General features: G+C 33.4%; 4 protein-coding genes across 4 annotated transcripts in view; 1 reads left to right on the forward strand and 3 right to left on the reverse strand.

The window, feature by feature from the left end:
* Positions 1–7049: 7049 nt before the first annotated feature.
* LOC111633950 (reversion-inducing cysteine-rich protein with Kazal motifs-like) lies at positions 7050–46947 on the forward strand. The gene is made up of 22 exons (XM_023378605.1): positions 7050–7204; positions 12281–12333; positions 14998–15081; positions 16524–16560; positions 20637–20719; positions 20918–20999; positions 21070–21264; positions 24124–24260; positions 24903–25049; positions 25142–25238; positions 27838–28120; positions 30149–30285; positions 34801–34938; positions 35320–35529; positions 35602–35706; positions 36507–36588; positions 37607–37696; positions 37770–37834; positions 38365–38489; positions 38621–38750; positions 43220–43309; positions 44238–46947. Exons 1-22 carry the CDS (start codon positions 7141–7143, stop codon positions 44645–44647), a joined length of 2844 nt encoding a protein of 947 aa, XP_023234373.1. The 5' UTR covers positions 7050–7140; the 3' UTR covers positions 44648–46947.
* Positions 46948–50392: 3445 nt separating this feature from the next.
* On the reverse strand, positions 50393–61289 carry LOC111633952 (D-3-phosphoglycerate dehydrogenase-like). Its single transcript, XM_023378607.1, has 4 exons — positions 61285–61289; positions 51168–51324; positions 50823–51051; positions 50393–50657 (listed from the first exon to the last, which is right to left on the reverse strand). Exons 1-4 carry the CDS (start codon positions 61287–61289, stop codon positions 50509–50511), a joined length of 540 nt encoding a protein of 179 aa, XP_023234375.1. The 3' UTR covers positions 50393–50508.
* A 4214-nt stretch (positions 61290–65503) lies between these two features.
* On the reverse strand, positions 65504–70207 carry LOC111633953 (oxygen-dependent choline dehydrogenase-like). The gene is made up of 8 exons (XM_023378608.1): positions 70204–70207; positions 70027–70118; positions 66684–66873; positions 66465–66596; positions 66294–66364; positions 66008–66175; positions 65798–65945; positions 65504–65598 (listed from the first exon to the last, which is right to left on the reverse strand). Exons 1-8 carry the CDS (start codon positions 70205–70207, stop codon positions 65504–65506), a joined length of 900 nt encoding a protein of 299 aa, XP_023234376.1.
* Positions 70208–70447: 240 nt separating this feature from the next.
* The window catches only part of LOC111633955 (glucose dehydrogenase [FAD, quinone]-like), a 7793-nt gene continuing 6151 nt past the window's right edge, over positions 70448–72089 (reverse strand). Inside the window, exons 9-11 of the mRNA XM_023378609.1 lie at positions 71178–71355; positions 70883–71105; positions 70448–70598 (exon numbers count right to left, since the gene is read on the reverse strand). Coding sequence (XP_023234377.1) covers positions 70448–70598; positions 70883–71105; positions 71178–71355 — 552 coding nt within the window. The remainder of the gene's footprint in view (positions 70599–70882; positions 71106–71177; positions 71356–72089) is intronic.

Here is a 72089-nt window from a genome sequence, read left to right on the forward strand (position 1 = left end):
TTAGTGCTGTATTAGACTTACGGTACCTAATTTACATACTGTACAGACGATAATAAACTCAACTTACTAGCCTAAAATCTCCGTAGCGTGTTGCCAGGCGGCAGAAAGCATATATATAATTATAATAAAGTTACAATAAATTAAGTTAATATATAATTATATATACAGTACCTAATTTATATATAATTAATATATAATTATATGTACAGTACCTAATTTATATATAATTTATATATAATACTAAACAGACGATAGCAAACTCAATTTAGCCGCTCCGTAGCGTGGCGCAGGGTCGGAGGAAAGTAGTTCGGCTGCTCATCCACTATTGGTCCAGACTCTATCAATCTTGTCGCGAAACGACGTTATAGGAGGTACGTTATACGAAAGTTTCTACAATTTTTTCGCTACGTTATAGGAATTGTCGTTATAGGAACGTACGTTATAGAGGAGTCGACTGTATATATTTAACTGATTGTGAGAGTTAAAAGCCATTAAGTTAGAAGATAATAATTTTAAAATAATTGACAAAAATAGGTAATTAGGATCAATTATAGCCTATAAAAAATGGAGATATGGGCTTAGACATAACAAATTCAAGTTGCAAGAGACAGGTATCCCGGTTTTCTCGGAGTGTCCCGAATTTTTCCGACTGCCATCTAGAAACAGGAGAACTTTATACTAAAGACTGTTCCTGGAATTGAAGCATCCCGGTATCTTTCGAGCTCATTTTATCCCTAAGTACCTGGCAACCCTACAATGTAAGCTAAAAGCAAAACTTTTAAAACGGACGTTGGGGGCAACTAGGATTTATTTATCAAGACGTTAAGAATTAAAAGAGTGGATTAGGAAAATCCATGTTGCGGGAACGAAAATATTCAGACTAATGTGTAACTTTATCACTTTTGTTCGTTTCCGGCACGGAAACGAACAAAAGTGATAAAGTCACACATTAGTCTGATAATATCGAAAACACTATCTTGAATACGTCTTAAAAATTTCAGCGTAAAAGGATTGTAATATAATTTATCCAATTATCTGAAATCTGTTTTGAGATACCTGTATTCGTTTCGAAGTTATTACTAGGGAAAACCCATATTACAAAATATAAACATACCATATAATACAGACAATTCACTAAATGTGCTTAATATGACGCTTTCATAAGCACAGGCCTAGACGTCTTTGCCAGTTAGATTGAAATATGCTGGAAGATCTTTGGTATAAAAATAGCATAAGCATCGATAATGCGTTTTTTCGAACGGTCCAAATTTCTTATGTGAAGCATATAGCATTTTAGCAAATTCTTTCTCACGGGAACGTTATTACTGTGGAAATGACAAAAACAGCGTTAAAAAAACAAGAAAATTATGCCTTTAGTAGTGTTGGAAATGAAATCATCCAATGGGACATTTAGCACTCGATAACTTAAGATCGAATATAAATATTTAAAACGAATTTCATCATTAGATTTTTCAGACAGTTTTCTACAAGTCAAATTGACGAAATTATCCTTTTTAAATTGAAATTTTGAGGTCGTATTCAAAGCGCGCAGCCTTATACAGTGCATGTCATAGATGACTCATTTCTCTAATACGTAATGATAAATTGATAATGATCATATTTATCTAACATCGAGCACCTTAAACATAATTATGTGATTCATGACTTGATTCATCTGAAATATACAAAAAGTGGTGCTCTTTATACCAGAACACACGTCGGGACGTTTCTCCCTGATTATGTAAACACAACACACGACTAAAGATTAAAAGAATTAACTGTAGAGATTAATATTTTAAGTGGTTGTTTTACCATTATAGTTTTTTATTAGAGCTGTTGCACTATCTGCAACAGCTCTCCAAACACCTCGAATTAGTTTAAATATAAAAATCACTGATTGGAGCATAAATTATGCATTAACATAGATGCTGTCGTCCAAAAGTTAGGTTCAAATTCTTTCCTGTGGCAAATTTTACTTTTTAAAAGTAAAGAGGAGAAAGGATAATGGGAATGGCATAAAGAAACTTTATTAAAATAGAAAAAAAATGGATTTAGATTTAATCTAGAGGATATTATCGAACCATTGAAAATAGAAATAATGAAGTTTGAAAAAAACCTTTAATCTGTCAGGAAAGCTAAACAATGCCGGAGATACTATCAAAGGAGACAACTGAAAGCCGGTTTTTTTTCGACTCTATCAGTGTTCCTAAACCAGAATATTGCAACACTTCGTTCCTTCTTTCTTCCCACCTCCGTGCGTGAGCCAGAATTTGTTCAATTCTATTCTCTCCCTACCGGAAATCTATCCGGTTTCCGCAGGAAAAATCTAGCATTTAAATAAGAGATTTTTGTTCGAACGAACCCGATTACTATTATTGTTTACTATATATTCACACATCACACAGGAGAGAAACTTAAAAAACGTCCATAGACATTATCTTCAAGATTTAAACATTGAAAAAGTTAAAATCCTGTGGAAAGTAGATAAGGAAATTGAGTGATCATAATTACTATTATTATTAGTTTTTATTGTACAAAAGTCCATTTCTACCTGTCACGTGATTTTTTATTGTTTCCAATTCGTTTCGTATCCGCGTCAGTGCTGCCATCTGACGAGTAAAATTGACATTTTATCGTATTTTCGTTATTTGAAATTACTCGTCGAATCTAGAGCCCCTTCTGAAAGGGGCCAGATTGGAGCGAAATTTGGAGATAATTTATTCGGTTGGAAACGCGCGTACTCATTACTGCATCAATGAGTAAGAAGGCGAAGTAGATAGAGTTACGTATTCGGGAGCGCGCGCAGTGGGATAGAGAAGAGACGGAAGACGACGGGCAGACTGCACGTGAGAACGGAAGCAAAGATAATCGCGCGTTTTTTCTTATGAATATTTTCGGATTAAGGTTAATTAAGTTAATGGCGTAATGGATGGAGTCGAAAAAAAACGCGTCTGTTGAGTAGAAAACCGGCTCCGGAGGCGGAAAAGGGCCAATTATCGGTCAACGGCGGCGATAGGGTCCGTGGTTTAAAGTCGGTAAAGGTGACCACCGGGAGAGAAAGAGAGGACGTGGGGATGGTCGAAGGTAAATGCGATTAATCGTCGCCTCTTTCCCCACCGCCAATTATCCTGTTAGGCGGGTAATTTCCCTTTCCTTAACCAACCTCTCGAGTTCATCCTGGTTTAATAATTAACGTTTAAAAACGAATAAATTAATTAAAGTATTAACGCGTCTACAGGGTCTAAGCACTAATAGTTTTCGTGCATGTTCCACCTTCAGTTAATTAATATTTATAAAATCGACGGGATGCGCAGTTATTTGTATCTCTCTCCATTAACTCGAAAGTTCCAATCGGCGCTCCCTTCCCTTTCCTCATACTTTAAGCATCCAAAACAAAAATTAAATAATTTTCGTTCCGGGACGCGAAGAACATACCCCTTTTATTTTGTGCTCGGTTCGATGGGTAGAAAATTTTCCAAGGAGGAAAAATCATTACTCGAAACCCAGTCGACTCTTCGTTAATTATTTTAGACAAAAAACGATTTATAAATTACAATCTGCCACGAAAAAAATTAAATATCTAATTTCTTTCGGCCATAAATCAAACGGAGAAGCGTTTAACTCTTTCCACTCGTCCACAAAATGTTTTCCCAGAATTACTTTCTTTTTCTTTTGACTGGCCAAAAGCAAACACGTCGACGAAAGACGGATGTCATCATAGTATATGCTATGGTTCTTACCATCGCGACATTTCACAATTATTAATCGTTCTTAAACAATATTTAGTGATTACTAGAAGCAGTGGCGCGTTATTTAATGGGCAAAAAGGGCAATTGGCTGCGCTCCCACCTACAGAGGGCCCCAAACTAACCATTTATAAGAAAATATTTCTTCTCAAGCATTCTCACTGAAGAAAATTGTCTGATGCCAACACTACAGTACATGAGGCCCATAATTTGTATTCGCCCGGGCCCCATGAAGCTATAACGCGCTACTAAGCAGAAGCGTTTTTTTATAAGTCCTTTTAGCTAAAGACCGATTAATCGAAGAAACAAAATGGTAGGTAAGGACGTTCCTTTCGTCAAATAGGAGACGGTAAGGCATCTCGTTTAATGAACAAAATGTTTATTCCAATTGGACAAAACTTTAATTTCATAATAAATTCAGTATCTACAAAAAAAATAATAATTAGGACTGGATTTTCCGAAGAAAACTTACTTCTTCCATCCAACTCATTCAATTTTTCTAAATTGTCTAACATATTTTACTATTCACTATCCACAATAATATTAATTTGTGTTGGTTCACCACGTATTTCAAGGTGAAATAGGCTAATTTACGTAGATTTTACGTACCAAGATTTATGTTAGTTTTTATTCATTACAATTTCCACGTTTTATAACAAAATAATTATCTAGTTTGGGGCTCTTTCAGACTTGGAATCTTTTTTCTTACTTTATTTGCAAAACTCAAAACATTGTGTGATGCTTCAGTGGAAGAGGCCCGATCTTTTCCATCGTCAGCGATTTAAGAGTAAGGTCAAGCCGATCGGCGGTTCGTTTGTAGCTAGCGACAAACTACTGTACAGTACTGTACGTTTTCAATTATGCAATTTATATAAGGCCGATCGCACTGACTATTCTTACCTGCACAATCGAGCGCACGGTTTACCCTTCGAATCGATTGAATTTCGAAGGATCGAGTAGAAGCGCCCTTTTGAACGAATTTGGTGATTTCGAGTAAAATAAACTTTTATCGGAAATCCAAAGAGAACAGTTCTCATGATAGAAAAAACATAAAAGGTGTACTTTAAAGCGTTTAACTCTATTTTATTAATATGATGTAGAAAGTTATTCATTAAAAAAAAATTTGTACACGAAGAAAGATCGTCAACTTAAAATCAGAGCAGTAGCTTGAAGGGTTTGGCTATAAGGTAACTAAGTCACCTCAGCTTACTCGCTCATATATCAGTTGTCAGTGCTAGGACCATATGCAAGTTATTTAAAGTTATATAATAGGTATAGGCTATACGCTTTCGTTTCGTGACTTAAATTTCGTTACGTATTTTACACCTGGACTGTAATTAATATGCCTACCGCTGACTAGAATCGTGAAAAATAACAGAATTTTTCAGCTTGCCTCTATAGCTAATCATTTATTCCTGGCTACGGGATGCTAAAAATAGAGATTGGACTTCTCCGGACTATGGCTATTTAAACACAAAATCTGTCCATCATTCGATCCAAAATTTTATGTTAGTTTGACGTCCATTGCTCTTTATTCGTTAGTCCACCTGAATCTTAATTCGAACGATTAGGGAAAGGAAGAACTTTCTGTTCCTATACATTATACGGGTTTATGTTAGAAGTTTTGTTAACAGATTAAAAAAATAACATTTCAGGAACAGATTTAATTCACGAAATAAAATATTTTTACGTTTTTTTCGAAGAAAATGACACCAATAAAAATGTATTTATGAAAAAGATTAATGTTTTCTTTGTTCGTATTCATACGTGTTTGCTGACGTTGCCTGTTTCTGTGGCCAGCGAGGAAAATACTTTTTTAAAATTAAAATAAATAGAAACACATTTGAGGACATCCGTGACTTAGAATAGATTAAATGTATTTTCGACGTTGTCAATTGAACGGGAGTTTATAAATGTCTTTCATTTAAATTAATAACAAGTTTCGAAACCGCAACAGCCAGAAATTCGATTAGTATTTTCTTTTTGTCTAATCTTATTATTATGCAATTTAGATACAAAAATAAAACTCTAAAATGCAGAAAATGGGCCTAAATGTGTACTGTACGTAATTTAATGAAATTTCGACTAATCTTGTACAACATAAAGGATTTTTAAAAATCTTTTTTCGTCCTGTAGGCATTAAGAAGACCTTTTTATAAAGCCAAATGCCGTCCAATATAGTGTTATAAATTGTACAGTACGTTGCATTTTTTTAAATTTTGTTAATTAATTAATTTAGTAATAACTTTTTTAAAATTAATATTCTCATAAGAGAGGGCCTTTTTATGTGGGATAGGAACAACGTGGCTGCACCCAAGAGCAAATCCTGCCTTCTTCTTTGTTATCCGTAAAAGACGGGTCGAGCGAAGAGGAAAAGGAGAGTTTCTCTGGAGATAATTTACAGGGAACGAAATAAAACGAAACCGAAAAGGAATTTAGGAAATTCCTAAGGGACTTACATAGAACGACATCTCTCCACCCGAGTCGTTAGTATCCCGAGATAGCGCACGCGTCTGGTAAACAGAAGGAGGGAGATGACTCCGGACCGACCAAACTGAAAAGTGTAGTTTGGGTGTGCTCGGTCCGAGACGGGATCTCGGGAAGATAGTTAACCGGCAGAAAAACGAAGACTTTCTCTCATCAGTTCCTTAAACACCTTCGAAATTCTGCAGCGGTCGGACGAAGAGAGAAAACGATTCTGATTGGTGGAAGAGTTTCCTGATTTAGAGTGCGTTTCGGCTACGACGACTAAAAACCTCCTCTACCTTTGACTAAAAATAGAAAACCTATTTTTGTTTTGGACCAATTATTTTCTGCTCTTTCGTCGGAGAATATACGCAGAAATTTCGGTTACGTCTTGCGCTTCCGTAAGTTTGCTAAAGACAGGCAGATTTAAACGGTTCTCGGATCAAGTACGATCGGCCAGAAGTCGTCACCCCTATCTTCCCGTCTATCAGCACCAGGGGAAGAATCAACAATAAAGATAAGAATAAACAAGATGCCATCCGTCTCCTTCGGCCGACTCATTGGCCGGAGACTGTCGAGAAAAAAATCGCTCTCTCTGAAACTTTCGGTGATGGCAGCCCAAACCCTCGAATCACTTTTCTCCTTTTTACCCAACGTCTCCCCTTCTCAGTGGGCGCTTGCTCGAAGCTCGCGACGGATCCGCGACGACACCGCGGTCGGGCGGCAGGGAGGGAGGAGAGTCCCGTCTTGGGTTAACTCTGCCGCCGGCCGCCGGGAGTCGCGCCGATTCGACCTCCCCCTCCGCCGGCACGTCACGCGGCGCGACCGGAGGGACGGACCAATGGGAAGAGAGACGGCGGTCGCGGTCGTCGACGCACGACTCCACTAACTTTCTTGTGGCGCGGCCGGTCACGCCAGGCGCGCGAAGATGGAAGCGACGGCGGTGATGGTGTGCTTAGCGGCGACCCTCTTCCGTCCCGTTGGCGCTCAAGGTGAGTACGATCTTCCACTTCTTCGCCCGTTTCCTCCTTTCCTTCTTCCGACGGTTCGTCGACTCTCTTCTTCCAGACCAAGACACAAATAGTCAGTCCCGAAATAGAAAGCCGGCGTCTCCTCCGCCGCGTCCGAGTAAACGGGCAAACGCCCCTCTTCCCCACCCCGGGACCTTTCAACCGCGATTTCTCTCTCTTCGGTCGATCTTCCGTTCGGAACGTCCCGGACGAATTCTCCCGTTCGGGAGAAGCGAAGAAGTTGAAGTGGGAAGCGGAGGAGAGAAACTTTGAATGGAAAAAGCGGCGCGAGGGATAGACAGCGTTTCTTCCGACGGGCGGAATCTTCCACCCCCGACCGCTTCTTATCCGGGAATCTCGGGCCAAAGGAAGTTTCCTTTTTCTTTCTTTCCGAGAAGTGCTGTACGTTACCCGGGACATTTTGTCTCCCTCGTCCCGGACGGGTTAATTTACTTCCTCCAAAGGGAGCGTTTCCGGGAGAAAGAGAAAACGAGCCTTCACTTTTCTCTTAAGACGACATTTACGACGTTTATTTACGGCCGAATCTGCCAATTTCGGTGGTCGGGGTCCTCTTAGGCCTAGCCAAGCTTCCTTCTTACCGGAAAGACGCCGCTCGGCCTCTTCTAAAATAAATACAATTAACAAAGAATGGGAAGAAAGCGTTAGCGTTTAGCATTAAGCTCGAAGAACGAACGATCGACAGCTCGGTCCCCCAGAAAATGTCGGAAGGTGAGGCAGAATTGGCTGTAGAAGTTCCTACGTCACATTTACGGCTTTTAACGCTAGAGGAAGTAACAGCGCGTTGCGTAACTCTTCCGGCGGGCGCGGCTTCCAACCGCAGGAATAGTTACCAGGTGTTCCGGCAAATCCCGTGGCCGTCGGTAGTAGACGGAGTCCTGTCTTCACACGTAGTCACTTCATCCAAAACAATATTCCGTCGATTAATAGACGATCGAAGATTTTAACTGGACGACGGAATCTGCTTCCCATAATTCCCCTTCCGTTCCTTGGCGTGTTATGAATTCCTTCCTTTTACATTCCCGAGTCATTGGGCATTCTGTCGAACTGGAGACACCGGCGAGAGAAGCGTTTCCTTCTTCCTTTACTTCATTTTTTGCGCAGAAAGTTCTTCATGGGTCTAGCCCCTTCGACTCTTTGCCTCGGACGGAAATTGTCCGTAATTCCTTTAAATGCCGAGGACGCGTTTCGGTCTCGAGACGGCGTCAACCGGCAATTAATTAATTATGAAATTTTCTGTAGAGTCGCCGTAGGGTTTTGTTTACCCGAGTTCCGGTGTTTGGATCCGTTTTCTCTCCGCTTCTTTCTCGTGGTTCGAAAGAAGTAGGGTAGAGTCGACCGGACTCGTACTTTTTACCCGTTTTACGGTCGCTCGACATTCTTCAACGTCCGTAAGGACTGTTTGAATCGACGGCTCCCCTCCGTCCTTCGCTTTTCTTTACCTCTGTTCCTCTGTCTCTCCTTTCTTTTCTTCCCGTCTTTAATACGTCTCTCCGGGTTTTCCTCCCTTTCGAAATATTACCTTATCCTCCTTCCCCCTTTTTAAGCCAGGAGTGGGCGCCCTTTTTGTGGTAAAAGGTCGCGAGACACTCTTTTGACGTGGAATCGGACTGAAACACTAGAAACATCACATTTTAGTCTATAAATGCTTGACCATTTTTTTAATATTTAAAGGAGTTTTACACGTTTATTAAACTGTTATAATTCTCAATTCTCACATATTGACAAAGTTAACTAATTTGTAAAGGAAACACGAATAATATGAATAACTATTCTTAAAATTTATTGTTTATAGTCTTGTTTTCAGACTACGCGGGTTTATAAATGACATATAACGTAAATACTGTATGTTTAAGGATTTTGACAGTATGAGGACAGTAGAAAAAGTCATGGAAGATCGCTTTGGCCCGGGAACCTCGGGTGGCCCGTGTTAAGTGTCCTCGCCACTTTCGTTCTTTGTCCTCCTCCTTCAAACCACGCTACTTTTCTCTCCCTTCGTTCTCTCGTTAATATTAATGGTAAATATAAAGGTCGACACCTTTATGTTTACCATTAATATTTCACCTTTTGGCTCCGTAAACTATTCTCCTAATACTCCTAGTAGTTAAATTTTTAGTTCGAATCCTCGGCTATCTTTCGTCCGTCTTTTTTTTCACGCGCTGTTTTTTTCCTAAATTAACCATCGATCCCTTCCGTTTGACTCGCTCAACTCGCTTTTTTCCTTGTCTGGCTCTCGTCGGGTAACGAATTCTCTCCTGTAGACCGGGAAGATGCAATCGTCGGTCATCCAGTTTGTATCGTGCAGCCCGAACCATTTTACTGTTTTTGCGCTCCATAGAAAAATTTAATTTCACAAATATTGTTCTTTGGGAAATTTCCGCTACAAGAAAAGCACGCGTTTTAACTATTTACGTCTACGTTGATATATACCGTACTGTACTGTACAGTACAGTACGGTACCATTCGTTCTGCTTGGCAATACAGCACTAAGCATATGGTTTTGTGTCAGGTTACTGTAATTTTTTCGTATTGATTCTGCAGCGTGTCATCGGAACTCCAGATTTCTCTTATTAGAAATTATTCCATTCCCAGTCGGAATATCCTTGTATAAATTAAGTAAATAAGTTTGTTTGTCTGTTTGTCGACTTTTCCCACAGGCGTTTCCTTAGAATCGCTGTCGATCCGACTGTTCGGGAGATAAAAGCCTCTGTACTGTTACCTACTCGAGTAGATGCAGATTGCTCTGGTTCGAGTTCGAGTCGGCTGGAAAATATTGGTGGATGATTGTAGCCGGATACGTCCCGGCCGACGATTCATTTAGTTGCTTTGTTCGGTCGCCCGTGGCAACGTCTCCTCCCATCGGCGTTTGCTTATTTTATTTTTTCTGTAATTCCTCTTGTGCTTTTCCACTAACATCAGATTAGACGAGATTGGCTGATGACAATTTAAAAGTACAGTACAAGCAAAATTTCACAATACAGACGGGACAGAAGAACTCTTTTATAGTTCCGTCTATAATAATAATAATAATAATAATAATAATCCAGAAGCCCGGTTAGGTTAGGTTAGGTTATGTAAAGAGAGAAACAACAGCATCTTTTACATAGTATTACCATTAATCCTATTTGTTACCAAATTAATCGACCAATTACTTAGATTTGACTACAGTAAAGCTAAAACTGTTTTCCATTATAAACTGGAGAATTTCTATTAGACCCAATTCTTTCTATTGTTAACTGCGATGGTGTGCAAGCGTTTTATCACAACCGCTCGTATAATGGCTACGTATGAACCTATAGAAAAAAATCTAACATAGGTTTTACGTACTGTATGTTACGGACCGTATCAATGTTACGGACCGTATAATAGTTTATAATATCCAAAAACAATAGCGTCGAATCGCGTACCTAACTAGATTTGGATAAAACGCTTCGATATTATTAGTAAATTGTTTGATAAATAGGCGCAGGCTGATACCGCGAATCCATCAAATATTTCGTTTTAGCCGAGTGTCGTAATAGTTAATAGGTCTATTTTCTCTTCTCATTTCTGTCGTTAGTCGCGCTAAATCCTGTTAAAAAGCTAGATTAAAACTATTGCGTGTAGCGTGTAGTGTGCAGAGAAACGAATTCGATTTGACGTCATATCCATGCTGTTCAAAGCTTTGCGTAACGTGGATACGATCCAAATTGACGACGTTTTGCTGCACGCTAGACATTACACGCAAGAACTTATATCCACACACTAATCCTTGTCCCTTTCGTAGGTGTGGAAAAATACTCTGTCCTCTCCTCCGATGGAATATCGGGAAGACAGAGACGACCCTTAACTTCAATCTTTCGTATCCGAAAGATTACTTTCGTCTATCTAAACTTGAAGGTTCGAGTGCAAACCCACCGCCTCCCTAATCATCCCCCGGTCTCTGTCCCCTGATAACCGGCCTTTAGTTGTCGATCTTCGAACCACAATCATTTTAATATATTGTATTTCGAGTATTCAAAGAATATATTTGGAAGAATACACATATAATGACACGTGTTTTTAACAGAGACACAAACTGTCTCTGTTAAAAACGCTCCATCTCTGTTCTCGAAATAATGCAGAACAGGTATGAACGTTAGCAAATTGCATTGCCTATTAAAATTTCTGTTCTATTATCATTGACGATTGGAATATTTTTCCGGGTCACAGTGTGCGCATCGTATTACGTCAGAGAGAACGGTTTAGAGCCGCTTTTCCAACAGGTCCGAGAAAATTGGCCCCGCGACAATTAGAGTGGATTCGTTTCTTCCATTCTTTCTTTCCGGGCTTTCGTCGAAATCCTTCTCCTCGGACCGATTTTGGGTAATCGTCCACCAGGACGATGGGCGCGTGTGGGCGGCGTGGAGGGGAGGATGACTCCTCCCGCGTCCCACGACGAATTAGTCGCCACAAAACGCGCGTTTAATTACGAACACGTGTCGGCGAGGGAAAAAGCTTCAGACCGGAAACCGGAACAAACGTCTCGCGACCAAAAACCGACGCAATCGGGTGGGAAGGACCCGCTCTTTCGCCTTCGTTTATCCGGAAAACGGTTCTCTCGTTTTTCCGTCAATATTAGGTATAAGAAAATACCAAAAGAAATGTATCTAGTAGAAAGCATGCGATTTTAGAGATTCGAGAAAGGTTGAAGTAGTCCGGGGAGAGACGAGGGTGAATAATGGGTCGGAACGAAGTAGAGGTAGAAGGGAAGGATATTTTCGTTTCTCACGAATCGGTTCCCGTTCGTCGCCTGTCTTTACCACAAGTCTCGAGCGGAAAGGGACACGCATGGACTGACGGGTCGCGTCGTCGCGCCGGACGTCCGTCGACCCTTCTTGGCCCGGGACGTCTGGTTTTCCGGTACATCACGCCGCCGCCCGACTTTTTCGTCGTCCGTCGCCGACGCTAATGATTCGCGTCGGATCCCTCTCCATCCCAGATGCTTTGTGGAAAGACGAACGGAAATCGTGCTTAACTCTACCTTTTAGTAATTCATCATTCGGTTTTTTTATTTTTCAGTTCCGAGGTGTTGTACTCTGACCACGGGATCTTGCAGATCGGCCTGCGAACAAGTAAGACACTTTCCTTCCTAAAATCTACGTACGGTCGCTCGCTTCCCCGCCAAGTTCGGACACGAAACCAACCCCCCCACACTCTCTCTTCTTCCCTTCCGTTGACAGTCGAACAGACAGACGGACGTGAGGATTTGGCACCCCTATTTCCGGTCGAAGATCCCACGCCGCGCCTCAAAGCCGTAACGCGTTCAAACCAATAATGTATGCAATAATAACACCTGCGAAATGACTGTATAAAAATATTTTTATACAGTCATTTAGTGGTCTCGGTTTATCGGAGCAAGTCTTAATTACTTTCGGTAATTCGCGACGTTTCCGAGGACGAGGGAGGCCCACGTCGAACTCGTGCGAGTGAATAAATCCCGATTTACACGAAGTGTAAGCGACTGAAATGTTACACGAAACTGTCGCTCACTACTAAAAAACACTCCACTCCGTTTCGTTTGAAAGATGAAGCATGCAAGTAGCGACACACGTGCTTATACCTACGCGCGATCGCGTCGTAGAAAATCAAAAAAAAGAAAAACTAAAAATTGGATATTTACTGCCGGAAACCGAGCAGACCGATCGGCTTAAAGCATTATTTGTCGTATACAACATGAGTCTAATGACGTGTGAACTATAACATTGACGGTTGATTGATCGAATTGATTGTATACGTTCGAATTATTATTAACAAAATATTAAGAGACAAGTGCTTACCGATAATCGAGGTGCAATTAGTAAATTACTTTAAAGGTGATGAAAATATGTTGAGAATAGGGTATAAACTATCAGTTTGTTTCAATTATATTAAAAATTCCCTTTAGGCTAAATCGGATTTCAGATAATTGCATCCAAAGCGCTCACTCATAGTTTGACTTCGAACGTATCACGTAAGCCTCCTCGGATACCGAAAGTAGTTAAGACCGGACCCCTTGTTGGCAGTCGACCGTCGACAAAACGAGAAGAGGGGTGTCGCGCTCGAAAGACTGCACGAAACGAAAAACTACCTCTTCGTTTAGATCACCTTAAACGCAAAGAATGCCGCTTTCGCGTCGCGTCGTGTCGCGCCTTCCTCGGTTACGGACAGAAGAATGAAGCGACCAATCCGCGAAGAACTGGCATCGGTTCCTCCAGAAGTTTCTTCCGGGAAAGGAGCAGGACGCGTCCGAGGAGAAAGGGTAGAAACGACCGCGGGAGGTGGAGATTTACGGCGGTGGACGGGCGAAAAACGGGGAAGGAAGGAACGGGTGGGCGCCTCACCTACATTCCCCTCTTCCCCGGCGGAAGGCCGAGGTGTTGAGTTTCTTCGCCTTCTTGGAAGTGCCCCTCCCGCGAATTCCGTTTTTCTCGCCCCGACTTTCCCTCCCCGAGGAAGCGCGGGGACTTTCTCTTCGGACGCTCCGATCTGCAGCCATCTACGATCAGTCGATGAAAGGGCGCGTCAGCTGTAGTCCAAAAAACAAAGAGAAACCGACCACAGCTTTAAGCTCAGTTAAACACAGAAATTATAGATAGGACCGTCTAGAGGAGATTTTCCCTCTGATGTGAAGAAAATTTGGGGTTCCTTAGTAATTCCTACCCCTTTAAAATTAATTTTATTCTTGCTAATAGAAAATAAAATTTGTAAGACTGCTTTTAAGTAATAAAGATCATTCTACGTATTTCATTTGTTCAGAAAGAACAATGGCTAAAGGTAGTCCGAGCTTCATACAAGCTCTTGACGGCTCCGGTTACAGGTAGTGTTCCATACACTTTCCCTAAGTAATTTTCTTTGTTTTCAAAGGATTTTCTCCTCTTTATATCTCGGATAACTTTGGCTGCGGATTTCTATAGAGAAACGAGTAATGGAGTTTTTGGCGGTGATCAGTCGACCATTAGAGAGGGAGGTGGTGGTTTTCTATTGTTAAGAGACAGACGCGTTCACCTCCGATCGAATATAAAGAAATCTCCGGGGAAGAGAAGTATTTGGTTACCGAAATTTTATTTTGCATGCGACAAATACGCGTCGTGAAACGTTTCCAGTTCGTCCTTCTGTATGTCAGCGATTCTTCTAATGCTTCACGCCTTTAATTACATTAAACCGTGCAGATTTTGCTAATTTTGTTTGCAAGACTTCGTCGGCCGGGCAGCTAGATGTGTACCACGTCTAAAATGTCCGCTTTTCTCTCTCTCTACAAATTCGGGGTCTCCTCTTCGTCCCACTCCCCCCAGCGTTACTTTCCTCCTGGAAATCCCCCGTCTAACTTCGCGTATTTATCGAAGCGTGACGAAAGGTATCCGGAGAAACTCCGCGACTTCTTTCTCCACGTGACGAGAAGGTTTGCGGTGGACGGAGGGAGAGAAGCGGAGGGGAGGTTCGTTACGCCCAATTTCCACGAGACGGGGTTGGTCGCGGTCGGACGCCCGAGACGGCGTTTAGGGTGCCGCGCGGCGGAAAGCGCACTTTCCTTAGTTTCTTTCGGCCTTTCGGTGCGGAAATTTGGCCATAGTCGCCGCGGTCCTTATTTTCGTGCGCGTAGCGGCTTAGGATAGTCGAAATCGGAGGATGCGTATGAAAAAAAGGACAAGACGAGAAGCGTTAAGGGCGCGGAGAGAGGATAGATTTGGGTTTATTTAGAAACCGGCGATAGACGTGGACGAGGAGAACGGTAATAGTGACTTAAATGTGTTCCGCAGGTGTCTCTGGTGGAGGTGGCTTTGGACGACGAGGAGAGATCCAAGACAGACGACCGACTCGATCTTCTCTGCTCCAAGTTACTGGTGAGGGGCGACGCCTCCTTCCCATTCCGCTCCGTTCGACACTTACCGCGAGGGGGGAAAGTGAACCCCCGTTTAAAAGGAACCGGTATCTGACGGAAACGCCATCTAGGAGCGAGCGAACGAACGATAGCCTATGATGTAACGCGGTGGTTCTCGACTCTCTCGGGCCGGTGTTACACCTCAATGCATCCATACTCCAAACAGTTCAGACGGACACTTTTAAGAACCTTAATGTGTCCGAATCTATTTAAAGTTTGAAAAAGAAACCATGCGTTCAGTACATAGCTAGTGACAAATTTATCAATTCAGAAAGACGTTAGAATACAAACTATTCAGAGTAATAATAACACTAAATATTATTTTTTGGATAGTTTTATTTGTGAAAAAAAAAATTGTTATTTATTTATCTCAAGTATTTTACGCATACAAAATTATTTGATAATGAACATCGAAAACAAACTGATTAGCGTTTTACATATTTTAATAGAATTTTAATAGAAATTAATTGCGATCCGAGTTTTAATGCATTATAACACAAATCCTTCTGTGTACGATACAATTTACGTTCTTCAACAGAGCGTTGTCTGGCCAAAGAAAAATGTCACATTTTATTTGAAATTTTCCATTCTTTTAAGCATTAGTATCCAGTTTAAAATTATTTAGGTTAAATTACTTGGAGAAAGATAATTGCCCTAACTTAAGTTTTCGATTTTAGCACCCTAAACCTGCTTGGCATTTACTGAATGAAAATGACAGCCATTTCTGATCACTCGGTAAAAGGAGGTCCTGTCTTTATTCAGTAATAGAGGAGTGTTTAAGTCATTTTTTGTACTTAACCGATTAAAAAGTCAGGAATTACGAAATTAAGTTTAAACAAGAGAGTTAGGAGGAGGTTGCGTAAAAATTAATGCCGACACCAAAGAACAATTGGAGTCGAAATCGTTTCGTGTATGATTTAGACACTAATCACGAAATGGTTTTTGTCTCCGTATGTTACCTTTGGCTACACACGCATCTGGTACAGATGGATTTGTACCCAAACCTTCCGAAATGAAATACCTAGCTCATACGAGCATGCTTTATCATAATTTTTTTTTAAATTTTAAATTTATTTTTAATTGATCGGGCGAGACATGTATTCAAACCACCCGGTTTGACGATTTGTCGGAACTGTTAGAGTACCGAATTTTTGTTCATAACCACTCACTCATCCACAAAAATTCGGAAGTGATGTTTTATCTGACGTTTCGTTCAGAAATTTAATACGCTGATCCGTCGATGGAAGTAAGATGGATTTTAAAACGAAAGAAACTGGTTCCTTCTCTTTTATATGCTTTTCGACCCACGGAAACCGGAAGCCAAAGAACTTTGGTCTAGGGAAGGAGGCGCAGAAGGATTTCATCTGGTTTCGAGCGACTATCCAAGCATTTTTTCATTTTCAGGTGGCTTTTTGGGACTGCATCCGCCAGACTTTTCAAGGTAAGTGCTTTCTTGCACTTTCTCTTTTCCTTTCTCCTTTTTGTGGATGCGCCTCGGATCCTTTTCGGATCTCTAATTTCCATAGCATCCATACGTTTCATACCAGAATTGTCATCGTTTAAAACGTTTAAAATTATATATAAGTTACACATTAAAATTAATTTCCTAAGCGTCAATCAAAGTCTATCCCTAGAATCGAGTTCAGAAATAGTTTAATTTATTGAATTTTAAAGAGTAATCATTAAAACTGCCCATAATTCCATTTCTAAATGCTTTTAAATTATTTCGGTAAAGAACTAAATAAAAAAAAAAAGAAATTTATTAACGTTTAGCGCCTTCTAATAAATGGGAAGCATCGTGAAATATTGCTGTAACACATTTGTAACATACGATCAATATACATTTTATTGTTAAAACGTTGTTTTACAATTATACAATATCGATATTAATAAAAAAAAAACAAACAAAGCTCTATTCTAACATCACTGATTCAATACCGAAACCTTTAGTAACAGAGAAGAAAGGTTGGGTTGGAGGAAATCGGAATCCTCTCTCTCTATCCGTTACGTCCTTGGATTTAAAGTAGTAATAGATGATTGGTGATCGATTCGATCGATCGCGAATCATCCATTACTACTCGCGATTTGTTTAGTTCGAGCAAATCTAGCACTTTTAAATGGAAAAGTCTTTGAACTTTTGATGTAGGATGGTAATCCGGAACGGAACCGAATGTTTATTTACCATTATTTTCTCTATTTAATAGAATGTTGATTTTGATTTCGAATTTTCTTATATATTGTCTATATTTAGTTTGCAATTGTATATTTCATTTAATAATTTTGTGCTTATTGTTTGAAACGACAAGAGACGACACTATTAAGCGTGCTCTTTGTTTATTGTAGTTTGAATTTTATTTAATAGAGGATTTATTTTGATTATTAACAGAATTTGTACAACGGCAATACAATATATATTTGAAATATAGTTCATTAATGGAAGATATTTGGAAATTTCTACTCGAATTTTCCTATTGCTAATGTAATATTACGTGTTGATTGGATTTATTTAGTCGTTGGATTTACTATTCGCCAGACTTCTTAGTTGTATCAATGGTTATTATAATCTTAGGATAAATAGATAAAAATGCACTTTTCGCGCTATCAACGTAAATATGTGACTGATAATATGCAATTGTTATCTGCCTTAACCAGTGCACGTTAATAAATTATTTGTTCGCAGTACAGTAGTACGTTGGTATTTCTTATTTCAATTATGCTCTAGTTGTTCTGATAAATGATAGCTGGGAAACAATACTGAATGAATTGTACATTAATTAATAATAATAACTATTATTATTAATAAAGCATCAAATTATACATTTTTAAATTATTTTAATATGACTTCTAATGGCAGAATCAATAAAACCATAATTATCTATTCGTAGACTTCCCTACCCGCTTAATGTTAGTGGCCGGTTATCATCATAATTATAGGTAAGTGTCAAAGTGACTAAATAGGCAGATTCCGTTGTTACAGGAATTTATCCAAAGAATTACTCTTTATACTACAGAATCTCTTCCCTCAGTCTAGTTTCTATATCTGACAAAAATGATAATAAAAAAAACTCTAGATAATAAACTATATCCATCTCAGATCTAAAAGTTTATCTTTATTTTTCCCCATCTTTGATTAGATTGATGGCATAAGTCAACACAACACATGGCGATATGCCAAGGGGAAAGTACCACCCGGGAGGACTTTTATGGGAAACTGGTCCCTATTCAGGTGTTAGACACGTGAAGAAGGCCCGGAAAACTTCACGCATTCGGTCGTTAGTGAGTGTGCGAACTCGCAACCTCGCCAACTGACCGATTTACCAGTTATTCAGTGGTTTTATCCACTCGATCACTGCTTTCCCAAGTTTGAACTTCGTTATTTATATATTAATTATATTTTTTCTCGACAACATATAACGACTACTGTACGATTAAAAAATTTATTGACCATGAAAACCTACATAATTACTCGATTCCTTCGAATCGTTTGATCGACGAATCGATTTAGAAGTCAAAATCATTCATTGAATCATTCATTTATTTACAAATTTGCCTTTCTTTTGAAAATTTTTTCTCATAATGATATGAGTCAGTAGAAGTCACCAAATCAATGAATCATTTCATTCAGAAACCGAATTGAAAAACAGCGATCCTCCAGGAGGAACCGAATCCAGGCCGAATACACACAGCGATCTGTAGTTGCTCACGCGTTGTGCGTTGGCCTGGTGGTCAATAGGTAGTATCGGGGTACAGTACCTTTCGGCAGTTGATGGACGGGGGTTGGAAATTGTCCGATTTCTAAGTTTTTTTTTTTTTTTTGTTTTTTTTTCTGGGCGGAATGGTTAGCGCTCGGTGGAGGAAGGCGCTCCTTCCTATATGACACGAACGACGGGAGACGAGGAAAGAAGTCGATTTCCTGCTGACGAGTCGGGTCTTGGCCTCCCCGACGTTATCGTGCGCTGTGGAGGACTGGGAGGTGGTGTCCTGCGGCGTGACGTATGACCTCTCCTTCGGACGAAGCCTACGAATGTCGTCTCCGATCGATACGATTTCTACCCGTAAAGAAAGAGTCGGCGGTTGTAAAAGTCCGTTCCAGGAAATGCCTCCCCGGTGCTTCTTCGGGAGGTTGTTGTTGTATGGATAAGTCAACGCAACACGACGACGATCTGTCAAGAGGAATGCCTCCCAGGAGAACTCTTCTACGGGAAACTGGCCCTTGTTTACGTATTAGACACGTGAAGAAAACCAGAAAACTCTTCCCGGCTAGCCGGCTGTCAGGCACTAACCAGGGACCAATAAGCCGTATTTAACGATTTTATTCACTTGGCCATTTGCGGGCGTCACCGGAAGGATTAGAGGGGAAGGCGGAGAAAGCGCGTGACGAAAACAATTGCGAACAAAAGCGTGATACTAAGACAATGTCCACGAGCTGTCCATAAAGACTGTTATTTTCGTCTAAAAGAAAATGGGCGGACAAGAAAAACATGTCATTTAAAATTAGAAGGCGGTTGATGAAAGTGTTTCGTCCGTTAACTTGGTTAGTCTTTGGTTAGGATATCGATTTCTAGCAAAGAATAATAATTTCATACTAGAATTTTTCCAATCATTTCGTTGCTTTTTAAATTTCTTTATGGAAGAATTTTACGAAAACCTCATCGCCTTCATTCGGACTCTGTTCCACGAAATGGAATTTATCAACAAACAGAGAAGTTGTCCGTTCTTCTTTTTTGTCATAAATTCGTAGACGTCCGAAGAGCTTTTAAAAACAATTTTTATAGCAGTCTAATAACATAATTGATTTTTTAAAAGTTCGGAAATGTTAAAAAAGTAATTTTGATAGCCGTCAGACATTATTATAAATTATTTAAATGTAGTATATGTCTATGATAGACTGGTTGTTGTTTTTATATTAAGTGTTACATAAGAAATATAGATAAACCATTACTGCTCTCTATTTAAATAACATGGTTCGTAAGGAACAACGAATTTTACTCTCGGGATTTTTCTGTAATTTCTCGAAGTTGGTGGTATTCGTTCCGATATATTTCAACACAGTATATGTCTGTTGTTTTCTGTATATTCAACTATATGTAGCAAATTTAAAGAGAGTTTCTTCCTCAAAAAGAAAGTTTCGGAATAATAACTGAGGTAAACTTATACAGAAGATTTGTCGTTCCATATGTTTTTCTTCTCTCTCTTTTCCTCCCACCGCAACTCAAGTCGTTTCCCTCCAAATCCTCCGATTAGGCAATCTCCGTTACTCCATATGCAGTTGGAAACGATCGACCCGATTCTAGGTCTTACTCACTTTTCTGTCAAAACCACCTTCCGGGAGAGAGAATGCATCCTTTCTACTACAAACGAATCATCGTGAATATTAATTTTGTGCAACAACGTTTTTATTATAACTTTTCTGTAGGTTTTTCAATCAATTTTAACACAGCATATTCACGCACTGTATCATCTACCGACTGATTGAAGAGCGTGCTAAAACACTACTCTTTACTTTCTTCTCCACAGAGATCGACGGAGGCAGAGAGTGGAACGGGAGATCCTGTTGTCGTCTTCCCCAGTCTCGCAAATGTCGTCTCGCTTGTCTGAGCGTGAGTACCTCTTTCTTCTTCACTCCTCTCTAACTCTTATGTCCGTATTCGCACTAAAGAGTCAGAGTTAGAAATTAACCAATAAGCGTTCGCGTACTAAAACTAAAGTAAATGGTAATTGGTTAACTTTTAACTCAAACTCTTGATCCTCGGTTGTGAATACGGCCGTTAATTCTTTGACTCTCTGTTCGTCATTAGGCTCGGAACGGCGAAGAACTGCTGCAGCATTGTCGTCGTAGTGACGAATTGTCCTTCTATTCGTGCGTCGAGAGGCTGGAAGGTGAGCCACTTTCGTCTAACGTCTTCGTCCTCTAAGAAACCGTCCGATTCTCTTTTTTCTTTCTTTTCAGCCGGAGACAGATGTTGCGGTCGAGCCCGGAGCTCTGCCTGTCGTCTAGCCTGTCGACGGGCCTTGGCTCATCGGGGGAGGCCCGAGCCTCCGGCCCGAGATGCCGTTTTGGAAAGTTGTTCTTCAGACTCTCCCGAGGTGCTGAGATGCGTGCGAGAGTACACTCGAAGGACTCCGGCCCGAGATCCTCGGCGAAGTAAGTTCTTTCCTTCTATCGTAAATTCCTTTAATGACGCTCGATAATCGAAAATTAAATAGGAGACAGGTTTTTCTTTCTCAAAATTTAATAACCATCACTAAATTTTCGTAGAGCAACTGTTGGGTGAATCTGTTGGAAACTCAACTAAGGTTATTGCACTTAATTATGTTGTTCACACGCGAATATGAGAACAAAGAAATGAATTGAATACGATGATGTAGAGCCATTCACGATACACAAAAGACTGACCACCGACTTTAACCTCCCTTCCAAACACATGATCGGAATGTCACAGTTAAATGTCAAAGGTCACAGCAGGACGGTGACGTCCTGGCTGAGTAAAGTGACAGCTACATGTGCAATTGCAATTTCGAATGCAGTTGAATAAATAACAAACCACATACACAAAACTTTGACATCTTAACACAAATTCTAACATCTTAACAATAACGAAGAATAAATGGGAACAATTGGACTCTCTTTCCTATCTATTTAGGCCATGGATGCTTTCTTCTTTATTGAAATATCCAACTTTTGTGTCTTAATCTTAGGTTTAACATAGAAAGGTTTCTTTCCGCCTTCCACAATTTACGTTATATGTGTAAATACTAGAAGGATCGTAAGCCGTTAGCGTACAGTACGTTAGTGCTGCCACTTAAAATGCACTTCTATCGAAGACGTATGTATCCGTTGCCGTTTTGGAGTTTTCCTCCAAAATATACAGGTACTTTCAGTCACGGAGGAAATTTTGCCATTAAACTCTAGAGAATAGTTATAGATTTACTTAGGCACAATACATAACAGACACAGACACCACGAAGCAGTTTTGGATATAAATGAAGTTCCACAGGAGCATCCTAACGATCTTAGCCAGGATCACATTCAGAAAACTACATCAAACTACCTAGATCGGATGCTTTTACATCACAGTTTACTGTGATGTAAAAGTTCATGATATTTATACCCGGTTATAAACATTGGCATAGCCAGAGTTTTGTTATGGGGGCCTAGTAGAGGCCAGCCTGACACAAAATTGAATTATTTCAAATTATTGTTCATTAAAATGAAATTTCCATAGGAATCGACAATAACTTAACCCACATATAATATGAAACTTCCTTTAATCATACGTTCTCGTAACATTAATATCAAACTCTAGCAATGTCTTAAATAAAAATTAACCAATCAATTATTTTTTTACCATTCTTTAATATTGTTCACCGTCTTTAATCTAGATCTAGACCAGGGGTATCCAACAGTTTTTTCCCCCGGGCCGAATTGAAAAGAAAACTTTTTTCACTGGCCGAAGCAAAGGCGGCCCTAGCAAGATTTTCAGGTGATGCGAGATCGTATTGTGGCGTCACCCCGTAGAGACTAAACTGTGCATAGAGATACACTTTTCACATTGGGCACAGAAAGCTGTTGACCTTTTTCTTTAGGGGTCAGAATTTCTCAACTTTTCTATCACTTCACATTGTGAGGATATAAGGAATTATCGCGGATCCATTCCAGCAATTATTTGAAGTTAAGTCCAATATTCAAAGATTAATCGCGGACCGCATAAATTCATTAAGCGGGCCGTACGTTGGCTATGCCTGATCTAGACTTTCAGTGGGTACACTACACCCAATTAAATTAGCTTCAGATTTTTATTTCTTTTTGCAAATCGGCTCAACACTTTTTGGCTGTATTTTTCTGGGGAGGGGCACCATGTTAACTGGGGGGCCGTGCCCACCCATGCCCCTTCCTGGCTACGCCCATGGTTATAAATACAAAAATCACAAAAAGCACACCTTAATAAAAGACATATTACCCAAGATCACAGCTACATTATACATTATACAACACATCATATCAGATTGCAAAATTTTAATACATAAAGACTATTTGCATCGACATAATCGAGTAAAAATAATACATTAAACATTTGTAACAAACAAACTATTTCTTGGCATACTACAATACACACAGGGACGGTCTTATAAAACGGCATATACAAAATATACGACCGATTCATAATCATATATAAAACAATCCATCACATCAGACCAGACATCACGTTCAAACGAAACAAAATCACATATCTTATAGACGTAGTAGTAGACCAAACATCCACGACATACAAAATACCAACACTGAAAAAATTAGTACTCAGAACTTACCCTGCGAAATAAAGTGTATGTGGAGAATGAACATGGATAGGATGGTTATACCAGAAGTTTATCTACAGTATACATTCCATAGCCAGGTAAGACCGAGAGCTAAAGCGTCCTGTAATCCAATGCTTTTTTAAGGCAAAATATTCTTCGGATATCCGAAATTTAATCGAATTTCCGTTTTAATTTCCTAAACTTCCTCATCGAAAGCAAACTATATACATGTCGACTTTTTAATAGTAGAATCTCTCGAATAAGTTGACACCACTAATTTTTTCATTTTTTTATATTTGTTTTTAGAAAAAAATAAAGAAATAAAATTTTGAAATAAAACTCGAGACGTTCCCGGAGTATAGAGCTAAGCGAGTAATTCTTGTAAAGGATACTCGGTGCACGCTTCATGCCGTCGTTTATATAAAAAAGAAGAGCGGTTTGCTCTTTCCGGGATCGTTTACGTCTCGCTTTTCGTCGATAAAATCGTCTCGGTGGAAACCCAGACCGCACGTGGCGGAAGTCGACTTCCGATCGCTTCCTTCCCGCCGAATACTTGCGAAATAGACAGGATTTTGTTACAAACAATTGTTAGGGACGGCGTAAATGAATTTTTTCTCTGTGAACCTTACCTATTCTGTTCCCTATCAATATGAACGCGGTCTGTTGCTTTCCGGTTAATGTTAATAATTACTTGTGTGTTTTTCAGTCGTTCATTGCTGCGAAAAGTCGTCTTATTATCGTTGTCGCTCGCTGTGCAGAAGGATCCTGGGCACTGGTGGAAGCACTCAAGAAGCGGTGATGGAGCGTCTGATCGGTGGAGGATGCGGACCTCCTCTTCCCCAGGTAATCCCCTTTAATCCCACCACTTCCTTTACAAAATTAGTCTTTGAATTAGGAAGGAACTGTCGTCTCTATCCGTATTCGTTTCCGTTTGGCTTTTCCCCGTTGACTTCGGACTCACAAGTATTGGATTATCCTCTAGCGATTTCCTCGCCACCCGATGACGAAAATATCGGTTTAGCGAAGTCGACTGCGTTAATTAAATTGAATATTCATTAAGACTTCTTCGTCGGCTTGACAAAAACAATTTTGCGAAGTGAAGAAGGGTTTAAATGTTTTCCAAACCGGACCATCGATCTCCAGAAATTCCCTTAGCCACATCAACTCGTAGAAGATGGGCAGCGGTAAAAGCTCATAGAAGCACTATTGCGGGTGCACTTTGTGTGGCGTTATTCAACTGCTACGCCGATACATATGTAATGTACGATATTAACACGATAAGAAGAATGATTGCGTCGCTCCAAAAGACCGAAAGACTGAAAGAAAAAGAAATAATTAACTAAAAATCTAAAATCCGAGAGGGCAGACACGGTCTTGGGTTAAAAGTGCGCGTGAGATGCAGGCGCGTATATCTGTAACGCGAATAGATCGCCTGGGTTAATTATTAAAGTTGTTGATAAAGCGCGATCTGTTTGATGGACGCAGGACAGACTGTGGCAGTGTTTTCTGGCCAACACCGCTCGATCTGAATACGACACTGTGGTAGGAATCGATCGTCTCGGTATGGACAACGTAAAACTTCAATGTTGCCATCGAGCCGTCACTCTTCATTGCAAAGATCTATGTCTCAAGGTAAAATTTCATAGTTTTAATATATCAATAATTTTATAATAGTTTTGAGCGGGTGAAGAGTTGTTAACGCCATGCGTTTTGATCCGTTGCAGATGTATAACAACGAATGGGAAAGTCATTGGGAAGAATTCGACAGACGTTGCCAGTATAATCTGGTCGAATGGAAAATGTTGCATTGTCTGGCCGAAGGTGAGTCTTTACTATATCTGTAAATTTAAATAAAAAGAACGATTTCGAACACGCTCAATTTCGTTTCCATCTAATTTAGTCGGTGATCTCGTTATATTTTTATATTGCTTATTGTTTCTGTGCCACCGTTCGTTGACCTATGGAAAAATTTGATTTAGGAGAGAGATGCATTTTATGAATGTACGGTACCTTATTTGTATTAAACACATAAACTAGTGAATTAACTCATTATTCTACAACTCGGAAGACTCATCTGGATCACCTCCATCTGATATGCTTTCATCACCAAGTTTAATCTCGTCGCACTTGGGGCAGAAGGTTGCGAACTTGGTGCAGATCTCATGCATCCACCTTCTGCACCATACACATTCTATTCAGTCGCAGGACTTGCCACGTTTAGCGTAGTAGTAGCTACGACAGACGCAACAGTAATCAGCATTATTGAAAGAGGCTGATGTACTCGACTCCCTTTTAGGGCTCGTTTCTTTGTTCTCTTCCGAGAAGATTTATTGAGTTGGCTTTCCTTTTATCTTATCCCGATTTTCTTTTTGTTTTCATTTTCGTCAACGCAAAGACGGATTAAAACGGTCTTTATAGCCATTTTTGTCATGTCTTTATATCATGCTGTGCCTTATATTTCTGCTGTTGATTGGATTTCTTTCTTCGATTTCTCTTTCATTATAGGAAACAGACAAAATGTTACCGGACAAGATTAAGGGAGTAAAGTAATTGGGAAAGCACTTATATGTCCTTCTTGATCAGATATTCAATGACCAGGAACAACCGATGCTCAGGGACATTTTTAGGTGAAGGACCTACATATGTCTCTTTCACAAGTCGGGCAGATATACGCAGACAGCTGAGAATTACAAAATACACTTCTTTATGACTTCCAGGAATAAATCTGTGGTAAATGCTGTAATAAAAACGCATCACTAACGTCAAATTCTCCTTTGATTTGTCAAGCCTAAACTTTTTCTGTCATGGTCTGTCATGTCTAAGTGATTTCTACATTGAAGACTGGTCTTTGGTTTGAAATCGTAAAGGAAAGGAATCGTGTTTCGTTGTCGGTGATCACTCTGCTCATTAGATAAGGATTCTTGTCGATTTTGTCAATGAATAACTTTACTCATCAGAGTGCGAGCTTCACATTGTTTGTTCGTTAAATCTCTTAGAGTAAGATATTTACAGAAACGGTGAGATATTCTTGAGGTTTCTCCGCTCAATATTAAATGAACTGAACCGCGAGAAATTCTCGAAAAGTTTTCCAGATTTGTCGATAGTCTGCCTGCAATTTTCTCCGATCTCTTCTCTTATCTTCTGATCGTCTCATCATTTCTTGTAGTAACTGATTCTTCGAGATGACGTTTATCTTGATTCGATTCCAGATGATCTTTTAAATCCTTACGCTGTTTGTAAATCTGTGTTCAACACACAACACATAAATTTTTCGCCTTTCTCTTAACGGAGAATATTGAAAGTTTCCACAAAGATTTCACAACTTTCACACAAAATTTGATATTTGCTCGCTGCTCCAGATGTGTCATTTCTTAGACATCAATTTTCTCTGATACGGCTATAAAAACTCGGCTTTATCGCGTTGCTAATAATTGAGACAGGAAATACGAATGGCAATTGGGCATATTCATGACTTGGCTTATAAAAACTGATACTCCAGTCTCTGACAATCTCACGAAACCTTAAATTTTCCATTCATCTTTGACTTTACTTCGTATATTTATATATAAATTCAGTAGACTAGCAATTCTCGAAATATCAATCAGCATACTTTCTGGAATATGAAGTTTTGATTGGTAGCAGAAAAAAAATTATCTTTACCTGCTTTTGTTGTTTTACTTTAATGAACACGAAAGCGTGCATCAAAAAACTCGAAGAGAAGAGGAGAGAACAATTGAAAAGTTCGTCACCGCATGCGAAAGAAACAAGATAATAAAACAGGAATAACGACTTATTAAAAGATGGGAAAATTAGTGTCTTAGCGTGATACAATTACATTTTTCCTTTTTTTTTTAATAAAAGGTATGTGAAATTCTATCCACATTTATCAATAATTTTTACAGTTAGTTTTCCCATTAGTTATTAGCCAGACATTATTAGAAAACCTACATAACTTAAACAAAGGATTATTTTTCATTTACAAAGTATGTTTTTTATCCTAAAATTAAAATTATTACTCTCCCCATTTCTTGAACCTGGAGCGACTTTTAACCGTGACCGAAAGGATCATAAGACATTCGACCGAAGTTACATCACGATAAGCGTTTCTAAATCAGTTTTCTGAACTGAGTGTTAAGATGGATTCCTGGATTTTTTATTTATTTTTATTTAAAAAAAGGAAGAAATGTTCCAAATATTTAAAATTAGGACTTTTATAATTTAAAAAGTTTTCGTTTCCATTTTATATTTATACGTAATTTATCATAGATCATTAATTTAATTTTTTAATATCAGAAATACATGTTTTATTGATTTCTGAAATTTGAAATTTACAGTTTTCTCTTCTTAGAATTTCAAATAATTTCAACTCTCATTGTCATTGATTAAAATTATTATTATTGATTGACTTTTGATTTTACAGTCGATGAACCTTGCGAATTAGGTTGCGAAGGATTAAATTATTGCAACAAATTTAATTATCGTCCGACCGAACTGTTTCGAAGCTGTGATGTAAGAGCCGATCAAGCAGCCTATCATGACGTGGAATTGTGGAAGGGAGGGATTATTCAAATGCCCCGAATGCCTCAGATAAAAATCCCAGTTCTGGATATATCCGAATGTCAACCGGATAAATGGAAAGCCATAGCTTGCATGTTGCAAATTAAACCATGTAGAAATCAACCGTATCCGAATATGATATGCAAGTAAGATTTTATTTGTCTTTATTTGTTATATTTCTATCGTTTAATAATTTAAATGTCTTAATTAAGATAGTTTATCACTATATAATAATGATATTTTACAACGTTCATTTATAGCAGGCTTGGCCAATTTATAGTTGGATGTGATCGAATTTCATGAGTTAAAAGTATCAATAATCTATCACCATATTTTTTATTCTTTTATGAAAGTTTATTAATCCACTCTTATTAAATTATGCTGCAAAAAAGACTATATTTATTAATTTCACGGTAATTGACGTTTCAGATGGCCTATATTTAGTAAAGACACTAAGCCATAAACTAAACAGCATCATTTATCATTCACCACTCACCACACAAAAAGAAATTATTTTCATTCATTGTATAGGTCATATCTTTCTCTTCTCTTTGGCACACTCATTTTGAGCATAACTGAAATTGTTTATGGCACAATAAAACATTTTTTTTAAAATAACGATGTAACCTAAATACGAGCATCGACACAAAGAGCATGTTTCTCTTCCTCGTGTTTCTCGTTCGGTATCTGCATGCGCTCTTTTAACTATGCTTTTTGCAACGAGAAATATATCAAATTTTTGGGCTGCAATTAGAAAAAAATGTAGACCTATAAATTCCCACTGTTGTCCGTCCATCGCTTTTCCTTAATCTCGAAAACGGAGTTAGATGAAAGACGAGACCAAATATAGAAACCTTATAGGCAGGGGACCCTGAATAACTATATAGGAACGTCTGTCGCAAACCGGAAGTCACGTTATTTCAATTCATAAATTATCCCCTGAAAGGTGTTAGATACTGAAAAGTGTTAAAGGTGAAGATCGGCACTATGCTATTGTTAAAAGTATGATGTACTGTACAGGAGCAAGACACTAGTAATTTGAGGTGGAAAGCATATATTTTAAATTAAATAAAATTATAGCCCGGCATTATGACGATGCCTCACTAAATAATTGTTCGTTTCATTTATTTTGTATAAACATTTCATAAAATTTAGTATTATTGCCTTAATACTAAATTGAATTATAAGAAAAGCTTTAGTATTCACTTATACTATATTTATGAATTTTTATTTTATTTTTGAATATTATAACACAGTAGAATATATCTAAAAAGTTTATTATAACATATTTTGTGTTTTATTTGTTAAAATACTCCTTATTGCAAATTAAGTTGTTAGAAATTACATATTTATTTTCTAATTGCTGTACTTCCCAACATACAAGATGCACTTTACCAAACATTAGACACGGGATGACGTGTTTTAGACAAATAAAGATAGCAGTCCGGTTTGAGTAGGGTTCTCAGTTAGACACTTGATATGTGGAAAAACAAATGCGCTGATTTTGACTCAATTATCTTTGTACCAACAAGAAAGAAATACACAATTATAAGTTATTTTGTTTAAAAACAAACGAAAACAATACATGCATCACCTATATATAAAGCTATGTATACGTATTCGTTTCGTTTGTTTTCCAATACTGAATAATAATAATAAAATATACTAGAAAGTAGAATGCTTACTAGAAACCATACTACAAATCGTAACGTTTCTTAAATAAAAGATATATGAGAGACTCATCATTAGGTTGTCTCAAGGCTCAAAATTATAAGTGCATCTTACATTGCGGGAAATACAATAATTTATATTAAGCTAATTATAACCTCTTTGGTTATTTACCCAATCTCTAGCAGATGACATTAAAAATGTAATGCTTTTTCTATGGGAAAATCCGTTTAAAAAATTCTAGAAAATGAAAGCAGATAGAACCTAACAGTTTTTTTGGGTTAGAATCCTGTTTAATTCTTTTATTAATGTACGGTTCAGAATTTTGAAATCCGAATTCATTAATTTTCTAGAAATTTTTTAAACGGATTTTCTCATAGAAAAAGCATTACATTTTTAATGTCATCTGCTAGAGATCGTGTGCATAACCGGAGGTTACGACCAGCTTTAGTAATAAAATTTTAATTTTTATAACAATGCATTTATTACTTTCTTTTTCAACATAGATCTGATTGCATAAATATTTTGAGCCAATGTATTGATTACAGTCAGCTTGAAGAAGGACAGACACCATCTACATTTTGTGAAATCTTATCACCACAATGGGAGAATTCGGCTTGCATATCTTTAGGACCTTATCTTGGTTAATATATTTTATTTAATTTTTTAACTTTTTTGTTAATTGGTTTTTTATTTAATTACAAAACTGAAAAACAGGAAAATTTTAAAACAGAATTCATCCATTTAAAGATGTGTAAGAAAAATCTGCACAAAAATCAAACGTCTTTATTTTTAAAATAGCCAAGAACACAAAATTCAATTAAATTAGCAAAGTTTGACTTGATGCGCTGTTTCAACTCCGTTTCATTTTCGGCAGACCACGCATAATATGCAGCTGAGAGATCCTTAATTCGAAAACAGAAAACACAGACCACCCGAACGGTGTTTCTTCAGGAATGGGATCAACGTCTTCTTAATACACCCACTTTTGTATATTTCTTTGTTGATTCAGAGGCGACAGAGTTCTACGAATGCTTCATATCTTCCTTTTGGACTGATTGCTATCAAAACGAACACTTTCTGAGGACATTTTGCATGGCGCTTAAATTTTACCTGTGGATCAATCTCAATTCCTATCCTTACAATAGTATGAGTTGTTTCCAACGTAGTCACTTTCATCAAAGGTAAAATGTGACTTATCTTCCATAATAACGTCCAGTCCGTTTAAAGCTTTGAAATTTTCCTGGGGCATTTCTCGCAGAAAAGTCCTTTGCAATTTGAGTTGATTTTTCGTATATTTTTGGGCTGTCTATCATTTTAATTCTTTTTCTCTCACTCTCTGGACATCTAGCAAAAGATTTACCACTTTCCAGCCTTTCTACGACGTTGTAACTGTCCTTCTTGTCATCTCAATATCAACTAAGTGAAGTTTCTTCGCTTTCTTCATGCTGTTTATGAAATTTTTCAAGTACTGTACAGTTGTTTGCTGCTCCATTTTCTTTACGTTTGGAATTTTGTTATCATGAGAGCATGAACGTAAATCTATGACGTCTGAGCAACAGACGTCATAGATTTACGTTCTACAATCTACTCTACCACGTTCTCAAATGTACTTTTTAAAAAAAATCATCAAATATGGCTGCCAAAATTGTGCAGATTTTTAGTTTGCACACTTATAATTTATTTTTGTATGTTCCAGCTGGATATATACTAATGTGAAAATTTATACTTTCAGTGCAATGTCAAATTAAGTGAATTAATTTTTATAAACTTTTATACGTGAAATATTAAGCAAAATTTAGCAGTATATATTTAAATTTGTTTGAATCAAATAATTTAATCAACAAAATTTTTATTTTTGTATTTTTAATTTCTCTAAATTATATTGTTTTTGTGCATGTTTAATTGCAATTAATGCTATGTTTATGCCAGCGTTGCATTTAATATTTTTCATAAATATTTTATTTTATAATTACATTCAGATTCAGTTAAAGTGGCTTCAGATTCTTGTTAGGCTAATGATTACATCAGTAGTTCCCAAACTGTGTGTCCTGCTCCTAGAGACGCGCCACCAAAACTATTTTGGGGCGCTGGGACAGGTTAGCTATTATTTTAATTATCACTGATGCGTTAACACCGTTTGTGCAGTGAATTTTTTGGATGCCTATCTAAAATATGCATCTTGAGAAGAGAGGAGAGAGAAAGAGCCGTCTCATTAGAACTTTTTACATAAATACAAACCTTTTTTTATTTTTTTTCAGAATTAAGAATGTCTTTTTATGTTAATAGAAAAAAAATGACAAAGAGCAGTTTTTGTATATTTTTACTTCTGTTTTGTGGTAATCTTAAATTTGTAGTCAATGAATGTGTGGTATATGAAAATAGTTATATCAAATATATTTTATATAAATATATTATTTATTCTTTGCCTAAGAACTATTACTTTCTTTATTTGTTTATATCGTTTAAATATAATACCAACACTCCAATTACTGTTAGGTAGTACAATACAAAGAGCCATACTACCTAGCATGGGTTCCCCTTTCAAAACTATATATAGGACAGACTGGGAGAATCGCGGAAAGATATTTTTTTAGTCTGTATCTCGAGACCCGTTAGAGAACACTTAGATCTTTTTATGTCAATTGATACCTCAATCCGTTGGCTATCGTATAGCACAAGACATTAAAAAAATCTAACCTGTTTTTTTCCTGAAAATAAAGACTATGCATTGTCCGGCTTCTCCTGTGTGCGAAGTAATAATAGTTTTCTATTCGACGGGACAGCCTAGAAAGTGGACAAAATTTTGCATACAAAGGAAATAAATAAATGAAATATTATTTATTTACACATATTTATTAGAAATTGAAGTATAATAGATTCGTCAATTTATATAAAAGAGAAATGAACAACTCAGATATTAAAACAGCACAATTTTAAATTGCATGATAAGGATCTGCTCCTAACCATAAAACTAAAGTATTAATGAGTAAAATATTATGAGAAAAAACGATAAAATATGTTGTAAAGTGATTCGAGACAATTTTAGGTACTATAAAGCTGTTCGTGGTGCCCCAAATCGCCATGTTTGATCTAATCTTTGAAAAGAGAGACGTTACTAAATTTTAATATAGACTACAATAATTTTAATATATAATAAGATATACAATGTATAACTAAGAGTCCTACTGTTTTATTAAAGTTTTATATATAAATCACTCTAATAAAACAGAAGGACTCTTAGTTTATGTAAAAAAGAAAAAAAAAGGAAAAGTTTTTACTAAATTTTATATACTTTTGAAACAGTTTATTTTTCAAATCAGATTTGTACTGCTTTCCAGGAGTATACTAGCTATACATAAACTTTCATCCTAAGTATTTTCGGGCTACAAGCCCATTATCAGAGGCTTCAACATATAGTATTTCACAAAATTGGAACATACAGTAGGATATATGATATCTAATTTCGACAGTTTTCAAACAGAAGAGTCTAACATTATCAAATTAAAATACAGCTTTCAAACTTCAAAATTATATCGTTAAGTACAAGTTAAGACTCTTATTTAAACTTAATTAAAACAGACTTAAACTGTCAATACTTTTGCTTAACAATTCGTTTTTTTTTTCCCATTATTTCTTCCTTCCTTCTACCCTTCTCTCCGGGTAACATTTCCATGAATTAGGGAGTAAATCTGAGTCCTAATAATGACTTAATTATCCTCTAAGCATCGTTTGTTTATCTCTAATTTCTCTGCTTGCGAGATATTCTCTTATTCCCTGATTTCCTGCAAACCATGCGCATCATTCCACAGGATCTTATTACCTGTTTTCTTGCTCTATTCAACTAATGCCGTCGTCTTTCGTCTCCTCTTAACGTCCTCTTTCTTCCTTAAGCAAAACACGTAATGATTTCGTAAGCTAAACAGTTTCCTTCAGCATCCTGCATAGGAACTTCCTCCGCCTTCTCTTCTTTTTTTTTTTGCATCAGACTTATGAAGGATAAAAATATTTTTATTTTCTGTATGAAATTCTTTAAAACACAATATGAAAAATTAGTTTAGTATTGGAAACTATTTTAAAATATCGTATTTTGAATTGTCGTTAAATATTTCTTTTTGTAACTCTTTTAAATTAAGGATTAAAAAAATACTAGTATTGGTACATTTGAATAATCAGTTTATTTTCTTTTATAAAACAATTGTTGTCTTGTGTGAAATGGTTTTACATTTAAATTCCAATATTTTCATTTGTTTTTTTAAAATTCATAATATTTTTCATATCAGAAAACCGTTCGAAATATTTTAATGTTAGAATTGAAAGATAATGTTAAATGTCTATTTTCTACTTGAAATAAAACTCTATAATAAACTATTAAATAATTGAATTGAATCACTTATTAGTAAGATATATATACTTGCAGTCATGAAATGTCAACATAATTTTGATTTAATTTACCTCTGGTGGATAAAACCTCTGAAGACTGGCGGGGTCGCACCTCACCAAAGGGTTTGCCACATAGATTTTTTTTTTCAAGTTTTTTTATTTGGATAATAACTAAATAGGATCCAATTTCCTATACAAAGTTCTCTCTGGAGGCATTCCCTTTGTTGCATTATCTTATCCGATCAGTCTAATCCAGTTATATCTTCAAGAAAATTTCAAAGAACTGATGAATATAAGAATGGCAGATATATTTTGGACCTCTGTTAGAATATTGATAGAATTCAAACATTTGCTATTTGTTTAAAATTAACACAAATTTTTATATTTAAAATTTAATAATTTAATATAAATCTTTATAACTTTATTTTGTAATTTGTGAACAAATAATACGATGATGCACGGTATTCTATTCAAGTCTTTATTAATATATATTTATATTTATTTAGAAGTTTTGTCTAATTTTATAGTTGTCTGTGTTTTATGAACTATAACACTTTTTGTCATTTGTTTTTGTAAAAATGCCATCTGAATAGCTATTCCTTAGCTATTAAATATTTTACTGTTGTTAATCTATAACTAAGTATCTGGTATTATTAATAAACAAATATTCTTGATAATTCTTCAAATATGCTTAATTAATATTCTAAAATTGTTCTTAAATTTAATTTGTAATTATCGTACAGTACTTTATGAATAATTCAAATTTATTTTTCAGTCGATAGTAAGCACGATGGAAGCGCTACAGAAGTGTCTCATCCATGCAAGCCAAATCCCTGTAATTCCACAGAAGTTTGTTTAGTTAATCACGATTGCAAATTTGGACAAATTTGTATTCCATATAAATGCACTCCTGGTGAGTTTAATGTGTTTTTAATTAATTTAAACAGAAATCATTTATTGTTTCGTGCCCCAGAATGGTAATCTGATGGCTTGACCATCTTGGCTATCGGAACATAATTTGTGTCAGTCAAATCAGATGAAAAGCGAAAAAAATAATTCGAGAAATTTTTTGTTTAAAACCTTAACAGTAGCATAATTAAAGATTGTTTTTTCTTTTAATTGCCAATAATTATATTAAAACTGTATACAAATAATCTTGTTATAGAGTAGGGAAACTTTTTAAAATAAAAGTATAGTATAATCACTTTTTAATCATTATACCAGTAATTAATGTTTATTCTGATATTACGTGCACTTGTATATTTATATTATAATTATTACACTCTTGCTTTAGGTTGCAGAGTTGGAGAAATGGCTCAAATAATTGTACCACAAAATACATACATCCAAATCCCTAATATTATACAGAATCAAGAATGCCGTGTAGTATGTAAATGTAAACCTTATAGAATTATTGACAGTTGCATTTCTGTTAATTGTATTACTGACAAGGATTGCATTAATCCCGAGAAGAAAAATAATTACTACATTGATGAGAAAATAGGTAATTCTTTTAACCTGTATATATTTAATATGATATTATGAATCATTTTAATTTAATGAATGTATTTTGCAGCTCACAACACTGAATTTTATGACGATGATAAAGTATGTGTGTGTTTTTCTGGAGAAATAAAATGCTTAAGACAATTTAAAGTAATGAATAAAAGAATTGAAAATGGTTAGTTTTTAAAATTTATTATCTAAATATCTAAAAATTAGTACGATGAATACTATACAGGGTGTATCAGAATGACGTTTTAAAAATTTGGGGGATTGTAGAGGATGAAATTTTGAACGTTTTGATATAAGGAACCCATAACCGGAAATGTAATAGAAAGTTTCTACAGCACTTTGCACTTTGCAGTCGGTATGCTGAATGAAACAGCAGAATACAGTATTTATGACAAGTTTTATTGGAAAAACAGTAGAGTACAATCAAACTGTAAATCGAATCAGTGGCTGCACTACTTTAGAGTAAATGTTCAATGTGACGACCACCAACTTCGTTACATAACGTGCAACGACAAACTATTTTTTGTCCGACTCTCTGTAAGATGCCATGCTCTCCTCTGATGGTATTAAATGCTGTAAAGATGCGCTCCGTAAGTTCATGAACTGTTCCTACAGGTGTAGCCTACACAAGGGACTTTACATAACCCCAGAGGAAGAAGTCAAGAACAATAACATGACGTCAATGGACGGAAGGGTAGCTACCAAAGTGAAGGGTAGTAAAGCACTTCCTACTGCTGTAGAAACTTTATATCATAATTCCGGCTATGGGTTCCTTATATCAAAACGTTCAAAATTTCATCCTCTACAATCCCCCAAATTTTTAAAACGTCATTCTGATACACCCTGCACACCCTGTACAAAGTTTGGTTTGATGACGTTTTATTTAATGAATATTTAAAAACTATTTCCTTTTAATATCGGTTTGTAATTTGTAAAATAAGATATGCATATAAATTCTTTATTTAGTTCTTCCATGCAAGTGTCCATATCATTATATCCCAGTTTGTGGTATTAATGGGAAAACCTACATCAGCCCTTGTATTGCTAGGTAAGCTTATAATAATAATAGTAATAACTTTTTAAACATTTTCACAATAGTATAAATTAAGTAACAATTTAGGAAATCTTGCAAATCAATAATTTTTATGTAATTAATAGTAAATTGGTTTTATTTATAAAATTCGAATTGTAACATTAATTTTTAATATAATATTTAAACAATATAATTAAAACTAAGTTTATAAATGAAATTGTTCATTTAGAAGCAGGGCCATCGAAAGGGGAGCTGGGAAATTTTTCCGGGATTGGAGAAAACTTAGGGATCTGTAATGATACCTACCCTATAAAATTAACATTACTTTTACTAAAGGAAAATAAAATCTTTAATACTTCTTTTTGTTAATAAAGAAACATTCTACGTATTTATTTTGCTCAAAAAACAAAAAATATGGCAAAATGGGCCCTGGTTAGAGCGGGTCTATACAAGACTGATTTTGGAATGCAAAACCTGAGAAATTATCATAAAAACAATTTGTAGAAATTTGGGACACTTTAAATATTTACTCAATATTCCTTTTCTTTATCACAATATTGGTTTTTCCTATTGTACAGATTACTAATAGAAAACAAGTAGAGTACAGAATAATAATATAGTACACTATACACACAGTCGACCCCCCTATATATACTGTTGATTTTTCCGTTTTATATAAATTCCATGTAATAAGTATTAAAATGTGAGTTCAGACACAACTAAATTTTAACAAACAGGTTTCTAAACAAGTAACCACAATCACAAGATTTAGTGCCAAAATCACTAGATTGGCCCTTGTACACTATGTCGCATCGTTGAACTCAAAGAAAATGTTAATGTTGGAGAGTGGAAAATTTCAACTATGTACAGTACTTTGTACTTACTAAATATTAAATATCTTTTAAGAATTTTTGCAAGTTCTTAAATTTTCAGATAATGTTAGATAAATAATATTTCGGTTATTATTTTGTGAAATTAAATAATTAAGATATATACGGCCTAAATGAATTAATTTCAAATTATTCCAAAACAGATGCATTGGCTTAAAAGACGACCAGTACGAATTTGGTACATGTTCCAGTATGGATCCCTGTGAGTTTAATCCTTGTCAGAAATATCAAAGGTATTTTATTATAATAGAAAACAAAATAATGTTAAAAATTCTTTTATAATCAATCATTTAATTTCCTTATTAGGTGTATTCCCCATAAACAGTTTTGTCTCAGCATTAAGCATACTGGATGCAAACAATATTTATGTGGTAAGCTACAACTCAATTCAGTCTGAAAGTGAAATTAGCTTATTTATGATTATGTTTAGGTAAATATCCAATCTGAAAAATGCAGAATTTATAGGATTAAAAACATAGTCTAATATTGTTATACATGGCAATAGCAAAATTTCTATTATTCCAAGCAATTTCATTACTATTAAATTGATAAATTTATCGTTTAATGATATTTAATGTGATGTATTTTGATCTCATTTCAATTAATTTATTAAGTGAAATGAGATCAAAATACATCACATTAAATTCAATATTTTAAAAGTTCTTCATGATAAATTATTTTACCTAAACTTTTAGGAAAGAGCTTATCTATATTCATTTTATAAACATGTTAAATAATAAGAAAAAATTATCAAAATCCTTTTGCTATTTTTTAAATGTTAGTTCTAATGTTACGAAAGAATGAATGTATAGTTTGATCATAGCATTAATTTTTCAAAACAATTTATTTTTATTGTTTACTTACAAATAACCCTTATTAATATTTCAATTATATTTTACAGTGAATATACGAAATTGTTCGAAGCAAGCAAATTTGACCGTGTGCGATACAGAAGGAAACGAACACTCAAATTTATGCTTTATGTTGAATGCAGGAAAAACTTTAGCATATTTAGGACACTGCAAGGTAATTACTAAATTACATTGTTTAAATACAATCAGATTAAAATACTAGAATAAATAAACATGTAAATGTTCATACATATACTAAATTATTTTCACAAAAGTATTCTCTATTTTAATGTCTTATTGCAATAGAAAAATTGTGAAAGTAAAGGTATCGTTTGTGGTCACGACGGAGAGACTTATAATAGCGAATGTGCTGCTCTGGCAAATTATGTAACTGTAGATTACAAAGGTTCCTGTACTGCAACACAATTTCTTTCATGTAAGTATCTTTTACACTTGTTACCATTAAAAAATGATAATATAGGGCTCGTTAATTCGTCACTTGATTAAATCATAACATCAAACGTTCAGGAATATCGTGTATGTATTTGCATACTGTATTGGCCCGAATATAGATCGACTCCAATTTTGGAGTTCTTGCCTTTGAAAAATAGTAAGACCCGAATATAAGTTGATCTTTTATCATTCATTTTATTTTCACACAAAAAATTTGGAAAGTCGTTTGAACCAATGTTTCATCAAAACTTTCATCATGTTGTTGGCAATCAACTGTATAACTATCAACTCTACTTTTTTTTTTAACAATGTTCCCAGCCTTTTTTGTTTTGTTTTAGGTCTTTTTCCACTCTGAGAGCACTAAAGGTTAGTACTGTGTAATGTTGGTTAGTAGAAGGTGTCACAAGATGGGGTCATAAGAAAACCTAGTCTCTTGTAAGGGCTCATAAAATTACGTATGTTGTGTTGTATATTATTCTATATTCGAATTTTCCCAGCTTTTAGAAGACTGCATGTTGAGAGAATTAAAGAGTTGATATTTATCGTTGACAACAAATACCGATGACCGACATTCAAAAAGAAATTACTATTGTGGAGAAAAAGTTGAATGATAAAGATGTAAATTACTACTTTCCTGCTCTACACACATGTTTAGAAGACAATGATTTGGAGTTGAGTGAAGAACTTCCTCCACTCTCGTCACAATATCTCAACCCCATTCACTGTGCAAAGTGTGCAACGAAACAGAAACAACAGAACATCTTTTATACAAATGCCAAAGAACAAAAGAAGCATGGGAGTACACAAACACGCTTCTTCAGAAATGCGAAAAATGTAAAAATCAAAAATTTACTCTAAAGACAGCAACTTTCGAAGAAAAAGAAAACTGGTGTGAACGATGTGAAATAATACTTGCCGAAACAAGATTTATACCAGACATGCGAAAATGCGGCTCTTTTTGAGTTACACGCGGCTCTTGCTGAAAGTGTTAATTTCTGCTTTTTATTATTATTTTTTACAATTTTATTTCCACAATTTTGTGAAAATATGTTTATTAAAAAAATTCAATATTTGTTTTATATTACATTTATACTACATAATAAAATCGCGGTACAGAACTGNTTCTTGTATCTGGGTTCATATCTTTTATCCAGTTTTTATTTGATGTCATATGTGACGTAGCAGCGGAGTCGATAACCCATTCTTCTTCTTTGTTAGCTCCTTTGTCTCGCGTGAACCAAGCTCTTTCCGGGGGCTTAGCATCGACGTATCTGACTTTGGTTTCTGATTTTTCTCTTCTAGTTTTTGCTCCGACGTCATGCGTGCGATTGCGATATCGGTCGTTCTTCTGTTCGTATTTCTGCGAGTTTTCTGGATTGTACAAGCATGCTGAAGATTTGTGTCCGAATTTTCCACAAGTGAAACATCCTTTCTCTTTTACGTATTTGCCCTTTTGGGATCTTGAACGAAAAGCCGATTCGCGTTCGTTGTATCGGGAGGTGCTTGCTCTGTCTTCTTCCTTTTGGAAGGCATACTCTAGATCGTTCATCGTCGCGTCCTTTATGCTTTCGAGTTTTCAAGCGATATCATGGTATTTAGGGGGCAGTCCGTCGGTTATTAAAGTTATCAATTCCGTTTCTTCCATTCCTAAATTTACCATTTTGGCTTCTTCATTTAGTTCACGAGCCCTTCTGATATATTCCTTCCAATTTTCGTCCCTGTCCATTTTTAATTTCGAGAGCTTTGATCGACACATTTTTCGCTTCGTGTCTAATCGACCTTCGTATCTCCGTTCTAGGTCTTCCCAAACATCGCGTGCAACGTTTAGATTCAAAATTAGACTAACCGGGTGTTCTTCCATTGTGCATGTGATGATTCTAAGAGCTTCGCTGTTTTTCTTCCTCCATGTGTCATAGGCTGCCTTATCTTCCGGAGCGGCTGTTTCTCCAGGAATTTCTGGTCTGGGTCTTTCGAGTACGTGCATCAGATCTTGACCTTCCAACAGATTCTTTATTACGTATTTCCATATTAGGTAGTTCGATCCATTTAACTTGGGTATCGAGCTCAGTCCTTTTGCTTTCTCGGCCATCTTTCTTTTGTTGTCTCAGTACCTTTCTTCTTCGGAAGCCTTAGTCGAAAAACTTAGATCACTTGGGTGAGTTATTCCTTAAGCGTTTTCTGCGTTTTTTGAGTTTCCTGGGTTTCCTGGGCCCATAACCGATTGTTGGGAGAATATAAATGACTTACACATATAAGATTAACGGTAACAAAAAGATCTTTATTTTCACATCTGATCAGTTCGAAGGCAGCAGAGCAAGTGGTCACCAGATGGACAATGTGTTTACATAATGGGTGTACGTTATGTCACCCCGACACCTGACCAAGGGTTCACACGTTTTGGGTGATTTACTACAGGGTGGGAGAAGTTCCACGAAACTGCTACAAAACAATACTACAGATTAAAATGTGTTTTATAATTTTATTTACAAATGAAACATAATCTTATTAATTTATGTTTATTTTGTTTTTTAACCACATATCTCGTGTCGGATAGCGTAGACTAAAGTGTAAAATATGCCCGTTCAAAATCCGTTAAAAAATTTGTTTTTCTTTGTGGCAATTTTTAAATCAAAGGAGTCGCGGAGATTTATACTCAACTTAAGGGAACCATGGCCCAAAAAGTTTGAGAAACGTGTATTTAGTCGATTGTTTTGAACAGTCGATTAATCGATTATTTACAATCGTGCTAAATACTTAATTCCAGCGCGTAATTTGCGGGCTGCAGCATGACAGGTCATAACTTTGCTAGAGTTTAAAAGAAAACAAGTAAGTTACGCCAACATGTAATGATCGGTAACCACGGTAAAAAAATGCGAAGAATTACAAAAAACACATTCGTTTGGCAAAACATTGACGATAAAAATAAATAATTCAGACTCCCTGCTAATGAATTCATTGAGTGTTTGAAATATTTGCAAAAATCATTTCCTATTTATTCCAAGTTGATAAAAATATAACATAGTAAATGGTTTCTCAGTGCCAGTTGTGTGCCCGAATTCAATTACTGTATAATCAAAACATATTAGAACTTAATGGTAAAATATTATAATTTATTTTGGAAATATGTGAAATCATCCATAAATGATATCATACTAAAATTCTACATTTTAACCTTCTCCCCATGACATCTATTGTCACGTTATGACAAAGCTCCTCCTCACAAATGGTGTTACATTGGTCGTCACCCCTGGCGACAGTCTGCATTATTGCTACATAAATACACTGAGTCAATTACGTAATGGATATTAAAACTATTTATTTACACTTTTATCAAAATAAAACATTACATGTCAATAGCATTAGATGAATCAAAATTTTAGTTTTGCTACACATTGCTAGCAAGTTATTTAATTCCCAAGGATTTGTTAGGTGTTCATTATCGACACAATGGGACGAGTAAGTCCGGCATCACACCAGATCAGACAAGACAGCCTTAATCAAGACGTTTTGTCTATAGCATTTGACAGTTTAGCATCACACCGAGAGATCAAGATAACACTATTGAGCGTTGCTTCTTTATATTTCCTTTTCTTTGGTAGTAGTCTGAAAATAAACTAAAGTTTTGAGATTTCAGTAAACATTGTAAATAAGTCTAACTTGTAAATACTCTGCTTGGTCTCAGGTTCCGTACTCCGACAACAGAGTTTTGTGGGACCTTAGAAAAAAAATTATTTTTGAGGCTCTTCAAAAGAGCGATGAAAATAGATAAGTACTGTACAGTACCTAGTAGATTTATTTTGATCTACAATAATATGAAACGTTTAAATGTAGAAACAGACAGTAAAATACACAATAAACTAATAAAAATATTAAGTTTACCAATTTATTGTACAGTGCATAAGTGTACAGAAATTTACACACAAACCGCTCTCCTGTTTTTAGCAGCACTGAATTCATAAATTACAGAAAAAACGTTCAGTTCAGCAACAATCTTTCAATTGATTAAATCTAAAATGAAGAAAATTTCTCTTGACATATTATTCATTAGAGTTAGTTCTTGGTCGATTATAACTTTGAAAATGATCACTTTGGTAGAATTTCTGAGGCATCAGCAATCATTTTAGTATGGCCAAAACAGATTATAAGTATGATGTACTGTACATACAGTACAGTGCAGCACATTTAATTTTTGCTATCTTTTAGTGTTCTTACATAAAAGTTAATAACTTATTTAAGTGCAAAACTAAATTTTTAAGGAATATGTTTTAAATGTGACAAATTATGTTAAAAAAGCATGCATATTACTGATTAATGGTAAATGTGAAACATGACGTCACGTATCACTCTCCCCCTTATCACATTGTGAACTATTCCTCTTCCCACGAGGTATGACATCATTTATGGATAACACCTCTGAGACAATATATTATTAACATATTTTTATTCTTTTAGTAAAAACAAGTTGTAATGTAAGTTGTCAGCCACTATCTTCCAGACATTGCAATCCCTTATATCTTCCAGAATCATGCTGTCCTGTTTGTGGTAGGTTTATTATTTTAAAAAAATTCAGTCGTATTAGGTTAAGGAAAATATATTTAAATTTTATTTTTTAAATTTTTATCATTGAATTTTACATGTATTTCATAAAATTTCATATACTTAACACCTCGTAATTCTCTTCCCTGGGTAACCTGTATGCAATGCAGATCACTGGAAGAGATTTACGAGGGGAAAAATTAATTGAAATTTTCACCATCAGGAGAAAATGTAGCGCTGCAATGATGCTAATTATATTAGAAGACTATTTTGTTCTTATACACTTTGCATTGAATATTTAATATTTTAAATGGAGACAAGAGGGATAAAAGAAAATATCGAATTCTTTACCGTACATTTAGTACTTTTAAATAGAGGACACGCTATAATATCTATAATATCATCGGTCAAATATAATTATAAAAATTTTGATCTGTTATCTTAAGCGAGCCAATAAATGAATATATTTTATACGTGAACAATATGAAATAACGCGTATTTGCAAAGTAACTCGTTAATTGATCTTTTATTAAACTTAAATAATATTAACAAAAAGAATTTATATGAAATTTATAATTATTTTACTAAAATAATGGAAAAATATAAAAATTCTAGTTAATAATACCTAATATATTTAATAATAATTGTTTAAAAAATGTAAAGGGATAAAAAAGAATTGAATTATTTAAAAATAAATAAATAAATAAACTTTGTACAAGTCTTATAATAATATAAGAAATGTCGTGAAATAAAAGATTGAGTCTGGAAACAATAAAAAGATGTGTAATGAATACAATATTGTTGTAAATCATAAATGTAAAATTATTCTATACATTGATCGTAACAGGGAAATTATTCCCATTTATTAATAAAGATTGATGATGATGATGATAAATGAATATATGTTATATTAATTTTAAATATAATTTTGTAGGTGGGGCATTTCAACTATTATTCAGCCACAATATCTACGACCAAATAATTGGTGCAATAAAAGACGAACAACAGTCCAGGTTGAGCGCCGTGGCAAAAACTCTCCTGGAGCACGTCAATGTGGCGGAATGTGGTGTTTTCGTTTATTCCACGCAGGAAGCAAACATCGTTGTCTTGGTTTCTCCCACCGTGCGAAATGCCACCGCGCTTCAAGTCGAAGCGTGCACCAAAGAAGCCGAAAAATTACATTCTCTTTTTCGACAGAAAAGCCCAACGCTACTCACCAAAGTTCCACTCTCTTCTTTCTTAACATCGGTCATTGTAGAGAGCTTAGTTACGGACGGAACAGATTCGAGAACTTTATCGTCCATACTAGTCATACTTGTTTTATCTCACCAACTGTTTTGGTGACTAAAAATATGTAAATAATTAACGCATGGTGTCACATCTGTAAAAAATTTTTGGCATATATTGTATATAATAGAGATTCATCTTCCACCATGACCAAATTAATAATATAATTAGATGCTTTCTTTAATGGGATGATTCCAGAAAGCATTCACAATTATATATGAAAAGCATCTTTGTTTCAAGCTACAGATGCTTGTATTTTATAATGTGCACACACATTTCCTGTTCTATTGACAATTCAATGTTGTTTCAGAAGAAATGTTAAATATGCAACATTTAGGAGATAATTTATTACGTATTTAAATATTTTAAAACATGACAACTTTATTCATAGAAATTACAACTTTCATGTGTAAAATATTATATAATTTACTTGTATTATAAATACTATTTTCATTATATCCTAAAATTTAGATTGTAAACTATGAAAGGCTGAACTACATGATCTCATATATTTAAAGCATTTTTTTTATTTATTGTAAAAAATATTTTATGACAGATACTTTGTCTGCACAGACAAAGTTTACTCTGGTCCAGTCATTTTTCTATGTAAATAGAACAAAAATTATAGAACTGGATCTCAGTCAAGAAAATGGAGTTAATTACTTAAAAATGAAAGGGGTTGTCTAGGTATGAAGATTTTTAAAAATTTTCAATGCAATTAATTAATTATCTCTCATTACAAGAAAATGAATATTCAAAAATGTGTGTTAGTTTTTTTAAATTTTGCAATATATTAATGAATTAGATTCTCTAAGATTCATCAGTCATTGTTAACATCACCCTTATTCCAAATCTGTTGGCTTTGATTTTGCAGTATATTTTCAACATTTAGCAAAACTATTTTTACCAGAACTTTTTGTATATTTTTATTTTGTTGTTTGATAATGGCAATTCCTATGATGCACTCTTTTAAAGAAGAAAAAGAAATTAATAAGTAGAACTTTTGGAATTTTTACAAAAAATATAGCAATGTGGCATTTTGCAGCATAACAAATAATTTTTTATTTGACATTTTTAAAAGAATGGACATATGATGATCCGTTTTCAATTGATAGAATGAATAATTAATTGAAATGAATATATTAACTTAGCATTCAATATTTTATTTCAGTATTATTTATATATCTAGGTGTATATGCCATTTAGTTAATATTGGACTAATTAAATACCAATATGCATCAAACCTAGAAAATATATTAGTGTTTGCCTATATTTAATATGAAAAAGAAAAAACCAAACTACAGAAACTTACATTTTTATGCCTGTCATTGATAATATGGAGTAACAGTTGGCCGTCTAAGAGACTGCATTTTTAAGAGAGGTCAAAATCTTGAACAGAATGAATTTATTCAATCAAATTTTATTCTGGTCAACTTTCCAGAGCAAAAGAGTATTAGATCTCATTACAAATCTGAGTTCCATTTGAATAAATTCTCTGTAAATTTCAATTCTAGAATAAATCTTATTATTTTTTCCTACAAATTCTCATTAACATTTGTAACAATGAGATGAGTGTTTCTGAAGTATTTTTATTCATTTTTTTTTCCACAGAAATTATAATTAATTAATAATAATCTTTCCAAAAGATGCTATTATGTGAAATATACATTTTGGCAAATTATTTTTTGCCTTTGGTTTCCAAAATTTTAAACAGCAAGAATTCTAAATTATTTTTGTAATTTGGATTTAGAAAATGAAAAAGTTCTAAAACATTAAATTTTATGATTTAAAATGAAAATATGTCAGAATATGATTGCATTGAACAAGATATTTGACCTCAATCTTCCATTATTGATAATGGAAGACTGAATTATTTGGTATTGAATACTAACAGATCAAACAGAATAATGTTAAGGTAATTATTTTCTTTTGTTTCTTAACTAATTAAAAGTTCATGAATCCCATCTAGTCCACAATCAGTATTTTAAGTGTGAAGTTTATAATTTTCATGCTTATTGATATTTCATTTGATATCTTAATAGTTGGATTTAAAGAACAATTTACAGTATACTGTCGTTTGCAATCTGTACTCAGGGTTATAAAATATTCTTTATTCATTTCTAAGATTTCTGTAAGGGGAGAAAATCTCAAAATATCAATTTATTTATAAAACTTTAATATAAACTACTTTAAACTAAGATTGTTGTATATAACAAATTTAGATTAAATTTATTTATTATGTTTTATATTATATTCTAAAAAAAAATGTTCAAAATGTTTTACTTTGTTGAGTCTTACTAGATTATGCAATGTATAATGCAAATGTTAAAGGAAATATTAAAATTTTTTGATAAGAATATTGTGATTTTCAAAAATCTGTATATGTAATGGTACATTAACCCGTTCTACCTGTGTCCAAAACTTAAGGATAAACATAGTTGGCTAATGGTGATAGCTAGAAAAGTCTTGGTGATGAACCTACCATATTGTTGTGAGTGCTCTATTGTAGTTTGAGTTGGACATATTCCATCCTGACAGGTCTGTCTGTCTGGGTATTGGAAAGCACTTTCCAGCCATTCTTCATCTATGTCCAAGTGCATCGTGTATCTTTTCACCAAAGACTACTTACTTTTATTGCTTTAATTTGTAAAATCCTATAAGCTGTGTGTACTACCCTGTATCAGATGACAAGTAATATTGTTATTACCATATTTGTCTGCATTCATCTACAGTTCTCTCTCATTCTTCTCTCATACATCTCTCTATTCATGTACAAATGTTGTCTATCCTTAAGTTTTGGACATGTGTAATAATAGGATACATGAAATTAAATAAGTAACTATCAGTTAACTGATTCTAAAACAAGGGAAAAAATAAAATATTTTTTTTTTATAGTTTAACTTTTGCTATCTTTACTCTAAATTAAATGTTATTGAGACATTAGCCTATATACAAAGTTTTCTGCTGAAAATTGTTAGAAATTATGTAATACAATAAATGCAAAAGTGTACAAATTAAAAATAATAGGACACAACATTGCCAAAAAGGTGTTAATGAAAAAATAATAATAATGCAAAAAGCCAGCTTGAAATGATTATTATGTATCAAAAATTTTAAAAGAAATCATTTTTACAAAATAAGACCTAAACAACATTCAATATAAAAAATAAAGATATATAAGTACAAAATTAATGCTTAAAGATAACCTAAATGCAAGTGATTTTGATTTTCAGTTGAAAGTAGCATTTTGATATATGCTTAGTAAAAGTTGCATTTAACAAAATATATGGAAATTATATAATAATAATAATTAATATAAGATAATAATAATCTTAAAATTTTAATAATTATATAAGATCAAACTAAAATTTAACAGATAAAAATAGTCTTAGTATGAAGGGAAATCAAAAAGGCTTTGCTAATTGTTTGTTTCTCAAAATTTGACTGTTATTTCAGAATTTCAAAAAAGTCCAGTTCATACCCTATTTTTCTATGTAGTTTCCAAAACAAGCCAAATATTTCTCCCATTGTGGCAAAAGTTTTTGGATACCACTGTCATAGAACATGTCCAGTTGCTTATGCAGCCACATTTGAACTACTGTCTTCACATTGATGTCATTTTCAAAGCAGTGATCTACTAACTCCTCAAGGAGATAACAATAGTGATAATCACAAGATGCCAGATTCAAATTGTATAGACTGTATCCTTGAATAAACAAAAACATGTGCATGCTCTGTATGAAAGACTTCCGTTTTGTGTTTCCGGTTAGTTGTTGTTAAATGACTAACAACTGAATGATGCCTGAAAATAATTTTAACTCATAGGATATTGAAACAAATTTAAGGTATCAAGAAAAACAAATATGTCAGAAATAATGTTTTTAAACAGTTAAAAATTGGACCACACATTGATTTTGAGACATTTGGATTTATCTTACACAAACTACATACTGTATCAACACAAAAGAAGTTTTTAAAGCATATAAAAATTTGGAAGGGTTTAATAAGTCAATGATACATCTAATATTTTCAAATTTTGGGTCATTGAAAATATCTGGCAAGTGCTTTTTAACTGTATTCCTCTGTGACCGTTTAACTGTACTCTTTAGTACAATATATACAATTAAATGGTACAACAGTACAATTAAGCCAGTCCTGAAATATCCTCACCTGTAGGTTCACTGATTCCAAATTGGAAACTTAGATCTTTATTAACAAATCCCTTTCAGTTTCATCAAAGTCAGTATAAACTGACCTTTATTCAGTTGAAATTTACTTGTAATTATTCCAGTTGTATAAATAATCTAACAGTTTGGTAAACACTTCTTTATGGTAATCCACTATCAAATGAGAAGAGATTGATCTTGATAAATATTAGCTGTAATATTCTGTTCTAACATTGTACTTTTTTTTTCTAGATTCACTATTGTTTGGATGTAACAACCATTTTTTACTTTTTTTTAAATTTATATTTTGTTCTACTATTATTAATATGGAGTGATGTTTCAGCTACATTATTTTGCAAGAGATATACTGGTTCTTTGGTGCTTCTTTCCTCTGTGGAAAGATTAGAAGATGGTTCATCTATCTTTTGTTTTTTAACGTTTCTGAAAGATTTTATTTATTCAGCACAATGAAGTGCAATTGATAGGACATGCCTCGTGTCCTATCAATTGCACTCCATTGTGCTTAATAAATAAAATAAATAAGACGACATGGTTTTATAAGACGACACGATTTGGAGATGATGATTTTTGAGAGAGTTATCTGGATTTCATCTTTTACAGCAATTGTTTCATTCTATTTTATCTTTTAAATTTTCTTGAGATTTTTCCTCACAAATCTCAAGAAAACACTGTTGGGATCATTGGATGGTTGACCTATAAAATTAACACAATATATTATGCAATATGCTGTTTTGCATTTATGTTTAGGATATAAATTTGCACTTATCTCAAAATATCACAAACAATAGCTACTAGAAATATTCACACTCGCAACAGCATCGATTAGCAACAAGAGGAAATTAGAAATTGGAAGTGTTAGTAGGTCTCTTAGATGCACCATCTGTTGAGAAGTTTATTTCTGAATACATTATTGCGCAGGATAAAAAATGGCCTAATCTGGGTATTTTGAATGCTTGTCATTCTGTTTCTAAACTCACTCCAACAACCCACATCTTGCAGCAATAGACAATTTTCCCCTACATTGCACTCCTTTCTTGATGAATTTTGCTTGTATTCTTGCCAGATGCTAACAAAAATTGAATCACACTTCTGTGTAGGGAAAAATACTGGACGAACACAGTTGATCTGCCATTTTTGATGTCCATATTTCCACTGCATCTTACCAGACAGTGTTGGAAATTGTTGAGGTGACACATAAGAAACTGCCTTCTCATATGTATATTTTGAAATTTTGGAATTATTTTTTTATTTTTCAAGAAAAATTGTAGTTGGCAAAGACTTTCTGATTTCTTCTCATAGTTCACTCAACTGCATAGCCTTTGCAACTGCAACTCTTAGTTCACAGGGTTGAAAAAGTTAAAAAAGAAAACAAAAGACTAAACAGCTAAATGTTCATGATTTCTAACTTTATGCCAATGATGAATTATACAATCATGAACATGTTGCTGTTGAAATTGTTTTTTTAAACAGAGAATTAATAGCAAATATGTTCATAACTTGTTATAGTTGTAAAATTAAGTATCCTTAAATTATTAATCATTTACAATGATAGAATAATAATGCAGTGTTGAATTACAGTTAATACATTGTTTCAAAATACATTTAATTATTAGAGTAAGCAATATTAAACAAAAATTTTATTTTCTTGTCAGTAATACAGTTTTATCAGAAAAGAATATTCTTACATGGAATGAATAGAAATTGGTCCCATTATGTTGTCAGTGCCTTTATTTATAATGTAATAAATGCACAGAAATCAACTAGAGAACTAATTGCTTTTTGATATGAATCATCCTTATTCACATTAAACACATACCAAACTCTGTTGTTAACCATACTGGAACACCATATTGACTGAATGTCTTGTGGATTAAATAAACCTGTTGAAAACATAGTAATTGTAATTAAAATATTACTGAGAAGATTAAATTATTAGTGAATACCATTTTATTACTTGCCTTAAGTTTTAAAATATTTATAAAATTAATAAGGAACCCTAAATGTTCAAAATTACATGGAATTTAATTATATGACTAATATCTCACCTATCAGTTTGGGGAATGTTACAGAACTGTTGTCACTTCTACATAACAGAAGCTTTCCATTTAATTCCACATGGGGAAAGAAATCAGCCCCATCAAGACTGCCTAGAAATGCCTTGTCACCAGCAATTAATCCAACAATTTCATGCCTTTTTTCTCCAGCAGCTATATTTACTACTAGAGCTGAATCAACATTTCTTCTCAAACAGACATCTTCATGTTTCTGTTGTAGCTATACATTAAATAAATATAATAAAATATAATGTTTATACTTTGAAAACTTTTCTACTAATATTTAATTAACTTGCAACTAATGAAATAAGTTTTCAAAATGTTACATATTTTTACCTCAATACCAGCTTCTTTTGCCAAAACAGGTGCATTAATACAGTTAACTCCTACTTTAATTCTGTGCTGTAACAAACCAACTATGACTGCTGTACTTAAAAAAGTAACTTTCTTATTCAACTGTATTCCTAAAATGATATAAATATTACAAGTTTTATTTATTCTTTAAAAATGTATCACATTAGAAAAATTTAAAAGACTGGATGTTTTATTCTTGTAATATGATCTGGTAAGTTACATTACTGTTAAATGAAAGAATACCATATTTACTCGCATATAAGATGAGGTTTTTATTCATTTTTCACTGCTTCAAAAATCTAGATTGTCCTATACACATGAGCAAAGGATTCTTTGTGTTTTTGCAAAAATTTTTGTGAACCATATATTTGCATTTTTTTACCATATGCTCAACGTATGGTGTTTAAAAACAAAGGTATTTTATCTGGGTCATTTGAATCATTCGTGTATTGTCAAGACTAAAGATGAATAGCAATAGGAAAAGCAAAGCTTTTGAATTAAATTCCAAAATCACACGGGAGCACGATATAAGTTTAAATTTATTTGCAGGTGAAAACAGATGATTATTCAGAAATCAAAATTCAGAGAAGCTCATAAGTGTAATCAACGAGAGTGGATTCGACTGTTAAGAATTGACAAAAAAGATTCTTGATTATCCAGCTCTACATGAAGAAATTGTGTTGTTGATTTTACAAGATTTTTCCTTAAATTTTTTAAAATGCCAGTAATTTTTGTGGGACAGTGTGTGCATTTACATGCATTTGATACAAAATTAGAATTGTATTAATAAATCTAATTTTCTTTATTTTGATCTTTATTTAAAGTCACACCTTGTCTTATATGCAAATAAATATAGTAAATTTATTGTGTGACATCTGATAATATGAATAATTTAACTTAATATTGATACTGTGCAATCAATATAGATAAGTAAAACAAAGATATAAAACAAAAATTTTTTCTTAAAACTGTTACTTAAAAATATCACATACAAAATCCTGCACACACTTGAAAAAATAACAATATTAAAATATTGACACACTGCTTCTATTTTATGCATTATTTTACATTCTCCAAATTACTAGACAGAACCATAGGCAATTTGCATAATTAATGTAGTAAATTTTTATGGCTTATGACCTGGAAATACTTAGACTTAAGTATTTCCAGGTCATAACAATATTAAATTATCTAAAGACAGAAAAGGTGCAATTATTCAAATCAATCATTTAGCAATTTGTTTTTTTCATCTTTAGAATTATAAAATACATCTACTTACAGAAGGAATCTTTACTGGATTTCAGATAGTTTAGGTTTCTTATAAATTAATATTAAAATCTGAAATTTTACTTATTCAATCTTAAACTTATCACATCTGTTTATTGCTAAAACATTTCATTATTACTGTTCATTTTATTCATGTTCTTTCAATAACAATAATTGATACTAAAAGACTGTAAAAATCTGTGTTCAGTTTTATGTGTAGTTTTCATGTGCTGAGGGAATTAATATTTATAGTTTTAATTTTATCACATTCTTATACATTTGTTAATTTCTATGTACAAGTCGACTCTCCTATAACACTGTTGATTTTTCCATTTTATATGAATTCCATGTTGTACGAGTCACTTAGATTTTACAAATAATGAGCCGTTGAGAGCCCGGCACACATATTTGTAAAATCTAAGTGACTCGTACAACATGGAATTCATATAAAACGGAAAAATCAACAGTGTTATAAGGGGGTCGACTTGTATACATAAAATAGAATGTCTTCCTCTGTCATCTATCTGTTCTTTATATACATCTAAACCTTACGACAGATCTGCATGAACTTTTTATAACTTCTCTTTGTAACCCTGCATAAAATATATGTAACTCCTTGACACATCCTGTTAAACTTAACAATGGTACGTAAAAATTGAATCTTATACACAGTACGTGACACTATTTGATGTTATTATAATTTATTTTAATATTATGTTTACTCCTTTTGGCATATGGCAGTGAGGACCTTCTCTGGGGCCATTCGTGAGACGGCCCGATCCACAATAGAGGAGGCTAATGGTGAGGAAACAGATGATCTATTTTGATTTTACTAATATTAATATAATTTTAATTAATACTGAAGTAGAGTTATGGAATAAGGCAACTCAACACATGAACGATCTGTCAAAGAAGAGGGTGTTTTCTGGAGGACTTTCTATGGAAAATTGGCCCCTATTTAGGTGTTAGACACGTGAAGAAAACCAAAAATACTTCATCTTGTTGAGGGGAAAACTCCTAACCAACTACTCGTTGGTTTTATCCACTCGAACACTACATTAGTTACTACTATAAATGAATTTATATCCTGTCTACTAAATAAACGAGTTTATTAAAAATGAATTGTCTGACTTAAGCGTAAAATTTCACACTCGTCATAAATATGAAAAACGTGCTAATTGTTATAAACTTCCTTATTGACAAATGACGTATCAATAAATACAATTGCGTTAAAGCAATTTTAGTAACGTAATACTTCTTAATTTAAATACATTTATAACAAATTATATGTAAGAATTTTAAGTTTTAATGCGAATATATAATAATTTCTTTTCTAACTTTAGTTAGAAAGATAAATCTTTCATTTAATTTTACTTGTTTTATTCCTATCGATCCTAGAAATTTTTAAATTATTCTCCCAAATAACATATATATTACTATAAAATATATATATATATTTTTCTTACCTTTCTAACTTTAAAAAGCAATAATAAAAATATGAAAGAGTAAGATGTAGATGGGAGCTGATAAACTAAGAGTTATGTTGCCTCTCACCGAAATCTTCTAACTAGTTTCACTCATTTCATCATAGCAAATGCTACTCACATTTCAAGGTAAGTTTGTTTTGCACTTAAGTTCTATTAATAAATCCAATTCTACTTTTTAAAATATAATCGATCTAACAATTCGTTATATAAATTCGATTTTTAAATAAATTTTAATGGATTTTATTAAAATTAAAAATTTCTATCCTAAATAAACACTTAGAGGTTTGTTATTTATTTCCTAATATTTCGAGCCGAAATTAATTTTAATTAAAATTAAGAATAGTACGTGTGCCGGGCTCTGAACGGCTCACGTATTTGTAAAATTTAAGTGACTCGTACAACATGGAATTCATATAAAACGGAATAATCAACAGTGTTATAGGGGGTCGACTGTAGTGTGGTAAGCGGCCACTATGACCGAGTTTGATTTAAGACATTTAATCAAGACTTTGAATTATTTTTCTGTATCGAGTACTCACATAAGAGGAGGCGGAATTATGATTTGTTTCCTCACGTCTCCAATAGGTAAATAGGGACCAGTTCCTCCATCATAGAAAGTCCTTCGAGTTGCACACTTTCTTTAGGAGATCGCTCATGTGTAATATAAATCTTTTTACACATTAAATGTTTCAATTTGATTGTATTTTTATACATTTCAGAAAGCACGTGTGAAGGTTTACGGTATTAAAAGTTACAAATTTTCCTGTAAAAATACTAATTTGTATAGAAGAAATTCTTACTTTTATCGATTTTATTTGTTCTTAATCTTTTATGAATCCCTTTATTGTTTTTATGGCATTATTCCTCTGTAATTTAAGCCTGAGATAAATAATTTCAGTGTGTACTGATTGTTTACAAACTATTTCGCTTGTCATGCTTGTCTCTAAAAAATACAGTATAATAACTATTTACTTAGCATTTATATTAGATTAAATAATCTAGAGATAACTTATAAACCCTCACTCCGTCCTTACCGCTAGACAGCCTCCATTGTGGCCATTGTTCAAAGGCTTGTATTACGAAGTTAATTAGAGATCTTATAAATTCGAAAATATTTTTTATTTTCTTGAAGTCAGAAATAATAGAAATTAATTAATTATTTGATTTTGCATTATAAACACGTCTCTGTCAGAAACATTTCAGAAATCTTACCTTCAGTTTTATTTGCTTTATTTCCTCAATTAAAATACGCGTTTTTTTCAATTCATTCGGTAGAAGTGAGATGAAAACACCACAAGAATTTTTGTTTTTTGAGTTTTTATCCGGATAATTTTCGCATTTTTTTAAAGTTTAATTCGTTTTAAACTTAATGAAATAAGTTTTCAAATAGGTAAAATATAATAGAGATGATTAGTAGAAGTCACTTTATAGAAGTGGAAAACCCTGGAATGAGGAAGTATTCGAGAAAAATAAATGTATGTAGGAGCAACAATACTATTAGATCAACCTTTTCTCAAGGCAAATATATCAGAATTAATTAATTTTCAGCTGTCATGTCTAAATTGTATCAGCATTTAAAGTAAGAATGATGGGGGAGGGAAATGGAACGATGAAACCATAAGTTTATTAACAGAAATAAAAGAAGGTTTATTTATCTAACTACATCTATAATTAAATCTGGCGATATATTTTTAATAAATCAACATGTTTATTTTATGTGTTAATTAATATTTATAGTTTTAATTTTATCACATTCTTATACATTTGTTAATTTCTATGTACAAGTCGACTCTCCTATAACACTGTTGATTTTTCCATTTTATATGAATTCCATGTTGTACGAGTCACTTAGATTTTACAAATAATGAGCCGTTGAGAGCCCGGCACACATATTTGTAAAATCTAAGTGACTCGTACAACATGGAATTCATATAAAACGGAAAAATCAANTGTTTATACGTCGCATTTAATCGTAACAAAGGCTAAATTTAATTTTACATTTTTAAAATTAATCGATTTGTTAATTCGATTTTTTTATCGAAATCGATTATTAATCGATTATTTTGATTTCCATTTCGATTGATTTCCAAAATAATTATTTTATTAATCGATTTCGATTTAAATCGATTAATAAAGTAATAATCGATTTATTTATTAATTTATTAATCGATTTAATAGAAATCGATTAATAAAGTAATAATCAGAATCGAAATCGATTAAAAATTATCTTAATAAACTGATAAAATGTTCAAAATTATTTATTCCTTTCGCAATGTTTCAAGGTTAAATTATTTTAGATTAATTTTTATTACCGTAAACATCATAATACTGTATACAAGCATCTTGTATCGAAATATTATGAATGCGTTGTAAGCGTACTAAATTTATTAATTAAGAAATAAATTATCTGTTATATTAGTCGTTATTGCGCAGTTTTTTAATTAGTTTTTCCTATTTTAACTCAAGACAGAATTAATGGTAATTGTCATTTAATTTAACTCCAATATATTAGGGTGATTCAGGAGGTTTCTGCAATATTTCGTCGGGAGATGATGGCTTAAGGGATTGGATGAAATTTACAGTATATGGGTAATTATATGTGTTGAAATTTTTAAATACACGTTGTATCCTGAATCGTTACAGCACTTTTCGAATAATACTTTACTGTATGGCATTCCTATCCTAGCTTTTTTTTTCTAATTTTATATACACTACGTGCAATAATCATCCATACTATTTTTCTCGGAATATTGCAGATGATTCCCCCTGAATCAACCTATATTTTCATTGTTAATTTAAAGCATTAGCTTAATTTCGCTGTGTTGATTGTGCTTTAATTTTCAAAGACAATCATCACTGTATTAATTATTCGAGTTTATTATTTTTACTAATGCCTTGTGATCATTTGGAGAGCCTTTCTGTTATAACCATCAATGGATTTGGCCAGTACCCACATTTGGTACTCCAACTGCCCATCGTGTGTCTAATGAGAGACGAGGCTCGACATATCTGAGACAGAACACTCTTGAAAAATATACAAGCTTTTCAGTCGATAATGGATAAATACATCGGTTTAGGGCCTTCGAGAGGGAGCGGTAGATATTTTCTTCGGACCCAGAAAAAAATTAAGGGGCCTGTAGAAGGCGTTGAACTACTTTACTAATCATTGGCATGAGTCAAGTATCATCTGGTTGACATATCTTAGTGGTAGAGGGGTAGAAAGCTATGCTGACCAGTCACATGCTGCATCTTTACCCCTGCCAAAATCTAATCTAATCCATTGCCTTCGTGGGTTGATCAGTCTAAATTCGTTAATTAAAATTAAGCAATAAGAAATTTTATATGTTATCAATAACAATTATTTCCTTCTATATTAAATCAAAAATAACTAATGGAAATTCTGTTTTATTACGTTATTACGCTAATAAATTTCCCTCATTAAACCAAAAACGAATTATTCTTAGAAAATGACTCCATTAATGTAATTTATATCTTATTATTATTAAAATATATTGTTAGAATTCTATAAAATACTCTAAAAATGTTAAAAGTCGAAATTAAATTAGTTTAAACAGGTAATAGTTATAGCCTATAAACATTTAAATTGCATCAAAGCCAGCTAGAAGTTTTGAGGGGCCTTGGAAAGAATTTAATAGTGGGGCCACAAAATATTTAAGAAAGAATTTTTTTATCAAATTTTCTTAGAAATTTTGAAGGTTCGGGCACCGCTGAGGTCCAAAATATCGATTTCTGTGTCGGTCTTGAGCTAAACTATAAATAAAACCACGGAATGAATTGAATTCCATTATAAAAGTTCTAAATGACTGCGTTAAATCTCATAATTATAAGCTCTATGGACATAAATAATTTATTACGTTAAATTATTTTTTAATATAAAAAAACTAATTGAAGGTTATTTATTGATTGACCTAATTATTACCAGTTTCTTTTAATTTGAGAAAAATGCAAGGCATGCTGAGAGTTCAATGGCTACATTCACAAATAAGGATCAAGAAGGACCAATCGCTATTCACCATACTTTTAGTACGTGAATGTATATTGATTAACGCCTAACTTTCAACTCTTGATCCTTGATTGTGATTGTTGAGAAGAGAATAGTCCAAATGTGGGCATCCGCAGGGAATTTTCCAGGGGGGGTGTTATTCTGTTATTTAATTTTTGGGGTATTTTTACAAGTAAATTAAACAATACAGTACAGTATTACATCAAAGCTTAGTCAAGGGTTTAATGTGACGTATCTCAATCACTTTTACGATTATAATTTATGAAATTTTTTACTCGATCCCTGGGGACAAGTGCCCCGTTTGACCCTCTCACAATTCTCATGGTTCAAACTTTTGTTCTGTCATACATCTAAAACTTTGATTTAAATTATATTTTTACAGTTTTGTTACACATACATAGAGACACATAGAAACAATGGAGCTTTACAGCTTCGTGGGACTCAGGAAAATGAGAATTAGAGGACCCTAGTAACAGTGTTGAGTTCATGGAATATTTTGAGAAAATATTATCTTATAAAGAAACTTGTTTGGGGCCCCATGTTGGTGGTGGCCCCAAGCAATTGCTTAGAAACTACACAAAACTATAAAGATCTGTTTTTCCTGCTCCTTTCCTTTACTGTTGTATCAATAGATAAAAGATAACAATATCAATTATGAAAAGCATTTTAATTGTTGTTTACATCAAAAATTTTAATAGACAGAAGACATAATAATTCTATATAAAATATCGTTTTACATGTACGCATTATTCTGTCATTAATATCAAAAGAGAATGATGTCCTGGGGTTATTTTTTCAGACTTTTCCTTAGACCATTATTCACCACAGATCACGTATCTATAAATATCTAGTATCTATATATGCAAGTATTTATATAACACATCATTGACCGGAATGTCTGGTGATATCATGGCATATAATTAAACTTTAACTTAAAGCTTAGGCTATAATTTACTGGAAAGTTTCATAAATTGAATTGATAGGTAGGAATGCTTGAATAACAAATTCGAACTAGTCTTTCTGAAGGTCAAAATAGAGGAAAACTTCAAAGGTCGTCTATATAAACAATAAATAAACCGAAACTAGATAATTGAATAAACGCTAATGAGGTTTTAATATATAAAAATTCTTTGTAGATTAGTGATTTTCAGTTAATAATTAAGACTTACACATTAAATATCTAACATAATTCATTGTAGTAATACTTAGAAGATTTGATACATCCAAACTGTGCTACTTTCAGATAGCCTTGTCACACATGTATTGTTTAGGGTGTCAGAAAGGACATTGAACATCATAATTTTGTTTAAAACAGCTTACAATCTAAGAAAAATAACCTCAAGACTTCATTCCACTTTGATATCAGTGACAGGATAATATACACCTTAGCAAATATATACACCTAGTATGCTTTTTGTAATGTAAATTTTAGCCTTTGTTGTCTTTAATATCAATTTTCCAATCGTTTAAATGATTTGTTTCGTATAAAATACCTGTTATAAGCAAGCTAAACAGTGTATAATCTATATAAATAAAATAGAATGTCTATTGTTTATACACTTGTAAACACCAAATACCTTAAAATTTAAGAATCTAATACTGATAATAGTCTATAATTTTACTAATTATTATAATTTTTATCAATAAATTTATCATGCGTGTTATTTAAACATAACAATGCACGACATTCACGGAAATAGAGGAAAAAATAATAAATTATAATTTAATTCTTCTTAGAAAACAAATAATACAAATTTGTTTTTTTTATGTTAACAGCCAATATGTCCTCACTTTTATCATAAAATTAATTTATTTGAAAGAATATAATTCCTATTGTTCTGTAAGGGAATTTTCGATTTGTAAATTTTATTATTATTTTTTCTATACAAGGAAGTAACGTTACCCAAGGATAAATTCAAGAATAAATTCTATCCTTGAATAAAAATCAATTTACAGTACAAAATAAATTCATTTTATAATGTTCAATTTAAATATTTAATTGAAATTCTTAATTATAGTTAATTGTATGCATACTAAAATGTTGTGCCATTTTAAATTTTAATATATTTTCACTTAAAAAATTAATTGTATTGATATAAAACAGTTATTTAAATAATTTTATTGTTCACTCTGGTAATTCTCCTGCTTTTATTTTTATTTAATTATAGTGTAACTGTAACCGATCTTAGGGAGGCCCGAATTTGAACGTGAAAACTTACATTCAACCCTATACTAGTGTGGATATATATAAGCATATTACATATATATATGTATAATTATATATATCGCATGTAAATCTACTTTATACACTTATTTAATACCTTTTTCCTCTGTTTATTTAAAAGTAATGGTCCTCTAGGCCCCCCGCTACTACCTTAAATTGAATCCCAACTTCTCACAAGCTTGTAAATTGTCGTTTGCATCTGTATATATACTTTTTTGCAGTATAATATCTAAATAACAGAAGAATATAATACTTAAAGATGTCATTTATACAATTATACTATAACATTAATACCAGGTATTAAATAGGATGCTGTAAACAAGAGGCTGTTTACTGTTTTTTATATATAGACCCATTGACCTCGATAAAAAGGAGTTCAGATCATTATAATTATTAATAAATATTTAAATCTAGGATCCAAATTCTACTATTAAAGGACACAAAAGGCATAGTTAATAAGTCTCAGGTTCAGTTAATTAACAATAAAACCTTGACTCGTGAATAAAAGTGTATCTTTTCATCTGTTAAAGCTTATAGATGTTGTTGCCTTTCCTGTCCAGGTATATGCTACGAATAGATAATTATATATTATTTAGCATAACTATCAGAAGCATTATGTTCTTGAATATTCAATTAGAATACATTAATATCGATTTATAATGACAACTGTTAATACCGAATCAATACTTTTCCTATGGTCGTAAGTTTAGAAATATTCGAGTGATTTTAATGATTACAAAATAGTATTGTGGAGCTAAATATAATCTATAATAATTCAATTTATTACAGAAAAGAGCAAGATGAACTCACAAGATTCTGGTTCTTTAATAGGCCTACTCCACTAAATACAAATTTTCCATAGTGATGCCCTTTGACCTTTCATATACAACTAAAAGTAATAGTTTTAATAGTACAAAACTGAATTATAAATTTGTTTAAACGCTTTTTATCTATTATAAATCCGTCGTCTTCCCATACCGAATGTAAGAGAATTATAAACAAGTTATGCAGTTACATAATTCATAATTTAAAATAAATAACATGTTAAATCGCAAGTTAATGAGCTTGCTTGTTTCGCAATTAACCGCAAATAATTACCACATCGTGCCTGTAATCTCTTATTGTTATCTCTAAATTAGAATTTTTATATATCGGCTCTAACAGTTCAACTATTATATTTATCTTATTATAAATTTATATCTCTGAAACGTCATAATAGAAACTATAAAATATGAAACAATATAATACGAGAAAATAACATGTTAAATACAATCTTAAAATTTGACAATTATTCTTCTATTCTCCCACTTTAAATAATACTGATAATTATAACCTAATTTCAATTTTAACACACTAAATAAACTTGAATATAATATAAAACCTTCTAAGATAAATTTTCCTGCTACGTCAATGTTTATTTTTTAATTTGTATTGTATACGTGACATCTATTCATGCATTTATTATAGACGAAGGCCGTAAACAATAGTACAATACAGTTTAACACAGAGCTACGTATTAAATATATCTGGCAGAGATTAATAACGTCATTACTAATTGCTTATATTACTTTAAACTTTAAGGTATTCATTAATTGGATCCATTATAATAGACTATGTAATAGAATCATTAACTAGCTACTATGTCTATTGTAATAGGTATCAAGTAATACCTGTTACGTTACAAGAATTTCGATTTAATTTTCAAAATACTAATTAAACTTTCTAGAATTTCTTCTACAATTAAAAATATAAGAGAGAAAATACTTTATTACTGTATATACTTCCTTATACTTCAAACTAGTTTTGCGTTTTATTCTTGTTTATTTGTATTCCTCCTTTCTCTTACAGTAAACAATACAACACATAATCCTACTGTATTCTTTATTCATTAGTCTATGTGTAAATTAATATAAACTGTTAAATAAAGAAAATAATTTAATAATAATTAATGTTAAAAGTGATTCCAAGTTTTATATATTTTTGGTCTAAGAGGACCTTAAAACCTCGAGAAATACAAAAATATTAGGGATGTTTGTGTGTGTGGGGAGCACGAATTTTTATTACCGATTTAAAGCTTAATAACTCATGTTACTTCTGTCAAAAATTTCTTAAATTTTGCAGGTAAGTTTGTATGTTAGGGAGATATATTTCTAGAAATTTTCAGGATAATAGGACCATTGTGTTGAGAGATGGCACCACACCCTTAATATTTTCCGAATTAATCAGAGAATTTAAAAATAATTGGTGTCAATTATTAGGTATTAAAACAAAGAATAGAGGGGAAGTCCAGCAACAACGTGGCCAGCTTTTTTTTACATAGTCTAACTTACAATTTGAAACACAACTAATTTGTCTATATTAAAATTGTCCTAAACTTTTATATAAATTTTAGTGACAGATTTATTTAAATGATTCGAATGGAATATAAAGTTTCTTTTTTCAGCTACATTCATTGCAATTTCGCAGATCTTTAACGTTATACGTAAAATTTTTATTGTTATTTAATAATACTGTACAGTTTATGATATACGATAGCTTGGATCAATGGAGGCTCGTGGGCTGTGGCTATATAATATGAAGGGTGCTGAGAGGTCGAGTAATAATCTTAATGAAACTTGGTATATACGTTATATGGACCATGGAGAAAAGGAAGATGAAAAAAATATATTTAGTTCAAATTTCTACCACTAGGTGAAAAATGGCGCATGCAGCGGATGCTATACAAATTAGGAACCTTTTAAAAAGCCATGAACGACAGTAATGATTCGGCTGCACTGCAAGAAAATCGACTCTTGAAAGGTTTGCAAATAGGGCCTATGTCGAGGTATGGTTTGAGAAAGATGATTACCAAATTTGAAGATACTGGAGAGTTAGGTGTATTGCCAGGAAGAAGTCGGAAAAGGATTTCAAATGAAATTGAGGAGCAAGTCGCCGTTGCTGCGATTGATAGAGCAAACGCTTCCCAATGTTCTTCGGCAAGTGTTCGTGTGGTGTCATGTGATTTGTCTCTTCCTTGGTCCACGGTTCGAAAAATTATGAAATCCATTTCACAGTGGTATCCGTACAAGATCCGCGTGTTGCAAAAGCTGCACTGTCAAGATCCAGAACAACGCACAGAGTTTGCTTGCCGGTTTTTGGCCAGAACAGCCGTTGACAATGCATGGCCATGAAACATTTTGTGGTCAGGCGAGATGCATTTCATCCTAGACAGAACAGTGAATAATCAGAACTGTCGCATATGGGGTACTGTAAGACCTCATGTTCATGAACAGCCTCTGCACTCTGCTTACATTACCGTTTGGTATGGTTTCAATTCTGACTTCATTCTTGGCCCCGTTTTCTTTGAAATCATACCTGAAGGTCCTAAAAGATGTTCCGTGACGGGTGCGTGTTACTGCGTCACGTCATTCCTGCTTTACAAGAACAAGGATGTTTAGAGATTTAGACTAATTTCTTCATGCAAGATGAGGCAACACATCACGACAAGTGAAGAAACTGCTTCAAGAAAAATTTGGAGATGATTGGATAATTTCGAGAAGTTTTCCAAATGCTTGGCCTCCTCGTTCTCCAGACTTGAATCCCTGTGAGTTTTTGTTGTGGGGATAACTCAAACATCGTGTCTATAGAAGAGGCATACAGACCCTACCTGAATTGAAAGCAAGCATAACGCGCCACGTTGCTGCAATTCCTCAAGAAACCTATTGGGCTACTGTTGAACACGCTGCAAGACGTGTTCAACACATTTGAAATATAATCATTCATTATATTTATGTTTTAAATACAATAGAGCCTTCATAGCCCGTCACTAGCCAATCCGACACTCCACTGTGGGCATACACGTGAGATTTTCGTGTTTACACTTCTCAATGTATTCAACGGAAAGAGAATGATATACTGTACAGAACATGTATACGATCAGTAGCTTGTTATTTGTTTTACCTGCGATCAGCGAAACACCAGAACGTGATTAATATGAAAAATCGATTAATAAATACAGGTTAATGCCTTCTTGTCGCCTTTATATTGATTTTCAAGTGATAAAGTTAACAGCGATCCCCATGACGAATCCCCATGACGGATCCCCATGACTTTTTGGATGCGTTGGATGTGGAAAACACGATATTGTGTCAATTGATGTAAAGGGTTCGAACATCGTCTTCCATACGTAAAAAATATAAACAAATTTACATAAATTTAATATCTTAAATATTAATGGAACAATTATAAAACGAATGCATTTGAATAAATTTTAGACGGTTAATCCTCAAAATTTTGTTTTCATTCTCAATTTATAACCATGTTTATTACTGCTTCATACTTTATATATATATACAAATGATATAAACACTCGAAGCAATATCTTTAAATAGCATTTCGTACTGCTTTTCTACTTCCTCCATAATGATCGAACCATTTTCGGTTACACCTAAGGAAAATGGGCTTAATTATGATCAAAAATGAGCTTGTTCTTTACGTTATTCAATAGCCTGCTTGGTATCATTCTTTCCAAATATAATATTAACTCTTTTGTATGTATTATTTATATATAGGCCTATATAAATTTATCATCCTCTCTAAGAGCGCGTATCTGTGATCGAACGGATAAAACCACTTAAAACTCATACCAGTAAAATTTTCATCAAGTCTTACCCCAATCAAAATATGACCTATGACCTCTCTTCCCACGAGTTTCGATTTTGAATAATATGAATGCCTCTTATATACAAGTTACCATGCCAAATTTCGTTTATTAATTCTATCCTATTCTGAGATATTAAACGAAATAGATGCCAGCAGGCACTCATACACACCCACGAAATTCTTTTCCCTTTCTTTGGTTATTTTAGGTTCAGGAGGTCATAAAACGTTGTCATGAGCAAAACACCGGAAGGTCAGCCATGACACGATTACAATACTTTCCTGTGTTAATGAGTAATGTCATAAAAACATTAAACGAATGAAATGACAATTGCTTTTGCCAGGGGTATAAGAATGACGTCACGTATTCAAAGAATACGTACACAGGTAATTCGTAAACAGAGGAATACGCGTGTATGACGACATCTCTGTTCCCTTTTTCAATACAGCTTCACTGAACGGGAAACATTTTTCAGTGGACGTATATCTGCTAAATAGTATTTTTACTCAATAATTATGAGATGCAATGGTTTTTAGAGTGACTTTTTTACATACATAATAAAAATGCTTTATTTTTTGTAAAAAATTCGTAAAACACAGATATAAAATAAACTTACCACATCTTTTTGGTTGCCTAAGTATCTAAAACTCCATTATCCGATGCCACTGATAAAGAAAACTATAATAATTCAATATCTGGCCAATCAGGATCCTTATTATATTTAGAATTTACAAATCCAATTGTGTCAATTTCTCCTAAAGATGTTAGTGGACCTAAAAAAGACAACAATTAATAAATTTAAATCAATAAACTTTTACTGTATAAGGAAAAATATGACTGCATTAATCTTGTACAATACAAGAAAACTTTATAAACAGTTATAAATTTGAATATTGTCTTTACAAGTAACCTATAAATTAATATACTTGAAGATATTCAGAATTAAATTAAACATTTTCATTTTATTTCTACCTGTGCCATTGACTAAGAATTCATTATAATGTGCTACTGTAAGCCGTTGTGAAGAATAAGTGAAAGTTTTTGCACCAAATACCATATTAAATGTCGATAATTGTTCTTGAAGATGTCTTCCAACTGGTAAATCCGCTACAATAGGATTCTAATACATTGTTTATATTTATTTGTAGAGGTGAAAAGAATTAAAAATAAGATATTTATTACATTGAACTTCTCTAAAGTATTCTTTGGTCCAATTCCTGATAGCATTAAGAGTTTTGGAGAATTTAATACCCCAGCAGATACGATCACTTCTTGTTTGGCATAAGCTTCGTACAACTCTCCGTGGTGCTCGAACTTAACTCCATAAGCATGTTTGTCGTAAATCAATATCTATAAATATAAATATCTATTTACTTTTCTTGTTTTTTATCCACTAAGATAAGACAAGATGAGATAACTTGTAAACGAATGCTGAAGTTAGGATCCACAGATTTCTTCTACCACGCACTGGATTAATATATGCTTGAAGTGTACCCCAACGTGCTCCTCTATTAATGATTCCCTGTTGTGGTTGAAACACTAAAACGTTTTATATATTATATATATTTGTTTTATCTTTTTATACACTTGATTTACAGTGGATAATAAATTTAATAACGATTGTTATAAAATATCTTACCTGTCTGAGGCTCTGCATTAAAGTCTCCAATACCAAATCCAATTTCTTTGGCTGCTTTTAAAAATCCTTCTGTTACTGGTGCATGAAATGGTGGTGTCTGTATAACAACATTTCCATCAATACCGCGATAGCCTGTGTTGTATATTATTCTTATTAAATTATTTTTGTTTTATAGATTTATATTATACAAATAAAGTAAGAATTAGAAGAAAGATTTACCATTGCGTACTATATGATAATCTCTATTGTCTTCAACTTTTAAAAAATAAGGAAAAACTTTATCCCAACTCCAACCTGTGGCACCATTTTTTGCCCAATTGTCGTAATCCCTTTTGTTTCCACGTACAAATAAGTAAAAATTTAAAGCTGTGGATCCACCTAAAGCTTTTCCTGCTACAACTCTATGTTGCTGGAAGAGAATAAATGAGAATTAATTTCAGAAGTAAATTTCTTCTATAGAAATGTTTATGACAAATTACTTACTCTGTTTTTAAGACCTTGAGCTATGGTTTTACTAGGTACAGTTGAAAAAAATTCCAATTGTATTTACTTAGAGCTAAATTTTGTGGAAAAAGTGGAACTTCAGAGAATTAAGGGGGCAGTTCTCCCGCTTCTAACATAAGAACTTTAAGGGATGGTAGTTTAGAAATCCTATTAGCTATAACTGATCCTGCTGAGCCTGAACCAACTTCAGAAGTAAAAGGAGTTTATCGAATAAAAAATAAATAAATAGCACTAGAATAATTAATTATAAACGTGTTTAAAGTGAATGACATATATAATCCAGGTGTTATATAACCTGTCTATATCAAATACACGTAACATACGTATGAATTATATAATATTGAAAACGATTGTAAATTTATATATTAATTAAATAAACAAATGTTTCACACTAACAATAGAGTAAAATTACTCACCTATAATATAATAGAATACATTTTTATCGTCGACACGGGTAATACAAAGCTTCAGGAAAAAAAAAATACAGGAATATAATTTATATTTAACATCGTATGCTGAATAATAATGGATAGACAACTTGTCTAACACTTAACAATCGATAAAGTGACAATCGAACGTTTAAAATGCAAGTTATTAATGGTAAGAAACTGGAAATAGAACATCAATAAAAAACAGCAATATTTATATCAGTGTTATTAAAGTACACAGTTTATTGCTCTTGCTTATAATAATTGCAAATTCTTATGTAAATAATTGTTTATAAGATTTCTTCTTCGTTTTAAAATATAATTAATGTTAATTTATAATGAGTTATTTATATTTAAGGTTTGCATTAGATGTTCATGTATAGTCAATTGTGGCCTCCTTTCTCTATTGTTTTGATATATGATATTGTTTATCACGTATCTTACTCCCTTCTCTAGATTAAGGGAAGACAGACAGACGGACAGACAACTAGAATCTTTTAAAATTGCAGCCCAATTATGTTATTACGAGATGTGTAAAGGAACAAATTGTAAAGACATTTTAACTGTAATTTAGTGTTTCTTGTTCACTCAAAAGATCGAAATGTTACTGGGATACGAACCCACGACTATGGTGACTTAATGCTTCGTTGATCAGAATATTATTATTTAGTACTTAAAAGCTAAATTGATTGATAATTATGATGTATCAATATAAAAGGTTGGCCTACTTAAATCTCGTTGCACTTTTTATATTAAAAAAACGAATTTTTGATAGTTTACATAACAATTTAAATATTTTATCCAACTTTAATAATTAAAATAGTTCTTTTAATCGTTATTTTAAATCGGTAAGTGATGTAAATAGTATGGAATCAATAGAGCTAGACATTATAATAACAGGTTTTCTGTAATTTTGCAGAAAAAAAATAAAGTTTAGTCACTTATATCTTCAGGCATTTCTTTAAAACTTCATTTATTTTATTTTTTTGTATTATAAAAATAGAAAATGCAATGTTAAAAAGAAATATATAATAAAAACTAATTTAAAAAATAACAAATTACGAACAATCGATAACATTTCCTAGTCATATTACTTAATTAAATAACATTATCTACTGTTTTTTCATTGAATTTCTTTCTATGTTTTTGTGTTTTTATTGATATCATTATGCATTTAAATTTCACGGTTGTTTAAATATTAATTCATAAAAATTAATCAACTGTTTTTAACTTTTTCTTATGTCAACGAGTCCTGTTTTTCTTGTAGACTAATACGGATATCTTCTATACTCTTTACTTCAGGGCATGTGTACAGCAATTACTATAAAACCACTGTGTTATATATTTATACTCTGTAATTTAAATGCATTGACCCGAATTTCAGATATATTTTTAAAAAATGCATCAATTCTTTATAGCATTATAAAGAAGCACTCCTTGTTTTAGTCGAAAACAATTAAGCTCTGTTGTCTAATTCGAAGTTCTGTAAAATGACTGAGAAACTTTAGCATCATGTAATTGTAGAATATATATTCGATAAAATTGTTTACATTAATGTCAACGTCTAGAAAGTGAGTAAATAAACTGGTACCCATGTTTATTTACTCACGATAAGATAGGATAAAACCTCTGAATACTATAATTGATCTTCTCATTTACGAGCTGTTCACATGGAGTTTTCCGGATTTTATTCAAGTGTTTAACAACCTAAATAGGTGCCAGTTTCTCATAGAATGTCTACTGGGATTATTTCCTTTTGCCAACTGGCTCGTGTGTTATTTTTTCCGCTGAAAAGTGGTAGATAGATGACCAGCACGACTCTATTGTTAAAGGAAAAGTATCATGTACAGGGGCAAACCACTACTAATTTGAGGTGGAGAGCATATATTTTAAATTAAATAAATTCATTTCTCAAGATTTTTATATTTTTGGACTTGGGAAACGTCCAGAAATGCAGAAATGTTTGGAGGGATCTTTTTCTGTATGTACGGATTTTAGTGTATGCAGGGAAACGATTTTCTTCATCCAATTTGAAGCTTAATAAGTCCTGTGTCTTTTGGTTAAAATTTCTGAAATTTTGCACGGAAGTTTCCGTATTAGAGAGATTAATTCAATTAAATTTAGGTGGTGAAAAGTCGAGGGAATGGAATACTACAAAGGGTCACTCGTGATATGTCGAATGGTATCGGATTTAATAAAGAATTTACTCGTTATTAGCATTTACAATTTTCTATACAACTCATCACTACCCTCAATATTAATTAGCCATTTCATTTATTTTTCAATATTTTATTATTTTTACATAAAAGTGTACAGATATTACTTGATTAACGCAGTTAATTTCTCGAGTTAAGCGAAGAATACCTGTACTTTTAAAATTCACATAGTAATAAATACAAGTTAAACTGGTTACCATTCGTATGATAATTATCTCGCGTATATCATCATTCATCATAATTTAAGCAGTTAACATAGATACGTCATTATCTATGTTAACTGTTACATCGATTCATCATCCAGTTCGAACAATATGAAATATGTTTTACGAAACTTAATCAAATTACCTATATTGACATTTCTGAATATGAAGAAAAGATTTTCGAGAGGAAAAACTTCATACCAAAACTTACCATTGTTGCATTCGTGGCACTGTGAGTTGCAAACAGTAATAAATAGCATATGCATAATGGATACGTTCTATAGTCAATTTCTGGATATAAAACTGAATAGAATAAGCCTGAGATCTTTATTTCTTTGTAAATGATGAAGTTGTGTTTGAATTACTTTAAACTGAAACACAACATTACTCATATTTTCTACGGATTCACTCAAAACAAAAACAAAAGTGACACCAATGCACACATTTGATTTGTAAACATGAAATGTTATGGTCAAATTATGTATAACAAGAAAACAGCCATAAAATGCTTCCAACAAAATCAAGAAACTGAAGACAATACAAGTATTAGATGGAAACAAATGATTGTTCAGTGATAAAATTATTCGATTATGTACAGTACAACTGAATAGCGGTATTTTCAAAGCTATTGTTTATTCGTGTGTATCTTTATGAAGTAGATCATAGAGAATCATATCAGCAGCCTTCTCCCCAATCATGTAAGTTGGAATGTTCAAGTGTCCAGTTACCACAAATGGCATTATGGAAGCATCCGCTACTCTTAGCCCTTTTACTCCTTTGACTCTGAAAAAGATATAAATAACAATTAAATTTCTGAATTTAATACGATTAAATATAATCTTAAGTTTTCAGCCATAGCTAGTTTCTATAAGGGCAAAACCATTTGTCAAACTCAATTTATATTGTCTCCTTTCTATCTTCCAGTGTTATGACTTGTAACTGATTCAGTGTAAACAGTGAAATTCTTATATTTTAATAAGATATTTTCAGAACTTAATTAATAATAAACAAATTACGTATTTACCTTAAATAACAACATATTTATAAAGTATTCGAAGAAGACTTACTTGAGCATTGGATCAACCACAGTCGTAGGATCATCATCACTTCCCATTTTACACGTTCCACAATAATGGTATATTGTAAATGGAAGTGTTGTTGCTACACAAGTGAGATATTCGTCAGTGAATCTCTTGTAATGTTCGCAGCCGGGAACACTGACTGGAAGAGGATATACTCCAAATTTTCTCATTGCTTCCGTGGATGCCATTTTCAGGCAGTACTTCAATCCTAATTATTAACTTATTAAATGATTCTACATAAATTGTAAACTTTTATCAGAAAAAAAAATATATATTTTACCTTCAACAGCAATTTTTAAGTCGTAAGGATTCGAATAAAATTTGAAATCAATGAGTGGATCGTCATGAGGATCGCTAGACTTGATGGTAACGAACCCTCTACTTTTTGGACGTGTTGGATACGAAAAACACGATATTGTGTCAATCGATGTAAAGGGTTCGAACATTGTTTTCCATACCTGAATAATAATAATAAATTTATATAATTTTAAAATCATAAATATGGATAGAAAATTTATGAAACGAACGTATTTAAATAAATTTTAGACTGTGGGTGGAAAGTAATTAGCCATTGAAAAATTGCAATAACTTTTATAATTGTAATGCAATTATAATAAAATTTAACAATATGTAAGTAAGTCAATGTAGTTTTATAATTCCTGAATTAGTGATGTAGGCAGTGACTGTGAGAGGCTACACTCGCTGTGGTGCAAATGATGGCCGAATGGTTTTCGGTTCAGGAGTGAGCTGATTGCTGCACGCTATTAGACATGGAAATCGGTGTTTGTTGTGCAAAAATTTACGGAAAAGACTCGTCATTCCACAACCCATTCGGGTAAATGTCAAAAATTATTATTCGATCCTAAAATGACCACATGTTCAGTTACGGATGCAGAGAGAAGTGTCCATCCATCCATATCTCGGTCAGAGAAAAACGTGTCATTGTTGGATTGCGCCGATTCCTTCATGAATTTTAAGGTTTGTATCTACATTGCTTTTTAACAGTTATATATCAGATAATTTTCATCATGTTTACTGTAGAAGTATAGAAATTATACCAATTTCTCAATGGCTAGTTAGTTCCACACACTCTATATACGACATCTTTAATATCTCAGGTGTTGTAGGTGAATAAATAATATTTTGCCGATTATATCTTTATCAGTTGCAGATGACAGTTGAACGGGTGCAT

Source organism: Centruroides sculpturatus, unplaced genomic scaffold (assembly GCF_000671375.1).
Source record: "Centruroides sculpturatus isolate CEXI.00-Female unplaced genomic scaffold, Cexi_2.0 scaffold662, whole genome shotgun sequence".
NCBI classification, from domain to species: Eukaryota; Metazoa; Arthropoda; class Arachnida; order Scorpiones; family Buthidae; genus Centruroides; species Centruroides sculpturatus.

Coding starts and splice junctions, on each gene's coding strand:
- LOC111633952 (XM_023378607.1), bottom strand. Junction 51,052..51,167: donor CAAAAGAAGCTGGTATTGAG/GTAAAAATATGT, acceptor TTTAATGTATAG/CTACAACAGAAACATGAAGA. Junction 50,658..50,822: donor AACATTCCCCAAACTGATAG/GTGAGATATTAG, acceptor TGTTTTCAACAG/GTTTATTTAATCCACAAGAC.
- LOC111633953 (XM_023378608.1), bottom strand. Junction 66,597..66,683: donor TTATCATATAGTACGCAATG/GTAAATCTTTCT, acceptor TATACAACACAG/GCTATCGCGGTATTGATGGA. Junction 65,599..65,797: donor ATTCTTAGTCAATGGCACAG/GTAGAAATAAAA, acceptor TGTCTTTTTTAG/GTCCACTAACATCTTTAGGA.
- LOC111633950 (XM_023378605.1), top strand. CDS start 7,141: ATGGAAGCGACGGCGGTGATGGTGTGCTTAGCGGCGACCCTCTTCCGT. Junction 7,205..12,280: donor CCGTCCCGTTGGCGCTCAAG/GTGAGTACGATC, acceptor TTTATTTTTCAG/TTCCGAGGTGTTGTACTCTG. Junction 15,082..16,523: donor TTCTCTGCTCCAAGTTACTG/GTGAGGGGCGAC, acceptor TTTCATTTTCAG/GTGGCTTTTTGGGACTGCAT.